At 38.6% G+C, this 71,936-nt stretch overlaps 5 protein-coding genes across 6 annotated transcripts in view; 3 read left to right on the forward strand and 2 right to left on the reverse strand.

Moving 5' to 3' along the window:
• Positions 1 to 12,078: 12,078 nt before the first annotated feature.
• Positions 12,079 to 16,823, reverse strand: LOC137742172 (formin-like protein 6). Its single transcript, XM_068481962.2, has 4 exons — positions 15,111 to 16,823; positions 14,828 to 15,027; positions 13,473 to 13,714; positions 12,079 to 13,377 (listed from the first exon to the last, which is right to left on the reverse strand). The coding sequence occupies exons 1-4, from the start codon at positions 16,547 to 16,549 to the stop codon at positions 12,586 to 12,588; spliced, it is 2,673 nt and encodes an 890-aa protein (XP_068338063.2). The 5' UTR covers positions 16,550 to 16,823; the 3' UTR covers positions 12,079 to 12,585.
• Positions 16,824 to 20,118: 3,295 nt separating this feature from the next.
• LOC148690695 (uncharacterized) lies at positions 20,119 to 32,695 on the forward strand. Its single transcript, XM_088684988.1, has 3 exons — positions 20,119 to 20,319; positions 20,540 to 21,157; positions 32,636 to 32,695. Exons 1-3 carry the CDS (start codon positions 20,119 to 20,121, stop codon positions 32,693 to 32,695), a joined length of 879 nt encoding a protein of 292 aa, XP_088541114.1.
• Positions 32,545 to 34,594, forward strand: LOC137707629 (glucan endo-1,3-beta-glucosidase 12). Its single transcript, XM_068446548.2, has 3 exons — positions 32,545 to 32,981; positions 33,099 to 34,235; positions 34,331 to 34,594. The coding sequence occupies exons 1-3, from the start codon at positions 32,921 to 32,923 to the stop codon at positions 34,360 to 34,362; spliced, it is 1,230 nt and encodes a 409-aa protein (XP_068302649.2). The 5' UTR covers positions 32,545 to 32,920; the 3' UTR covers positions 34,363 to 34,594.
• A 214-nt stretch (positions 34,595 to 34,808) lies between these two features.
• On the reverse strand, positions 34,809 to 38,116 carry LOC148690696 (uncharacterized). Its single transcript, XM_088686571.1, has 5 exons — positions 37,976 to 38,116; positions 35,980 to 36,132; positions 35,810 to 35,882; positions 35,662 to 35,727; positions 34,809 to 35,105 (listed from the first exon to the last, which is right to left on the reverse strand). The coding sequence occupies exons 2-5, from the start codon at positions 36,009 to 36,011 to the stop codon at positions 35,010 to 35,012; spliced, it is 267 nt and encodes an 88-aa protein (XP_088542697.1). The 5' UTR covers positions 36,012 to 36,132; positions 37,976 to 38,116; the 3' UTR covers positions 34,809 to 35,009.
• A 30,483-nt stretch (positions 38,117 to 68,599) lies between these two features.
• The window catches only part of LOC137713062 (phototropic-responsive NPH3 family protein NPY4), a 4,950-nt gene continuing 1,613 nt past the window's right edge, over positions 68,600 to 71,936 (forward strand). The window contains exons 1-4 of one of the 2 annotated variants that reach the window (XM_068452306.2): positions 68,600 to 69,053; positions 69,994 to 70,164; positions 71,072 to 71,141; positions 71,391 to 71,936. The exon at positions 71,391 to 71,936 is cut by the window's right edge and continues 615 nt beyond it. In XM_068452306.2, the coding sequence (XP_068308407.2) occupies positions 70,103 to 70,164; positions 71,072 to 71,141; positions 71,391 to 71,936 (678 nt within the window). In that variant the 5' untranslated portion in view covers positions 68,600 to 69,053; positions 69,994 to 70,102. The remainder of the gene's footprint in view (positions 69,054 to 69,993; positions 70,165 to 71,071; positions 71,142 to 71,390) is intronic. The other variant, XM_068452315.2, reaches the window with a different exon arrangement.

Below are 71,936 nucleotides of genomic sequence, written 5' to 3' on the forward strand. Positions count from 1 at the left end.
GAGGTTTGATGGGTTTGGGTGTGTGTTCGTACAATGGAAGGAAAAATGGGAAAGGAATGGGGCTCGGGACAGGTGCAGGGAAAGGGAGAAAACAGTGAGGGTGAGTGTGTGGTGCCAAACCAGCCACACCAAGCCAAAAAGAACAACTACACAACGAAAAATCACGCTAGAGGCAAAATCGTCTTTTCACGCTACGTTTTTAAAAAATTTCGGGACAGGCTGTCACAAGCTAGGCTACATTGAGTATGGCCAAAAGGCAAAAGATGAAATTGAGTTATTTTACAAGTGTAAGGTTTGCATAAATTATTTAAAGGAAAACAAAAAAAAAAGGGTAAGCTATATAGCTCCAATACAAAAATTACAAAAGGACGCAAGATCCAAAATCTGGGCCGTCAGTAAAATTGGTTAACCGCCATCTTATTATTCTGCAACTCAAACTATAATAAGAATATTACTCCAGTCTCTCACCAGACTCATATAGCGCTGGTGACGCTCGATCTTTTTCGATAAGTAGAGGAAGGATATTCTATCTTATTAATTAACTACAACTAGATTTTGTTCTTTTAATTACACGTATATAAATCATAAAATAATTGGTGTGGAAATATGATTATATTTTGCGATCGTACGAATAAATCTATCACAATAACCACCGTCCTGCTTGATGGTATCATCTTTAGACTGATGAATTCAGAAAATTTTCTTTTGATAACAGTCCATATGAAGTTGCTTGTTTGCTTTTACCTTTGAAATGTTTCAACAATTCTATCCACTTCACGACTTACTTGAGAGCAGTTCCACCGGAGGTGGACCTGCCCAGCACCAAGTCTAAAAAACAGGCCGGCACCCTGTCCAAAACCTCCAGCCCGCAAAACAGCCTGGCACCCAGCCCAAGCCAGGCAGCAGTCCAGCCCATTTCGGACAGACCCAAAAGCCGGTCCAAAAGGCTGGCGCGTGCACAACACTCGCGACTGGGCGCGAGTAGGCGACAGTGTTGCAGGCGGTGGGGCCCGCGTTCAGGCCAACTTGCCTTCGAACAGCTGAGGGCTACGTGGCCCTCCTCAGAGTCGTTGGATTTCCAACAACTAGTTTTTGTAGGCCGTTGGATTTCCAACGGTAAAAAAAATTTATTTGACTTTTAAATTGGACCGTCCGATCACAGATCAACGGTCCACTTTTTTTCACCAAAAATAAAATTAAAAAAAAAAAAGGCCCAACGGTCAGAAATTTGACCGTTGGCCACGTGGCAGCTGGTTGGCTGTTGGATTTGATTATTTTTCAAATCCAACGGTCCAGATTAATTACAACATTAAAATTTATTAAAAATTGTGAATTTTTTTTTTTAAAATACAGAAAAATTTTAAAAAATTATTATTTTTTTCTATAAATACCTAACCCTCTTCTTCCACCTTACACCACATTTCAATATTTTCTACACTTTCTACACTTTCTACATTTGAATATTTTGTACACTTTGAGAGAAAAAAATGACTTCGTGGAAGCTCATTGAAGATGTTACGTTGTGTGAATGTTGGGTTCGCACTACTCATGACCCGATTACGGGTAATGAGATGGATAAGCAAGAAATGTGAAGTAAAATTACGAAATCGTTTTGCGATGTACATGGAAAAGATGCCAGATCTAGTCAAGGTCTTCAAGGTCGTTGGAAAAAACTCAACGCATCCTTTACTTGTTGGAAAAACGCCATCTCTCATGCTTCTGGTAATCTGCGTAATGGGACAAGTTTAGCGGATGAGGTAACAATATTTTTATTTATTTATATGCATTCCACCCACATCAATATTTTAATTTATTTAATTTCTTATGTAATTTCTATGTAATATGCATTCCACGCCCATCAATATTTTAATTTATTTATTTGTATTACACCCACGTCAATATTTTAATTTATTTAATTTCTTATGTAATTTCTATGTAATTTCTTATGTAATTTATATGCATTCCACGTCCATCAATATTTTAATTTATTTATTTGTGTTACACCTGTATTTTAATACTATCTTATCCCACATTTTTATAGACACTACAAGCACAAGCATTCTACAATGCAAAGAACCATAACAAATCATTCAACAAATGGGAATGTTGGCAAATTGTCAAAGATTGTCGTAGATACAAAATTGTGGTAACTGGTCCAGAAGTTGTCATGCACGGTATGGGTCTACACAGTTCGCCAGAAGCAGACACAGCCGAACAAGAAGCCAACACATTTGAAGACACGGAAGGGACACCTGAAAAAGTGCCAGAGACCCAACCGACTCGTCAGTCCCTCAGGCCTCAAGGTAAAAAGGCATCAAAGAAAAAAGGTAGTTCTTCCAAAAATGACTACACTAAATATATGGAGGAACTTACTCGTCAAGGTGAATTGAACATGGCATGGGAAAAGGCTAGAGATGAGGAAAAAGCTACTGCTATATGGCAGCAATAATAGCAGCTACTGAGGCTCGTGATGCGGCGGCTGAGAAACAAAGAGAAATAGTTAATCGAGAGAACGAGATGATTAGAGAAGCACTTCATCGAGAGAATGAGATGCTTAGAGAAGAAAGGATGGCTCAAACAGATCGTGACACTATGAACAAGTCTCTAGTAGGACTGTCTACGAATTCAAAATATTTTTGGACATCAGAAAAAAGAGATGTCGTGCGAAGGAGGCGTGCAAGAGATGCCGAAACAAGTCAAGGGGGTTCCAGCTACAGAAATCCTAGCAACCAAGATCCTAGCACCACATATCCTAACTCCACAGACTTTATTTAATTTCTTATGTAATTTCTTATTTACTTTTAGAACTTTATTTAATTTCTTATGTAATTTCTTATTTATTTTTAGAACTTTATTTAATTTCTTATGTAATTTTTGTACTTTATTTAAATATTTGAATAAGATTACATAAACTCACCAAATAAACATTTAAAAAAAAAACACCAAATAAAATTACATAACCTCACCATTTAAACTTAAAAAAAAAAAACACACTAAATAAGATTACTTAAAAAACAATACACTTTATTCTTCAACCACAAGCCTTATTTTAATTATCTTCGCCTTCGTGCAATCTCCACTGATGGTCAATCAAGTCATTTTGGCGGGTTATGTGCCAGTATGGCTCTTGCAATGAAGTGTACCGTTGAACGGTCAATTCATTGTAACGTCCATCCCGTTCCAACGGCTCGTGTTGCACAGGATCTTCGATCCGGTCATGAGCATAGTAGATTTGTGTTCTTGAGTTGTTCATCAGATCCGGCTCGTATTCATCGACGGCATCATAATCATACTCATCTTCAACAATCATGTTGTGGAGAATAATACACGTCATCATGATGGATCGAAGAGCCTCGACATCAAACATTCTAGTTGCAGCCCTGACAATGGCCCAACGAGCTTGCAAGATACCAAAACAACGCTTGACATCCTTCCTACACCCTTCTTGACACTTTGCGAAGTGTTTCTCTTTTTCACTCTGCGGATGTGGCACTGTTTTGACAAATGTTGACCACCTTGGGTAAATACCATATGCAAGGTAGTATGGTCCCTTGTATTTATTACCATTAACCCAATATGTGCATCTCGGCCCATTTCCTTGTAGCAGTTCGTCAAACACTGGAGATTGGGCAAGGACATTTAGGTCATTCTGAGCTTTTGGAACACCAAAAAAAACATGCCAAATCCATGTATCAAAAGAAGCCACTGCTTCCAAAATGATGTTTTTGGCTCCTTTTTTGTCGCCATAAGCTCCTTGCCACGCGCTTGGACAGTTTTTCCATGTCCAGTGCATGCAGTCGATGCTTCCAATCATGCCAGGGAAGCCTCGCATCTCACCCTTCCTCAGAAGCCTTCGCATGTCCCTTGGCGTGGGTTGCCAAAGGTACTCATTGGTGTAGAGGGCTTCAATTGCAGAGCAAAACCGCATCAGGGACTCCAGAACTGTTGTTTTTCCCATCCTTGCGATCTCATCCACTTGATCTGCAGATGCTCCATATGCAAGCATTCGCAAGGCAGTCGTAATTTTTTGCTCAGGAAGAAGACCTAGAACATGAAAAACATCCTCTTTTTGCACAAAATATGGATCATGGTTGCAAACATCACTCATGATTTTATCGAACAAACTTCGTTGCATTCTAAAACGACGTCTAAAAACATGATCAGGGAAAACGTTGTTGGGAATAAAATAATCTTCCAAGAGATCTTTACCTCGTATTTCCCTTCTTCTATCGATGTTTGCCGCACGTCTGGGTTTGGCTATCTGACCCATAGCTTCCATGATACGGCAGGAATGTGAGGCCCTCCGCCTTCTATGGTGATCATCTTCATCCTACTCCATTGCGAAGGCCTCATCTCCACCTCCACCTTGGTCAAGATTGACCAATTCTTCCTGTTGTGCCAACAACCTTTTCTGCTGCTCTTGCAACTGTTTATATGCTCTACTTGAAGAATACATTGTAAGAATTCAAGATTTGAAAACGATAAAGAAGAATTCTGAGCTAAAAAAAAGGATTGAGTTTAGTGTGAGGATGGATGTAGGGATGTAGGGTTTATATGGACAAAAAAAGAGAAGATGAGGTTTTGGACAATGTCATGTGGCACTACGTGATTGGTTGAAAATCTTATCGAAATATTGGCTAAATTATTGTAAATAGGAAGTGACACGTGGCGTGTCAGGATTGGTTGAAAATCTTATCAGAAATCTATCTACAAAATAGTACGTTCGGATAATGACACGTGGCGTGACAAGATTGGTTAAAAATCTTATCAAAATCTTGCCTAAATTATTGTAAATAGGAAGTGACACGTGGGTTGTCGGGATTGGTTGAAAATCTTAGCGGAAATCTATTCAAAAAATAGTACGTTCGGATAATGACACGTGGCGTGACGAGATTGATTAAAAATCCTATCCGAAATTAAAACTATTTTATTTATTTATTATTTTATAAAAAAATTATTTAATATTTTAAATGGACTGGGTGCCAGCGTATTTTGTAGGGGTGGAGATCGTTTGTGCTAGTGCATTTTTAGACTGGGTGCCAGCACATTTTTTTTGGGGTGGAGATGCTTTGGCCTATTACTGTTCATTAGGGTCTATTACTATTCACTGAAGTGGATAAATGGGCTGGGTGCTGGCGCAAAGTCTTTAGGGGTGGAGTTGCTCTGATATTAATGTATTTTCATCATGCACATATATCATGTACAATACCAATAAAATATTTATACGATGAAAATAAGTTAATTACAAGTGGATGGACAAATATTCATGAAAACTCAACTTGTTGATGCCCCCACTAGCTTCTCAATTGTGATGACCTGTCCCTAATTTTCTATGTAATTTCTCCCCGAATATGTGAATTGACATTTATGCCTTGTTGTCAAGTGACGTGGACGTGTTTATTTGTTCTGAAATTATTTTTTCTCGCTATTGTAATTAAATAGTATTTGTTGATACAATCGCATGAGCGCAAGTTTGACCCGAATCGGGTTCGTAACGAAAAAAGTACATCTCGTTAAAGTGTGTAATCATCGGGTAGAATTGTACACACTAATGTACTATTTTATCAATGTTAGAAACACTGTTTTGGATAGATTTTCTAAGCACTTTTTGCTATTTAAGTCTGAAAACCCAATCCTTTTCTTCTTTAAAATAGAGACCGTGACTTGTTGTTCACCCTTCTGTTTTTCGCCCCTCCAGATCCTACATAGCTAACCTACTCTGTGGCGTTCGAGGATTACCTGGCGATTCTGACATATCCCCATTCTTAATGTAGGAACTTATCTCCAATTGTGTATTAAGTTCATCTCTAATTCGATTGCTTTACCCTTGTGTTTCTATGCTCTGAATATTTGTAGTTATGGGTTGTAGCCACTACTGCGCACTCACCTTATTAGTTAATTAGGTTCTAGTTTCAGTTTTAATTTATTCACATTTTTCTTACATCACTTGCACTTTTGGTTACGTTATCTTCACATGACAGCCAGCACGTCTTGATTCCGATTGGAACGTGTCATCAATTGATCCTCTACATTCTTGCACTAAATTCATTAATTATTCGAATACCATAACATGCACAAATAGTTTGACAAGAGAACACTTTTTTAGAACAAAAGAATCAATCGTTTATTTTGGCATTTTGGATGTTTTGGATATGTTTTATTTTATTTTTATAAATTTTGGATATTTTACAGTAAATTCATCAACAGTATGAAGAGTTAGGGAGTTTCGAATTTGAGTACAGAGGAGATATATTGTACATTACTCTAGCCAACTTTACTGAACTCAAATCTACTTGACATTTCAACTTTCATTTGCTATAGATTCAAAGGATTTTCTTGTTCAATTAAGTTCGATATTAAAAGTCAAAGATAATCCTTCAGTTAACAATTTATAATACTAAAACTCTGCTTAAAAATTAACAAATAGAACATAATCAAAATGATCACACCACTTAAAACTATGGTCAAGTGGCATTTCTTTTCATTTATAAGTGAAAGGTTTTACGTACAATTTTTGCCAAATGCGAATTTGAACTACATTTTATTATTAGCTAATTGTGACGCTTAGTCCACTCCCCCACTCCCTTAGTATAGATAATATTATTTGCTCAAAAGAAAAAAGAAAAGAATGATCACACTCTATTAATAGGTGCTAATTACTTATTAGTATTAAGTATAGTGGTAATTGTCTTCACTTAATTGATGGAGGTCTTAGCATCGCCTCATCCCATATACAAATTTGAGAATAATATATCTTTGTAGTCTTGCGTAATATTATTAATAGGCATGTTAGCTTGTTGTAAAAGTATCTTTAAAAACTTATTCTAAAGTTTCCAAAAAAATAAATAAACAATAATACTACGTACCTATATAACGACCGGGTTTTCACCTTTTAGTTTTCGCACCATGATACTATACAAAAAACTTGTGACTTCGAAATTAGTTCAAAACACATAGTCATATGGTCCTACCGGCCACTCTTGTAAAGAAATAAGTCGTAGATATTTGGAAGGGACCAAAGGTGGAAAGCTTTAGAATTGCTTTGGGTCACAGTTACAGTAGGAGGTAGGGAATTATGAAGAAAATAAAACAATAAAAAAGAATTGATGAAGATATGATAACACACGTGAATAAAAATTATAATTGCAGGGGGGGGAAGGGGGAGGGGAGGGGGAGGAGCGTCTTCACGTGTTAAAAAGGCTGGACCACTCCAGCCACTGGTAGCAGAAGCACGAAGAGGAGGAGGAAGAAGACGCTCCTCTCAGGGGGACCTCATTGGTCATTGCCACCCACTCATATCAATGGATATTATTGAATATTATTAACTAATTGATAAAAAAATAAATATATATATGTTATTTAATTAGTTAATATATTAGTAATTAGTAATATATTGTTTAGGATATAATATTGAAAGTTTGGAAGATGGGTGGCGGCAAAACTTGGGTCCTGCTGCCAAGACAGAAGTAGAGTAGGAACCTTTGACTCTGAAATGGCTGCGAAGCCCAAGATGGTCAGCAACTAGCTTTGACCGTTAACATGATGCTGCTGTATTGCTTGCAGGAGAGATGCAAGCAGACAGAGCCAAGGGTGGTTAAAATCATGGTTCCATTGCAAGACTAGGGTTTTTCCACCATCAAATTGCGAATTGTTTTGTTTCCTTATTATTTGTTCTTACCATCCTTTGAACTCTCATTTGTTTTTGCAACTTACCGTGACATCCTTCGTCACTCTTCTATTGATTTCATCATAAGCATTTCCCTTTATTTTTATTTTGCACAAGAAATTTTCACTAGATGATCAAAAAGACGAAATGTTAATGTAACAAACGAAAGATAAGAAATACAGGCGCTATATCAATCAAAAGTCCTAAAATTATTATGTGTTAAATCTCATTCTTATGTTTAGTAATCCAATATTTCAACATTGTGTTTAGAAACATGTCTATAGCTTGTCTGAATATATATATATCTTATGTTTAGTAATCCAATATTTATGAAGGGAGAACTCGAAATGCTTGTGCCGGATTGGTTATCCAATTCTCATGCTTCTCATTATTAAATTACCATAATTCTTGGTATTCGTTATTACGTCACATCACATGAGAATGAAGAGGGAATTTGAGGATGACGATCCTTTTCAAATATCTTTGTAAGGATTATGGAGATCTTCACATCTTATTTATTTTTTGTACATTGCACGGTCAAATTTTATCAGGTACTATTTGTGTTTAATTTTAATAAAAATTTAAATGATTTATCGTCGTACGATGTACGATGAATAGATAGAATAAAAGGATCTCTAAGATCCTTACAAAGAGGATCTGGATGGGATCTCTTGTACGCAATTCTCATGCATTGGGAATGAGTTTACGAGTCTCGATCTTTTAAGTTCATTCATTGATTTTTAATCTCTATTAATTAATGAAATTCTCTTTGTCAACCAACAGAAGATGAAAATACAACTTAGTCTTCTATCACTAAAAAAAATGATGGGCAATAATGTAATTTCACAGGTCTAAATTTTACTGTTTTTTATTGAAGTTTCACCTACCGGTGATGTTAAAATATCTCTAATATTTAAAATTAAAAATAAATTTTAAAAATAAAAAAAAAATAAAAAAACCAAAAACAAAAACCCCTCTCTCTCTCTCATTTTCTAAAAAAATATGTTCATACACACAAAGTGTATAGTCAAATGTTAGTTTAATATCTAAAGTTGAGATTGTATTTCTTTATTATTTATTTATTTATTATCAATTTTTTTTAATTTAAAAGTTAAGATTAAAATTTTAAAAGCACAATTTTTTGTTTTCCACCATTTAATATTAAATTCAATGAAGAGTGATCGTGCATTTTTCTGCCACTTGGTAACCAAGTAAACATTGTTGATACATTTACCATACCCACTAGGTGACCCTATTTAATATTCATTTTGTTCTCCTCCACTGATGTCAAATACTGACTCTTACAACTGCGCAAACCAAACATGAGAATGAAAAAAAAAAAAGTGTACTACCTAGTTATCATTTTGTAGCATTTCCACTTCCAAAGTGAATAATTTAGAAGCCATTTGATAATAAATTTATTTTTGTTTTTAGTTTTTAGGTTTCATATTTGAAAATGGAAAATTGAAAACCCATTTGGTAATTACTTTTCATTTTTAAAACAATTAAAAAACTAAAAATCAAAAGTTGAAAACGGAAAGGTAAATGTTAAAAACTCAAGAAAGTAGTTTTCAATTTTCGAGTTTTTTTTTTTATATTTCTAAAATTGAAAATCAAAAGTAACTACCGAACTAGTTTTCAGTTATAAAAAAATGAAAGGAAAAAAAAAAAAAAAAAAAAAAACTAAAAGGTTATCAAACTGCCTTAGTTTCTAATTGAAAAGGAAGATCATGCTTAACTCCAAACTATACACATTTAGCTAAATAAATCTCAAGTTTACTTTATAATGGTAAGTGAGATTTAAAAACCCACATGCATTCCTATCCTGGGTAAAGTCCCACAATCAAACATAGCTTAAATGGGTAAAAAATTCAAAATTTTCATAGTAATTCTTGCGTGAGATTTGTTGTTTCCTAAGGCTATTTCCAATGTTAAAAATATAGTCATATTTAACTTCAAAAGTGATCTCCAACACACATTTTAGTTTTTTAACTTTTAAATCTTGTGCATCTGAAATGATTGAACTTAAAGCTAAATTTTTGTTTTATTTCAAATCGTAAACCACGATAACATGTATATTTTGTTCCATGACATAAAAAATCATCATCGGGGTTCCCCTTGTTGATTCCACAGTAGAAGCATCCTGAGTAATACAAAGCCAAGCCTTATAAGTAGCAATATCTTCTTCATGAGAAAATGATAGACCCTTTGATTCTTTTGGTTTCCTGACTCGAGTACAAGTAGTTTCCATGTTATGAAGCTAATTGGATAGAATGTACTTTGGATGAAAAGAAAGGTATGCATTTATAGGATATTTTAGAAATAGTCGTTTCTAATTTTTTGCAAGATATATGTTATGGCCATTGAATACATGTTAGGAGGAACTCTTTAGAAAAAAATGGCAGTAAATATTTGAAATAAAATAGCTGTAAAGCAAGAATTTTATGGTATTGATGGCAGTAAATAAAATTATATTTTGTGTAATTCAATGAGGATCCCACTTTAACTCTAGAGTTAAATCTCAATCAAATATGACTCGACACTTGACTTCAAAGTTATGTACAAGTTTAATTTTTCGGTGCACTAGAGAGAGATTGTGTCAAATTTGGAGTCAAATCTTTAGACTCCAAGCTTTTCGGCTCATTGGAAATCTCCTAAGTGGGTCAAATAGTTTTTCGTGAACCAAATTTTAGAAATTCAATAGTTATTCGTAACAGCAAAAACGCAGTTATGAAGGGCACCAAAAACCCTGCTTTAAATTAGCTTGTTTTTTTTGGTCAATTGCTTTAAATTAGCTTTCTCCCACCGCACATTAACCAAACACCATAAAACGTCAAAACTTTCAGAAAAAGGAGAAGCAACTCCACAAGATCAACCCCAAACGGCCACTTAATCTTCTCTATGCAACTGCCATACGGGCCATGTTTATTTTATTTTATCTCTTCCATCTATTATTAAGCAAGAATTTCGTCACGACGATTAAAGAAGCCTTGCAAGTTTGCAACTCTTAGATTGGATAAGGAATTTGCAAGTACTAACGGATTTAAGGAAAATAAATTAGAAATGAACAACAAAACATGGGACTGAGAGATTTAAACTGCGCTCTACACGATCATTACAAGGACATAAACAAAGAATACAAATAACTCATTTCAAATACTTGTTTGGGCCAAGTAGGAGCAGAGTTAGGTCTACATATAAAATGGGTGCTCGGCCCACATTGGTTGGCTAAAACTCGTTCGTGTTTCCACTCATTTTCAGAGGCAAATGGAGCTCCTGTGCACATATACAAAGATGGTTGTGAACAATTCGCCATTTTGCTGCCTGCAGGTTGAGAGTCCCAGGCGGTTGCATCCTTTGCAAGGGAATGCGGCACCTGCAGGACTTAAACTCTCGCCTTTTTTCTAATTCCCATCACTGCAGGGTTCCCTTGTGCAGGGGGGACGCGAGAATCAAACTCTTGGTGTGGGTGTGGCAGTAGCAAGTGATCCAACCACGATACCTATAAGCCCCGATCTTTCCCCCCATAGTTTCATATTAACATTGCATGCTTGAGTTTAGACCATCTAACCAAAACCGACAATGGGCTATGCTCTCAACATGCCCCCTCATGTGTAGGACTTGTGCCGAACATGTAGACAACTAATATTGGGCCGACATTGACTGTCTATTTTATACCCTGTAGAATTAGGAGTGTCCAACCAAAACCAGTTGTCAATGGGATGGAGAGGCCCGCGACCATATATATTGCGAGACGTGTGACACAAGGCTCGAGAGTTCCCGATGTGAGATTCTATACTCAACAAGTTTAGTTAAAGGAGGCATGGAACACTGAGTTTTGTTTTGCTTTGTTTCGTTTCAAACCGCACGTTGTGACAAGAATTTAAATGGGACCATTCCTTTATGATACATTTACATTATGCTCGTATTTGATTGGACGAGTGTGCTTCAAAATTGAAACTTCTTAGGCCCTACTTACAAGGAATGAGACTAAGACCTAAGGAATGAATAAATATGTTAAGTCCCACATTGATCTTGGTGACATACCGAAAAATCAAGGTACGGGATAACCAAAGAGTTGTTTGTTTCATACCCATTCCTTCTCATCCCCGTTCATTCTCATACGGTCACACATGTAACAAGTAAACTTGTCATTAAGATACGTACAGAGCTCGATTCCCTTCAGTGTAACAACAAACAGTTTCATTATTTCTAGAATTATTTTTCTTTTTCATAAAGGTGATTTGATCTTTAGAAGGATGTAGTCTTTGTTTGCTTTCCTTAACGTGGTTAGTTTTAAGAAGTGGAGCTTGGTTTGTCCTTAAAGTTTGAACATAAATATGAAGACATTGACAATATGTCTCCTCCTCCCCCTCAATTATTTTCATCAAACAATAAAAACAAGACAATACTGAAGAATAAACATAGCTACTAATTATTATTGAACTATATTTTAATTTGTGAAATAAATGCAGACACCACCACCAAAACATTCTGCTTTTCCCTTCAAAATGTGTGGGACTCTGGATCAAGATGAAGAATCCTACCCTAATTATAAATGTTTGTAATTTCCAATTTTTCTTTCCCTTTTCTTTTTCTTTTAGCATGAGTGTAATGCTCTTCTAAGTATCGTTCAATGCTTAACTTTTCGGACAATGCATCCGATATTCTCATACAAAATCTCAAAAGACTTACCTGATAAACTGACTGGGGAATCTCTCCGTCTGAATTGGGATTTTCTTTATACTGGAAAGAGTATCAAGAGTGCCCTCCCTCCTGCGTTTCTTCTACTCCTTTTACATGCTTGTAACAAAACAAAACAAATATACTGGTGCTGCCGCTTCTTCAGTTTGGACGTGTTGATGACTGTGGTACTATCCTCTAACTTATGTGTCTTCGTGTGCTTCATATACATATTTTTATGGTGACAAGCTTTCATCATCCGAACTGTTATCTTGTCTCACGTTATACCTGCTGAGAACTGGTAGAGGAGCGGTTGATGTTATGCGGAATGATCTAGCAGAGCCCACCAGTGTTCTATCCTGCAGCATCCCCACTTCCTTGCAAACTTGGTCCAGTACATTTAGAAAATCTCTCACGATCATGAAGATTCTGAAAGGATGGGCTTCCTCCTTTGTTGTATCCCCATGAAAATATTCGGTAACCTCTTTCACCAGAATTAAAGCCTTTCTTTCATCAGCCTTGACCCTAAGAATTTCATCCTCGGCCTCTTTTAGAAATACCTTCATCGAGTTGAAGAATTTCCCTTGCATATCGGGCTTCTCATACTGCAAAACCAGTTTGACCTTCTGAAGCCCCATTTCAAGCTTCGACACGTAGCTACTTAGGACATCTGAGTCCATTCCTGCTGCTTTCTTGACGTTGCTGAGGTCTCTGCCCAGCCCTGCAACCATTTGCAATCCTTGCTTTCTGAAACCATCTTCCTTGGTATTGACAGGCATGTTTTTAGCATTCTCATTTGTAGAATCAACAACTTCACCTTCGGATTTTATGATCTCTTGGACCACAAAATGGAGCAATGTGGTCTTTCCATCTGTTGCCTTTACGTCAACTAGTTTTAAAAGTGTATCAAGTTTGAAAGATTTAGCATCACCACGATTAGTCCCAACATTCATTCGGTTCCCTGTCTTGAGGACAGCTTCAAGGAGTTTGAGGAATAATCGACTGCTCTTTAGTTCATCACTTGCTTCCTGAAGAATGACAAGATATTTTGTATCAGGTTTTATGTCAATATTCATGGATTTAAGAGATCAAAAACCAAAAATTTTAATTTCAGCCAAAATACCTCCAACGTTTGAAAGGACTTTCTCAGGTACTTCACTTCTGTATCAAAATTAGCTCTGTATAGCATTGCCTCAACTCTCTTAAAGGCAAATGGGATATCGAGCACAGCTTTCAGAAAGCGTTCAGCAGTCCCTAATTTTGAGACGTCACCCTTGTAGTCTCGAAGTTTAATTTCTTCTTCCTTAGTTGGAGCCATCTTCACCAGAGTTTCCAACAGCTCGGTGCCCAAGCCTTCGGGGTTACCTGTTATGTATAAGCAAATAATGCACATGATGTAGCAAATATAAATACCACCAAAAAGCGGAGGATCGAGAGAAGGTCAACTAGTGGCTGTGATACGTTGACATCAAGTGATCGAACTTTCTAGAGGTAAATATGCAACACCGATAAAAAAGAGAATTTGTTTTTGTTTGATGTAAGCTTTTCTGTGTGCTTGCATTTTGAGTTCTGAGGAATAAGAATGTTTCGACGATTGTTCCTGTTTATTGGAATGTGATTACATAATGGGTTAAACTGTTTGTGCAAATCAGATTTCACACATTAATCAGATTTCTACGTGGCTAAAATTGAAAGCAAACCAAGACACGCTTGCATGGTCGCACCAGAGACCTTTAAGAAAGCCATTGATAGGAGCACAACCAAGTATAAACATCAGTTGCAGCAATTATTGCGTTTGCAGTTTTAAGAGAGGATAAAACTTCAAAGTATTCCTCATAGTGTAAAATTCATATATCTATTGAAAGTTTTAATCAACAGGGCAGTGCATTCCTGTTGACAAAGGTTTCGCCTGAATCTATTGCTTCTAACAGAACACTTCAATTTTTACGATATGAAATTTTCACAAGGGAGGTTGTTGGGAATTGAAAAAACTTTGCAAAAATTGCTGGGTTAGCAGCTACAGTCACAGTGTTAGTAATTTGCTCTTATGGCTCTACGGTGCTTTCGTTCTCTCTTCTTCCTTACAAACCAAAACTGACATAATCATGTGTGTGGTAATTACTGTTAAACTGCTTTTACTCTTATTTTCCAAGTAACAATAATGACTTATTGCTTAAGCCTTTAACTGTCACTTCTGTATTGACATCCTCCATTATCTCCTTCTCTTGTTTCCTTTCCCAAACAGTGGCTCGATATACAATTTGTGCCTCCGAACAATTTGTGCTACTAGAAACTCATTTAATTTGTAATTCCAAAACGCATTAAGAAATTCATGATATCCATATTAGTTTAATGGAGCCCTAACATTGATATGCTTTCAGTAAATTACTCAAACAATTTGATGACAAGTTTCTATATCGCTACGCAGAATTAAGGAGCTAATTACTCATCGGAAATGGGAAAGAAGTAATCACTTACCGTCTAAAAGCGCTTCAGTAACCTCATCTCGTGCTACATTCAGTGCTCTCAACAGTATTGCTATGTTCTGTGACTTCTTTGGATCCAAAACCCTGTTTTCCAGCTCAACAGGAGGAAGAACTGATCGTCTAGTAGTCTCTTTCGGGACTGAATTCGCTGGGTTACACCCGAAAAGGGTCTCCATCATGTCCTCATTTAACCTGCAAACAGATTTAGACATCACCAAAAATCAGATTGCGCACACATTATGCAATTGGCTTGATTTCGGCTGAACTTTACTTACTGGAATGAGCTCGATTTCAGCTGATCCCACACGGTAGCGCGGTCGGAGGTTGCCCGGACCTTGTCCCAGTGCAGAGGCTTCAGCTTGGGCTTTGCCCCTCCTGAATCTTCATTCTCAAAACTCTCTGACGACGCCAAGCTCTCATCAACAAATCTCTCAGCAGGTTTTCTTGTCCCATTATCGAAAGGCCCTTTTGGGATTGCTGCAAAGGAGGATTGTGGCTGTGGCTTTGCCGGAGCTTGGGCTGGCCTTGCAGAAACAACCCTTTCTGAATCCCCAACTTGCCTTAATATCGTCGGTCGTGACGGCGGCGGTGGCGGAGGAGGCGGAACAGGGGCTCTAGATACACGCACCAAATTTGGTGGAGGTGGTGGAGGGGAGGAGAATTTCGGCCTCTTATTAGAAGACGATGGAGCTCCCTGTTGGGCGTCGTGGGTTTGAGTCTGAATTTGCATTGGCGGCGGGGGAGGTGGCGGGGGAGGCGACGGAGCGGCATGGTTCCTTGTGATGGAAGAAACCGAAAGCCGCGATTTCGGAGAAGTTCGTTTCGAGTGGGGAATTGAACTGGAGACGTGAATTGGAGCACAATTGGCGACTCCATTGTTGCTGCTCTGCTTTGGCGTGTAGTAGCTGTCGTCGTAGCTGATGGAGGAGCAGTTCGGCGAATGAAACGCCGTTTCGTTGCTCTCTTCATCGGAAGACGACATAGCTGACGGCGAGTTGAGGTTCTGAGGAGGTTTGGTCAGAGGAGGAAGCGGCTGCAACTCGGGACTCGGCCGGTACCGATCCGATCTTTTGACAGAGTTCAGTCTGTGATACGGAGACCGGTTCAATTCCACAGTTGTTGGTCCGCTAACCGCTTCGCTGCTCGTCGTCGACGTGTGGCTGGGTTCGACTGTGCCAATGTAGAGGAAGCTCGAGGGTGGGACTCCCGGGTCGTCGGCGAATCTCTGGGAACCGGGTCCTCCGCCATTGACGAGTTTCTGAGACTCGGACGGGTGTTTGACTCGGTGGCGGTAAAGGAAGAAGGCGAGTCCGGAGAGCATTCCGAGAGTCACAATTCCGACCGAAGCAGCAATGGCGACTTTCTTCGTCCCCTTGGTCGGTTGCGGCGCTTGTGGGTTCTGCACAGTGGTAGCGTTCGACGGCAGCGGTGCGGGTTGAGTCTGATCTGGGGTCGACCCAGATGGCAATTCATGGAAAAATGGCTGGTCGCTTGAAGTGTCCGGCTGAGGCGGCGGTGGAATCGGCGGCGACGGGGTGTCCGGCGGAGGGGAGGAGCTGTCTGGAAACAGGGGCTGGTGGAGAATTCTTCTGTGAATTGCAGTGGGCGTTTGAAATTGAAGAGCGTGGAGGGGAGTGAGGGAGAGAGAGAGAGAGAGGGAGAGGGAGAGAACAACGGAGAAAATGAGATGGTGAGGAGGAGCTTGCAATTTCATGGTGGAATTTTAATGGCGGAGTGATGGATTCTGGTTTTGTTTTTGTTTCGGAAAATAAACCCAATTCATCGTCGTCGCCTTCTTCCTTCGTTCTCACTGTGGTTTTGTTGTTGGGTTTTGGATTTTTTCTGTTTGTTTTGGTTGGATTGGAAAGACAGAAATTGGAAGAGCGAGGGGGGGAGAGAGAGAGAGAGAGGGTGAAGTGAGAGAGTGAGTCGAAGCTTCTTTTGGCTGCAAGATCTGGGAGATGCCAATAGTAGCCGCTGACCTCAGCAGGAAGCCACATTCTTTTTTATTTTCTTTTTCTTGTTGCTTTTCACTTAAATTTTATTGAGAGTTTTAACGAAATATTTCTGTTATTATTTATTTTTAATGTTAACGATATTTTTACTTTAAAAAATTATTTATAGTACTATTTACTCACAATATGTTTTTATGATTTTGGTTAAACTCAAAATTTTCAACCTATTTTCTTTATTTTAGTTGATCATGTGGATTTGTTAACGTCTTAGACTAATGAAATTATACATAAATACTTTATTAGCGGTTTTTTGTTTAAATAATCCCTAATAGAAAACTAATCTCTATCAAGAAAATTAGAATGTATTATGAACTATATTAAGATGATGTCATCCGGTTCAAATAAATTTGAGTTTGTAGGGTAATGATTGTGGTTGAGATGGAGATACCAAGATTGGAGTCAGACTGTATTCATATAATAATTTGAATTTTTTGAATTTTTTATTTTAGTGAAAGGGATGCAAAATTCTTATGTAGCTTAAATCTGACTCATTCCTCACTCAACATCCATCACAGCCGACCCAAAAACTAACGATATTAAATACAAAATCGTCGGTCTTTTTTTTTTTTTTTTAAACGATATTATCTATACTAAAGAAAAATAATATGAATTAAATCTCACAATGGATCAGTAATAATATAGTTCAAATTCGTCTTTAGCGAGAATTAAACTTAAGACCTCTCACTTACAAGTGAAGGGGAATATCACCAGATCGTATTAGTGGCAACAAATTGGTGTTTTAAATCAAGAGGAAATGATTAGTAACAATGATACTAGAGGTGTTTTAGAGTGTTGATATTAATAAATAGGGTAATGCTAAGGAGATTAAAATTGTAGATGAAATTTACAAACCAAATGCTGTGTCACCAAAAAAAATTAAGTGCATTTAGTATCCCTTAAGTAATAATCTAATAATCCACTTCTATGTCATTTAGTTTACAAAATTTTATCTACAAATTTAACCTCTCTAACATTACTCAAATTAATGATATGAAATAAATGAAGAAGTGAGGAGAATTTAGTTTGGTGGTCGATATCAAATAGATGAAGGGACTATGATGACGATGTAGTGTTGATATTAAAAAGTTGGAGTGTGATATCCATACACTTCTTATTATTTTCTGTCATTTGATATTCTTCAACTCGACTTCTAAAAATTAAAAAAATATGTAAGAATTAAAGTATGTAGGCAGCACATCCCTAAAAAGTTTTGTTGTCCATTCTTTATTTTTAACTCTTATTTTACCATTAATCGAGGTGGAGGCCGATGCCCAACAACGCAAAGGCACATAATCCCTTCACCCTCCCTACTTGCGCTTTAGTCAAATTCTTTGAGAGGTTTTAACGAAAAGTTCACGATATTGTTGATTTTAACGAAAAATTATATTTTTACATTAAAAAGTCAATATTGGTATTATTCACTTTACCCTTTATTTTATACTTATCATTAAAACTCAAAATTTTCAAATTATTTCCATTATTTTTTTTTTTTCAATTATGTAAATAAAAAGTTTTACGTTTAACTTTTATGGATAACGGACTTAATAAACAATTATAATCAGTTTATTGTATTCTTTTTTATTAAATCTCTTTTCCTCTAATATCGATCGTTAATTGTAAGTAAAAAAATCATGAAAACTACAGTGAGGAACTTAATACTCAATCAGTTAATAATAATTGTCCTTGCACTTGAACATCTATGCACAATTCTCCCCTCCTCGACTACCGCTTATAAAAAAATTCAAGGCTCGAGAGGCTAGTGTCACAAACGGAGAAGAACTAAGCTACATGTTTAGTGTGTTAACACGACATCATGTGTTTTATCATTTTAACATAATTTGTATATTTGGTTCAAGATGCTACAGTCCAACATAAGAGAGTTTAAGTGAGTGTCTCCCGTACGGACAAGGATTGTATGCCATCCCATTTTCGATGCTCTTCCGTATCCTCTTGTTTTGTGTGGTCACGGTTAAGTCACGTCAATATTTTATATTATTTTTTATAGAGATAATAATATAAAAATAAATAGTAATATAAATGTTAACGTAGCTTAACCATAACTACACAAATAAGAGGGCACAGAAGGATACCGAAAATAAGAGGACAAACAATCATTGTCCCTCCCCTACAAAAATGGCACTACATGACCCTAAATTGTGGTCCATCCAGTAACCCCCACGTGTTAGTCTGATAGAATAAGACCCTTTTATCGTTGTTATTGGTTTTGGGTTTAGATTTTGTGTTTTGTATGTTTGGTTATACTCATTCCTACATCTAAACTGTTGGCATTATACATGAAAAATATAGACCGTCAAATTGTACATCCTATCTAAGAAGAATTAACATAATCAATAATTCAATAATTCACTAATACGTAAATTTTACGCCCTATCTAAAAAAAGTAACATAACTAATGACTGAATAACACACGTATTTATAACATGACACTGTAAACGTATGTTATTTAGAGCAACTCCAGCCCAGCACCAATTGACTGGCACCAAGTGAAGAAAACAGCCCGGCATGCAGGGAATGAGCTCCAGCCCGCAAAATTGACTGGCACCTAACCCGTGCCAGTCAACAGCCCAGCCCAAAATGGACAGACCAAGAGGCCAGTCTGTTTCTTGGCGCGTTCACAACACGCGGTGGAGATGGCGAGTAGCCGACAGCGTCTGCAGGCAGTGGGGCCCGCGATGCAGGGCAAGTGGACTGAGTCTGTGAAAGGGCTACGTGGCCCTCCTCAGAGCCGTTGGATTTCCAACGGCTAGTTTTTGTAGGCCGTTGGATTTCCAACGGTAAAAAAATTTTAATTTCACTTTTAAATTGGACCGTCCGATCACAGATCAACGGTCCACGTTTTTTTCACCAAAAATTATAAAAAAAAAAAAAAAAAAAGGCCCAATGGTCAGAAATTTGACCGTTGGCCACGTGGCGGCGTGTTGGCTGTTGGATTTGATTATTTTTCAAATCCAACGGTCCAGATTAATTACAACATTAAAATTTATTAAAAATTAATTAAAAAATGTCAAAAATTTTTTAAAAAATACATAAAAATTAAAAAAAAATTAATTTTTTTTTCTATAAATACCTAACCATCATCTTCCACCTTACACCACATTTCAATATTTTCTACACTTTCTACACTTTCTACATTTGAATATTTTGTACACTTTGAGAGAAAAAAATGAGTTCGTGGAAGCTCAGTGAAGATGTTACGTTGTGTGAATGTTGGGTTCACACTACTCATGACCCGATTACGGGTAATGAGATGGATAAGCGAGAAATGTGGAGTAAAATTACGAAATCGTTCAATGATGTACATGGAAAAGATGTACATGGAAAAGATGCCAGATCTAGTCAAGGTCTTCAAGGTCGTTGGAAAAAACTCAACGCATCCTTTACTTGTTGGAAAAACGCCCTCTCTCATGCTTCTGGTAATCTGCGTAGTGGGACAAGTTTAGCGGATGAGGTAACAATATTTTTATTTATTTATATGCATTCCACCCACATCAATATTTTAATTTATGTAATTTTTATGTAATATGCATTCCACGCCCATCAATATTTTATGTAATTTCTATGTAATTTCTTATGTAATTTATATGCATTCCACGTCCATCAATATTTTAATTTATTTATTTGTGTTACACCCGTATTTTTTAATACTATCTTATCCCACATTTTTATAGACACTACAAGCACAAGCATTCTACAATGCAAAGAACCATAACAAATCATTCAACAAATGGGAATGTTGGCAAATTGTCAAAGATTGCCCTAAATACAAAATTGTGGCAACCGGTCCAGAAGTTGTCATGCACGGTATGGGTCTACACAGTTCGCCAGAAGCAGACACAGCCGAACAAGAAGCCAACACATTTGAAGACACGGAAGGGACGCCTGAACAAGTGCCAGAGACCCAACCGACTCGTCAGTCCCTCAGGCCTCGAGGTAAAAAGGCATCAAAGAAAAAAGGTAGTTCTTCCAAAAATGACTACACTAAATATATGGAGGAACTTACTCGTCAAGGTGAACTGAACATGGCATGGGAAAAGGCTAGAGATGAGGAAAAAGCTAGAGATATGGCAGCAATTATTGCAGCTACTGAGGCTCGTGATGCGGCGGCTGAGAGACAAAGAGAAATAGTTAATCGAGAGAACGAGATGATTAGAGAAGCACTTCATCGAGAGAATGAGATGCTTAGAGAAGAAAGGATGGCTCAAACAGATCGTGACACTATGAACAAGTCTCTAGTAGGACTGTCTCCGAATTCAAAATATTTTTGGACTTCAGAAAAAAGAGATGTCGTGCGAAGGAGACGTGCAAGAGATGCCGAAACAAGTCAAGGGGGTTCCAGCTACAGAAATCCTTGCAACCAAGATCCTAGCACCACATATCCTAACTCCACAGACTTTATTTAATTTCTTATATAATTTCTTATTTATTTTTAGAACTTTATATAATTTCTTATGTAATTTCTTATTTACTTTTAGAACTTTATTTAATTTCTTATGTAATTTCTTATTTATTTTTAGAACTTTATATAATTTCTTATGTAATTTCTTATTTACTTTTAGAACTTTATTTAATTTCTTAAGTAATTTCTTATTTATTTTTAGAACTTTATTTAATTTCTTATGTAAACTTAAAACACTTGCCCTAAAATTACATAAAACACCATTTAAACTTAAAACACCATTTAAACTTAAAATTACATAACCTCACCATTTAAACTTAAAACACCAAATAAAATTACATAACCTCACCATTTAAACTTATAAAAAAAAAGCAAACACACTAAATAAGATTACTTAAAAAACAATACACTTTATTCTTCAACCACAAGCCTTATTTTAATTATCTTCGCCTTCGTGCAATCTCCACTGATGGTCAATCAAGTCATTCTGGCGGGCTATGTGCCAGTATGGCTCTTGCAATGAAGTGTATCGTTGAACGATCAATTCATTGTAACGTCCATCCCGTTCCAACGGCTCGTGTTGCACGGGATCTTCGATCCGGTCATGAGCATAGTAGATTTGTGTTCTTGAGTTGTTCATCGGATCCGGCTCGTATTCATCGACGGCATCATAATCATACTCGTCTTCAACAATCATGTTGTGGAGAATAATACACGTCATCATGATGGATTGAAGAGCCTTGACATAAAAAATTCTAGCTGCAGCCCTGACAATGGCCCAACGAGCTTGCAGGATACCAAAACAACGCTCGACATCCTTCTTACACCCTTCTTGACACTTTGCGAAGTGTTTCTCTTTTTCACTCTGCGGGTGTGGCACTGTTTTGACAAATGTTGACCACCTTGGGTAAATACCATCTGCAAGGTAGTATGGTCCCTCGTATTTATTACCATTAACCCAATATGTGCATCTCGGCCCACGCCCTTGTAGCAGTTCGTCAAACACTGGAGATTGGGTAAGGACGTTTAGGTCATTCTGAGCTCCTGTAACACCAAAAAAAGCATGCCAAATCCATGTATCAAAAGAAGCCACCGCTTCCAGAATGATGCTTTTGGCTCCTTTTCTGTCGTCATAAGCTCCTTGCCATGCACTTGGACAGTTTTTCCATGTCCAGTGCATGCAGTCGATGTTTCCAATCATGCCAGGGAAGCCTCGCATCTCACCCTTCCTCAGAAGCCTTCGCATGTCCCTTGTCGTGGGTTGCCGAAGGTACTCATTGGTGTAGAGGGCTTCAATTGCAGAGTAAAACCGCATCAGGGACTCCAGAAATGTTGTTTTTCCCATCCTTGCGATCTCATCCACTTGATCTGCAGATGCTCCATATGCAAGCATTCGCAAGGCAGCCGTAATTTTTTGCTCAGGAAGAATACCTAGAACATGAAAAGCATCCTCTTTTTGCACAAAATATGGATCATGGTTGCAAACATCACTCATGATTTTAGCGAACAAACTTCGTTGCATTCTAAACCGACGTCTAAAAACATGATCAGGGTAAACGCTGTTGGGAATAAAATAATCTTCCAAGAGATCTTTACCTCGTCTTTCCCTTCTTCTATCGATGTTTGCCGCACGTCCGAGTTTGGCTATCTGACCCATAGCTTCCATGATACGGCGGGAATGTGAGGCCCTCCGCCTTCTATGGTGATCATCCTCATCCTTCTCCATTGCGAAGGTCTCATCTCCACCTCCACCTTGGTCAAGATTGACCAATTCTTCCTGTTGTGCCGACAACCTTTTCTGCTGCTCTTGCAACTGTTTATACGCTCTCCTTGAAGAATACATTGTAAAAACTCAAGATTTGAAAACGATAAAGAAGAATTCTGAGCTAAAAAAAAGGATTGAGTTTAGTGTGAGGATGGATGTAGGGATGTAGGGTTTATATGGACAAAAAAAGAAGAAGATGAGGTTCTGGACAATGCCACGTGGCACTACGTGATTGGTTGAAAATCTTAGCGGAAATCTATTAAAAAAATAGTACGTTTGGATAATGACACGTGTCGTGACGAGATTGGTTAAAAATCTTATCGAAATCTTGCCTAAATTATTGTAAACAGGAAGTGACACGTGGGTTGTCGGAATTGGTTGAAAATCTTAGCGGAAATCTATTAAAAAAATAGTACGTTCGGATAATGACACGTGGCGTGACGAGATTGGTTAAAAATCCTATCCGAAATTAAAACTATTTTTTTTTATTATTTTATAAAAAATTTATTTAATATTTTAAATGGACTGGGTGCCAGCGCATTTTGTAGGGGTGGAGATCGTTTGTGCCAGCGCATTTTTAGACTAGGTGCCAGCACATTTTTTTTGGGGTGGAGATGCTTAGGCCTATTACTGTTCAATTAAGTGGATAAATGGGCTGAATGCTGGCGTAAAGTGGATAGGGGTGGAGTTGCTCTTAGGACTACATGCACGTGATTTTGAAAGAATTAAATACAATATTTAAACTATTTATATTATAATATATAAACTGATAATATCTCGTATAGTTGTAACCGCGAAATCTAAATTTTTGTCGGTGATTTTAGTACAAAGTTAAATGGGCTAAGTTTCAGTGTTTTGTTTGTTAGTGCTTTTCTTAGTTTCTTTTGCTGATTAGATTTGATCCACCGACCCTGTGTACACCTCCTTTTCTTATGGTGGGGACGGCTGGGGGGACATGCACACGCCCAAGGGCATATGCTTTCTCACATGGTATTTTTTTCGGACAATCAACAGTGTTATCCTTCAAAAACCTAGGTTCTACTAAGGTTTTTTTCGTCAATGCATTTTATGTCCCAATCTCCAAATGTCCTAGGGCTGTCCAGATTGTGTTTTTCAATCCCAAACTCTCCATTCAATCGGTTGTGAGAGATGCTAACGGGATTCTCACGAGTGAAATTTTTTATAGATTCTTTGTTATTTTATAGTTTAACATTAATTTTTGTATCAACATTATAAAATATTATGCAAAAAATATAAAGAGACAGAGTTTATGAAGATTTCCACTTTTGCGAAATGTTTTTAGTATTTCTTATCTTTTTATATAATAAATGCTAAAGAGACTTTCAAAAGTGATATTCTTTATAAACTCTTTGACACCTCATATTTTTTGCACAACTGCCAATATTATAAAATATTATGCAAAAAGCATGAGGTTGCAATACTTTTGAAAGAGTCTTTTTTATACACTAATGTTGGGAAAAAAAAATGAGAATCTTTTTTATACACTAAGGGGTGAAAGAATAAAATGGTAGTAAACTCGTTATGTATGAAATTCTGACATCTTACTTACAAATAAAGATAAATACTACTTAACCGTAATTATAAGTAAAAGAAAATTGAGATTTAAGATTTAACTGTTGAGATTAATGTAGGAATCTAAAACCATCCATTTTCCTGTCCTTATTGTTTGAGATTTAAGATTGAGGGCTATAATTTGCATGTCCTTGTAGTATGTATAAAGATTGAAAAGCTATGCAGACTTCTTATGGTGCAAGCATCTCAATCCATCCAATTATGTTCATATGGATTCAACAGTTGAGATTATTGTAGTCTCCACAAAACAATATATTGGCTACAATACTTATATGTATTTAATACAATCATCATTTAACGGTCAAATATAATTCTTATGAATATATGTATTTTATACAATTTATCTGACCGTTAAAACGATAATTGTGTTAAATATATGTAAATATTGTGACTAAAATCCGAAGTGAAAATTGATCCTATTCTTAAACCCTATTCAGAATGAGAGGGTTGAAAAATTGTAATTGGAATTAAACAAGATGGGTTCTAACGTATTTTTATCCTCTGTCTAGAGTCTAGTGCACTAGTACCATGCCATAAATACTAATAAGAAGAAAAGCAAAAATTGACTCCTTACATGCAATGTAAAAATTCTAAAATGCACCAGTGAATGAGTTGTATGTGAGTAAATGCTAAATTTACATGATTAAATTTGAATGACTAAATTTTGACAATCACTAATTTAACGGTTCAAGCACTCGTGCGTCTCATACTGATCTTAGTGAAAACCAACAAGACGTCACCATCTTAGACCATATATATGTTTGGATGGTGGAGTATGCTTCTGCCAGTGTGTAAATAAATACGTACTAGGAATAAGATCAAAGGAACACTCCTTAAAATCACGTATATTATGCTAAAACAGGGGGAAATCGACGATTAATTGGCTTTTAGCTGCCATGAGATCCTATTGACCAACACTTTTATTTGGTTTTTGAGTTTATTTATCTTTAAAAAATGTTACTAGCTATGTTTTATTGTTACAATTTAATCGTGGAAGCTCCAATTATGCCTTTTAAATCATTGAAAAGGTTAACTGTAGAATAAGTTTATTGTCGTTGTGACAACATCATCAAACAAAATAAAGAAATAATATTCAAGAGAGCAAATATTAATCATGGAATGTGGTGGAGGCAAGCAAAGCAGTGTGTGATTTCTTTGCACTTGGGGGCCTACTGTCTTGGAAGTAATATTAAACTCATGGTTGTGGCCTCAATTTATTATTTAATGGCCGAGGCATAAACAATTAAGCAAGAGATTTTCCAATAAGGCATTGGAATATCCATTAAACAAGTAAGCAATATTACTAATTAATTAAGGATTAAGGCTAAGCAAATGATGTTTTATCGCAATAACGGAAGTAATTATGAATATGCACCAGGGTGCGGAATCAATTTTCATCGAATGACGACTAATAATTTAAATTTTAACCCAAATGACGATGTTTTAGAATATAAGTGGAAAGAATTAATAATTCAAGGCTAAAAGCAGTAGTCAGTACACTACATCTTTAATATACGTGAAGGAGCACTAAAAAATGTATCTACTCTTTAATTATGTTATGACACCTGATATACTAGCTCGTGCTGAGTACACGAAAAATCTCTCATTCACTAGCTGTATGTGACGGTTTTGTCTGCATCCCTCCTTACCCTAAAATTCCCAAACTCAAACAAAATATAGAGTAGATTATATATGTATCTCTTATCACGTTAGGAAATTTCTTATACATACAAAAGGAGACTAATTCTCGTAATGTGGAGTGTAGAGGTTCTAGTCTCCTATGCCACGTCAAGGATCTAGGTTTGCTTCATTGTCATGCAATCAGAAATAAAAGTGAATTGGCATTTGGCAGAGAGGTGGCAGTAAATTCCCATCTTAACCATAGTGCAAGCACCAAGGTACAATCATTAAGGAAAGTCTAAACACACACGTCAAGTTTGTCCCATTACATCATCCTTCCTTTACTTTTATTCTCAGGTGCATACATTATTAGAAAAGAAAGATTAATTCACAAGATTTTGTAATTTGCTACCGTAATGCTTAAATGATATCAACTAGTATATACTGCATAGTTGGTGTAATTGTAATTTGCCACCGTAATGCTTAAATGATATCAACTAGTATATACTGTATAGTTGGTGCAGCTTACACCACATATTTCACGGTCTTACCAAGAAAGGGAAGTGAGGATGGACATTGTCTGAATTGGATCAATTTCAACCCAAAATCATAATCAAACTAACTAAAATGTAAGAGTAAACTGTCGATTTCCTCCCTAAACTTTCACCTTCTCCTCTGAACTTTTTAATTGGAAAATCAAGGACTTAAGCTAATTTTTGGCCGATTTTGTAACGACCCGTCCCGAATTCTACAGAACGTCGAGGGTATTTCGGTAATTTCACTTTTCTTGGGACATATTTTGAAATGTTGCTTTTGATCTTAATGCCTTTTTGGTTTTGTCCCCAGCCCAAATCCCTCTTCTTTTCTCTCTCTCTCTCTCTCTCTCCCGTAGACTCACTCTAAAACTCTCTCCTAGCTATCTTTCTTCTTCTTTGCGAGCAAGGACCGTAGCACCACCCTCGCCAGAACGGCGAGCACCACCACTGTAAGCTTAGGGTAGTCACAAACCATTGCCATGATCTCCTCTCCCGCACTCTTTACCTCCTTCTCTCCTTTTTCTTTCTCGGCAAGCACCGAGATGGTGCAATGGCGAACTCCGACGAGTTCTACCTTTTCCAACTAGGCAAGGCTTGAAATATTATCGATTCTTCTTCCTTTTCAACGTCCTGGGTTGTTTTAAAGGCTAAAGACATGTTTTGTGGACGTTTTGTGACAGAAAACTACTCGGGGACACTTCCCCAGTTTTCCAGCGAGAACCCGAGCCTTCCAGGCCATTTTCCAACCACGACCCAACTCCAAACTGGTACAAACCTTTTCCTCTATCTCTAAGCTTCATTTGCATAGCTTGTACGTTGAAATGGTGAAGAAATGGGCTCGAATGGAGCTCGGGAAGGGTTGCCCAGTTTCTGTGCAACCCACAACTTGAAACCGGGTCGACCCGACCCGATACCCTTTAAACCAAATCCAAAACCCAAATGTTCAGCCGACTCAGCCCATACCTTTAGGCCATACTACCAAGCCCAAACCTAGGCCTTTGGCCCACTAAACCCAATCCAAAAACCTCAGGCATAAACCCAGAAACAAGCCAGACCCAATCGAATCCTAGTTTCCAACCAGCTTGTGGGTCGCCCGTGGCCCTGCACATGGGCGCGCGTGGCCACCTATCTTGGCTGGTGTGTGGAGCACACGCGCCTTTGCCGAAGGTACTGTGACGGCGTCGACGACTTTTTCGGCCAACTTTTCGACAACTCAACTTTGCGCGTGGCGGCTAGTGGGGGTGCCCGAGGTCCCTCCTTATGTTTTTCGACGTCCTGAATCCGTTTATGACGTTCGTTTTCCCAAATTTAATCGTTATAGTAAGTTTTAATAATTGGTCCCATTATGTGCTTAGGTGCATTTGTTAGTGGCGTTTATGTCTTCTCTTGTTTGCACGGTTCTTCGACAACGAAGTAGGGTGAGTGGACCCTTTCCAAAGTGCATGATTTTATTACTAGAAATGCATACATGAAAAGCATGATTTCATGACTTTGCTTTATGAAACGTTTATGAGTAAATTGGATTTACGCTTTATGAAATATCATGCTTTATCAGATTTACATTATTTGAAAGATTTATGATTATATACTATGAATATGACTTATAATATGATGTTTGAGCTATTAAGCTTCGATGAGATACATGTTGGAAATATTATATTTATGATTTTCTATGCTTATATATGCCTATGGGCGAATGATATCATTAAATGGCTTCGATCGGGTGATGAAGGGCTTACGAGCGAATGATACTTATATATGGCTTCGGTCGGGTGATGTAGGGCCTACGGGGGAATGATACTTATATATGGCTTCGGTTAGATGATGAAGGGCCTTCGAGCGAATGAAGATTTATATATGCCTACGGGCGAAAGATGAAGAGCTTTCGGGCGAAGGAAGATATATATAAATGCCTTGTGATACTACTAAGCACACTATACGATATATGTTTTATGAAGGTTTTATGGCATGCTAAGGTTTTCGGAAAACCTATTACTAATTATACTATATGAGTTTTCTAAACTGGGAGTTAGTACGTTGAAGAATAATTGTTTTAGTACTACTTATATATATAAACTTGGTCCACTCATATTTTGTTTTGCGCCCCCTCAGGACTTAGAATCGAGGCGTACAACCTCGGCATCAAGGCATTCTCGCAACGTATCTTCCAGTCTTCTCGATATAGGACCCATTTCTTTGTTCATACATTTTTATAATATTCCTTCTTCAATGTTCTGATTTTGTTGTATGCTCTGAAGGCGTTCCACAATTGCATATTCATTATAATTAAATTTACGAGTTTTATTTATGTTCGTTCTTTCTTCATAGTTCTCATGCATGTAAGTATGGCTTCGTCACCTTCGGGTGTCGGCCAGCATGTGCCTACCTTGATGTTTGGAGGATATCGGGGTCGGGCATGTCAGATTTTCCCCCTACCGTTAGTTTTCTATAAATTTCATTTAAATTAACATTAACTCTTATCACGTGCACACCACGTGACTCTCATTTGAAGACAAAAAATGTCACTCGCTAGACCTTCAAACACAAAAATGATAGAATCAAACATATTTGCATAGGTCGACATTTTAGAAATTTAGAGTTTTCAATTATTTTAAAGAACGAAGCGACCGAGCTACCTTCACATGTTGTGTACATGTTTCCATTTAATAGAAATTTGGATGGAATGCATGAAAAACGAATAACATAGGGAAAATTAGCCAAAAAAAATTAGTTTAAATCCTTAATTTTCAAATTAAAACGTTTAGGAGGAAAATCAAAAGTTAAAAAGTGAAAATTCAAGGAAAAGAATCAGCAGTTTATTCTTAAAATGTAACAATTTAAGTTTGACTAAAATTACTAAACAAACCAAACTAATGTTGAACGATTTGATTGGAGCCTAAGCTCAAATTGTTTCTTCCTTTTCATTTTTTAAACTTTATAGCACTACAAAAATAAAAAAAATTTAGCAATTTTCTACATGGAAAATTTCTATGGTGCATCAAAAGCATCCTAAAAAATTCAACATACCATCCCATCAAACTTGAAAGTGTAGTAACTAAGACAGTTACAAGTCAAAGACTTTAATGCTCTGTCAACCTTCAAATTCAACATCCTTGTCTGGTTATTACTTATTAGCTAATAAAAAGACCAACACGTGTAAAATAAAATCATTTAAAAACCAATATGTAAGTGTGATCAATCCGGTTCAATTTAGGTCGGTTTACAAAAGTTAAAAACCTTAACCATATCAATCGGGCCCCCATGATTAGGATCGGCCGGTTTAGGACATAAAAAGGGAAAGAGGCCCAACAACCCAGTTCATTTGAAAACCAAGCTTAAGCTAAAATTGGAATTCAAAACCAAGTTAACTATCACGCGAGCTGTTCTAACATTAAAACAGTTTAGCAATAAGTTATGTCGTGACTGAGTCGCTAGTCGCTACACGAAGCTTGAGGGTTTCAAGTCCATTTTCAACCGACAAAATTGAACCGTAACGAACCTTAAGGGCCAATATAAAATTTGGATGATTGGATCAAATCGAGTGGTTGCAGGCCATTTTCATTTTTACAAGTCTAATATGGCCCAACCCTTCGAATCTCCCTCTCTCTCTCTCTCTCTCTCTCTCTCTCTCTCTTTTTAACAAAAATAAAAATAAAAACATAAATTCTCTCCTCTGTCTCTGTTGTCTGATATTTGCTTGGCCTCCAAGTTGCCAGATCATTTTCCAGCCAAGACCACATCGCTGCCGATGCCATATCCTCGAAGGAAGCCAAACTCCAAATCGAGAAAGTAGACACCAATAATTTAAATTCATCTGAGGACCTTGGTGAATAAACCGTTGAATCAACCAACGGTTAAATTCAAACTTTTTTTTAATTTTAATTTATAAATTCATTAAATTCAACGGTTGAGATCGAAATGATCAAATCTAACGGTAAAAAAAAAAAAATTTGATGTTCCAAAATTAAATTTAATGGCTAAAACAATTAAAAAAAATTATTTAAATTGAAATTCACCCAAAACCACCATAAATAACTATGTATTTGTTCAAACATCCACACAAAATGCATTTTCCTCATACAATTCTTCCTTTTTTTCTTTCTACCCACTTCCAAAACTATTTCTTCCCATTTCCAAAATTTTCAAGATGGCAAGAAATCATATTGGAGGACCTAATTGGTCGAATGATGAAAATGTTGTTTTGTGCTTGGCATAAGTTTCTACTAGGGAAGATGGTGTCATTGGTGCAAATCAAAATAAAAAGGTCTTGTAGGCTAAAATTGCCGAGAAGTTCAATTCCAACTGCAACACCTACCAAAGGGAAACCATTGGTAGAAAATCATCAACAAAATGTGCACTTTTTGGAATGGAAGCTTGGAGAGAGCCATGGTTGACATGTATAGTGGAAGGAGTGCCCAAGAAGTGGTGAGTGTCTCCCTTCATACTTTGTGGAATGTAAAATTCGATTGGTGTCAAGCTTTGTTCCGAAGTTGAAAATTTGATTGAGGGTTGAGGGGAGACCAAGGAAGAAATTGTTTGAATGCGCTTACTCTTTAATAAACAATAGAAAAAGGAAAATGCAAGAGATTGCTTATAGTAGGAAAATTTTGATTTTGATGTAATGAGGGATGACCTCTACAAATACACTCCAAATAGAAAGAAGTTCTTCCGTGATAAGCAAAACGAAATCTTATGAAGGAATGCCTCAAGGAATATCTTTGAGGATGATGATACATCTCATGTCTACAAGTCCACCACGAAAGCCAACACCAAGTCAAGAACCAAATCAACCAAATGATGATAAATATTATTATGATTAGTAATTGTTGTAATTTTTATGTAGTGTTTTAATTATCGTTTATTAATCTTTATTTAGTGTTTTAATTATCTCTTACTAGCATTTTTCTACACACTTTGTGTGTATGAACACATTTTTTTAGAAAATGAGAAGGAGAGAGGGGGAGAGAGAGAGAGAGAACGTTGGGGGGGAGTGGGAGGTTTTTGTTTTTTGTTTTTTTTAATATTTGAGGTATTTTAACATCATCTGTAGGTGAGGTTTCAATAAAAAAACAGTAAAATTTGGACCTATGAAATTACATTATTACCCATCATTTTTTTTACGTGATAAAAGACTAAGTAGTATTTTCACCCTCTTTTGGGGTTTCATTAATTAATACAAATATTAGTAATTGTTGTAATATTGAAGCATATTTAATGATTTTGTATTCTTTATTAGAATTTAAACATGTTTAGGTTAAAATGTTCCTAAAAATAAATTAGGATAATCTACATAATTTAAAAATAAAAAAAAAGTTTCCGAAATAAAAAATTAAGCTAAATCCAATTCTTCATTGGTTTCGGGCTAAATTTTTAAGCTAAAATCATTGAAGAAGAAAAATTATTTTTGGGTTAAAACTTAAATTTTTATTTTTTTGGACAAAAAATTTAGGTTTTAGCCTCGACCATTGAAGTTGGTCTTAGAAGAGATAAGGACAAGGGTAAGGACTATTAAATGTTAAGCCAACACTCAAGCAAATAAAGTCTTCCCTAATCGACCAATTTGCCCTTTCACTTATTGTTTTGGCAAAATAAGGATTTGGAAAGTGCAAACAAATATATAAAATTATAGTAAAAATGAATATTGAGTTGTGATGAAGAAATGAAAAAATGGTGGATATTTATAGAATAACAATATATATAAAAATTCCTAATTAAATTTTTTTATTTATTGTTGGATTAATCATGATCATGGATTTTCAAATTGATGTGGATTGGACGCACCAACAAATGTAGCCATATCTCCCATGGTGCTCTAGAGTATCTATATTCCGAGATAAAACATGTAAAATTGCAGAGGGTAGATCTGCCCAGAGCAGACAAGGACAACTCTGTTGGTTGGGTCTTGGACTCTTGAGTCTTGACCATGCCAATACGTCCCTCCTTCCAACTTCCCTAGGCAAATGTATTGGATGCTCTGCTTCGATGGCTTCTTGCCAAATTTTCGTTGCTTTTTGTACTCTTTACCGGGCATCTTCGTCTTTTCACTAGAAAAGCACCTTTTTTGCTTTGTTTTTCGTACTATTACCTCCACTCCAAGACGTAAAACCAGAGAGAGGGTTGATCCTCTGCAACTGCAACAATGTTGAAAAAGATGGTGTTCTTCTTTCATCTTCTTTTTCTCCCTTCGTTTTTTGTTTCTGGTAAGCGGAAGCTTCAAAAACTTCAAAAAATCTCTCATTGTGTTATTTAATTCTTGGTTTTTGTTTTTTATTTTTTATTTTTCTGAAAAAAACTCTGGGTTTTTGTTTTCTGTGCAGGTGAAAGGCAATACTCCGTTGTTTCTGTAAAATCTGGAGATCTCAGCGAGGTCGCAAGCAGCATTTTGAAGGCAGAAACTTGGCTTAAAACCCACGTCCTCGCTCACTACCCTTCCATCCCCATCACCGCCATTGTCGTCGGGGCCGGCCGCGGCCCTCTTATCTGCCGGAAGCAGCAAGAAAACACTCTCGCTCTGGTCCTCCCAGCCCTCAAGAACTTGCACCACTCCCTCACACGGTGGGGCCTCCAGGAGCACATCAAACTCTCGGCCACCTTCGCTCCTTCTTGTTTCGACAGAAGCTCCGATATCTTTGGGAAATTTGTGAGGCCTGTCCTAGATTTTATCAAGGGAGCATCTCCAACTGTCTCTCCAACGTTGGTGTCTTCTCACTCCGAAAGCCTTGAAGATTTTATCGGCGTTAGCTTTAACTCCGACGATGTTCCTGTCGTTCTCGACAACCCGGGACAGAGAAAACCCAGCGGCAGAAAGCTCTATGCCGACCCCTTTCCGGCGAGACCGACTCCGTTGCCTGAAATCTCGGAAACCCCACTTCACTCTTCTGTTGGTTTATCAGTTCCCGCCAATGTGGCTAAAAACCCTCATCCTCCACAGCCCCAAACTGCCTCTCCGCCACTCCAAGTGCCTTCCCCACAACCCCGAACCGCCTTTACTTCGCCGCCACTAATGCTCTCCCCGGAGGCACAAACAGCCTCTCCACCACCACCGCAAATAGCCTCGCCACCAGATATGTCTTTCTCCTCAGCGCCAGAAAACCCTCCTTTTGTTGATGAATCCCCCCCTCCTCCGCCTTCCCCTGCCACATTTCCACCCTGCCGCAATCCGATTCCTACACATGTGCCGCCTCCTGCCCCTGCCCCTCAGATGGCGGTGCACAAGCTGTGGTGTGTGGCCAAGCCTACCGTTCCTTCAGACACTCTGCAGGTGGCGATGGATTATGCCTGCGGAGACGGCGATGCTGACTGCAAGGAGATCATGCCGGATGGCAACTGCTACAACCCTGATTCTGTTGTGGCACATGCTTCCTATGCCTTCAACAGCTACTGGCAAAAGAACAAGAGGACCGGAGGGACTTGCAACTTCGATGGCACTGCAATGCTGATCAACAATGATCCAAGTAAAAAAAGTCGTTTGGTTTTCGAATTTTGATTAGTTTGCCAATGTTCCTCTTCTGCAAGATTGTTGATATGGAGTTTTCTTTTCCGATTGCAGGTTATCTTCAATGTCGTTTCGTTCTCACTTGAATGCGTTCGGAGCGGAAACTGAGACTGGTGGCTGTTGTTCTATGATGAGGATTTGAATTTTTGGGAAATCATGTTCTGAGGTGTTACTGGTTTAGTTTAGCGTTACTTAATTCTAAGTAGTTATATCTGGTTTCTTTTGATATGCACTCCTCCTCTTGCAAGTGCGAGGAAACTAATGTGTAATTGCCAAATTCCGAAAGACAAGTGCTAATTACGAAAGAAATCTTGCGTATTTCGAACGTGTTGTTGCCAAGCTCCTCTTGCTTGATTTCTGTTGTTCGAATTTGTTTGGAGTGAATTATTTCTCACGAAAATTTTACAACGCAATAGTGTATGGGATGTGCATCTGTATGTTGGACGGTTGGATTTTGAAATTTCTTCAAATCTGGATGTTCAAACACCGGTGCACCCGATACACCCCGGTGCGATGTAGAAAACCCCTAAAATACGGTAAAAACTGATTTTTTACCGGGAAGTGTTGCATTGCATTTGCATAACAGTGCGCATCACTTCTTTCATCTTGTATAAGCCAAGTGCAAATCTTTACATGATCAAACATTGATCGAAGCTTGGCTTAAGTAGTAAAAGGGGTGCAACATTCAAAACTATATGTACAGTCATTCGCCAATGAGAAACAGAACTTGAAGTCATCGGCATTCCTCATCGTTAGTTGTGTTGGCTACGGCCAACGCTGTGGAACTTCCAATTTCACCATCATCTGAAACTTTACCACCATCTCCATTCTGCAAAAGCGCACACAAATCAGACAAACCAAAAGTAGAAAAGAACTACATAATTAAAGTAACAGCCAGGATTGAAAAAAAGTGTCCACTCACTTGAGGAAAGGTAATCAATGGAAAAGATTAACGCGAACCTTACATGCTGACTGAAACAAACTACTGGTCTAAATGCCTAAAAACAAAACTACGGGTTCTTTTCTCACCAACCATGTATAGTCATGGACTGATTTTACCAAAGTTTAATTATACGCATCAAAAGTTGCTGCTAGTCAGATACATCAGACTTTTTCTTTCCTATATCAGTTATTTCTCACTCCAAAGTGTGATCGCTCTCCAGACAGCAATGTGTAACCAGAGGCTATCGCCATGGTTAATTCACGGAATAGGCACATGATAGCCCTTCCTTTTTTCACCCCATTTATTGGCTCCTTGGTTATGAAAATATAAAATATAATTATACAAACAATTCAGAAAACCTAAAATGGTTGGTCCAGATTCCAGAACTATGCAACCCATGTAAGCAGAAGCATACGACGAGAGAACTAAGAAAGAATTGTACCTTTTTCACTTTACCATGAGCTGACATAATCTCATAAAACTTACGCATCAGCATTTCCTCTTCTACCTGCAGATTGAACAGCACACTAAATTAGAACCATCTAGAATCTGCAGATTGTACATCATAATTTCCTATAAGAACAAACAACCTTCAGTTGATGCAATTCCTCAGACATTGATATTTTGGCTTCCATGAGGAGCTCATTTTGCTTCTCCAAATGCCTATACACAAAAAATAAACCAAAATGAACTTACAAAAAACAAAAGATAACGTATCAAAATTAAATTTCATACGAAGAAAATTGGTTGAAATTCTTACTTCAATATCTCTCCTGTGTATCTAGGGTCCATGTTAATAATCTGAAATCCTAGTTGATGATGTGAGCTTAGGACAAAGATTACGACTTTAGGATCCTTTGGGTACGTTTGTCTAGTGTTATGTTGGACTGGGTAAAGGCATTTCCGCTCTGTCCTGCAAATATCAATTAAGCAAAGAAAAGAGAATCAGAGACAGATTCAAACTGAATTCAAGCATAAAATCCAGCAGTAACACAAAATAAAAAACTATAACACCATGTCACAAGCTGACAGTGGCTTAAAGAATTATAATGAATTTACAACCCAAATCTACACAATAAGCCAAATGTCTACCACAAAAGAGCTGACACTAGGGTTCACGGTCAAATCATCACTGAGAAATAAAGAGTTTCTATTAGTCAACAAAAAACAAAGATTTTCTGTTACTGTCGAATCAATTAATCGGAGAAACCAAGTAGGAGCGGAGCCAGCCTGCGGTACAGAAAGATGCAAAACAAAATAATGAAAGAAAAGAAACCAAACAATACTGTTCACCAATATGAAAGTCTGTTCAATACCTATAGTGATTTAAGATTCAAATTCTGAAGCTGTGAGAAACAGAAGAAGATATAATGCCAGAGTGCATTCAAAATCTGTACAAAAATTTTCTAGCCATCTGATTCGTGTATCAGCATGTGTATTTTGATTTCAACTGAAAATTTAACACGACCATACAACTTACATGCTCCAACTATTTTAGTAACAAAACTAGGAAATTCCTAATTCTTACTGCTAAGGTATGCTTCCATACATTTATGGTTCCCTATTCTGACTTACCATGAAGAATTATGAGCCGCTAAGGTCACCTTGATGGTAGAAGATGTAGAAATTCATGACCTACCGGAATATAAGCAGAAGGGGTTTGTTTAACAAGATAAAAATCAATCTTTTTTTCTTTTCTTTTTTTGTCAAATACGAGAAAGTCTGAGCTGATTGATTGACACGGGAGCGAACAGAAAGTCGAGATCCAAAAACATGAACAAACCTACCAATCCGCCATTAAAAGCTATGAAAATGAGGAAAAACTTACAGTGGAGAAAACCTAATTCGAGAATGAGATTGCATGAGGGGAAGAGATTGAATTACAGCGGTCTGGAAACTTTCAGAACAAGCAGAGATGAGAAAGAAGAGCAACATTGAAAAGTTTTTAGGGTTTTCAATTTTTATTTATTAGAAGTTTACGAATAAAACAAATTGTTAAATGGATAGCCACGAGTAACACCTATAATCAGTAATCACCCATTTATATTTTACGGGAAACAGTTTTACTCATAATCATGTATTTGTTTAAATAATTATCTATAACTGTAACCATCAAGTTTGAATGGGCAAATAACCACGGGTACCACTGCCTGCGAGTACTTCCCACCCTAGGCTAGAGGAAATATAGCCTCTACTTGAAGATGAGGAGTTCGACTTGGAAAACTTTAGATCCATATTTAGCAGGAGACTATGGCTCATAACATAGTTAAGCTCAAGGGATTGTAACAAAAAGACCCTTATTACAATTTTACACCTTTTTTAATATTCTGTTTAAATCCGAATTTAAACTCGATTCTCAGAACCAATTCATCAAATCAAACATTACACTTTCAAGCGCAACCACAAGTTTACAGTTCATATCAAATTTCCTTCTGCAAGATTTCAGTTCGTATCCAAAGTTTCATAATTCAAACACGAAAATAATTAAGGTATCTGCCATATGAGCTTTCGTCCTAAAACAACCTGGGATTATCAAAGTTATCAAATTGCATACGTTGATAGAGAAAACAATGAAACTTAGCACAATTTTCAAGGTTTTATCTAAACCCTAAACCGTCAAGAAACAGGCACGATATCAAAATTTGCACCGAAAATTTAAAACAAAACTAAAAAGAAAATCAGAATTTACGCAACGAAAAAAATGATAAAAATTAATCACAGAAGAATGGAAAATTTTCATGAATCCTGAAACTCACCATCGGATGGCGACAATGCAACTCGACGGCGGCTCAAGAGTGTTGACGAAACCGCGGGAAGGCCTTCAACTGCGTTTATCAGGGGAACGCTTGAGGGTGGAGATTGGGCTTACAATATACTGAAATAGGGCCTTGTCTTTCTGAGTTGATTGCGAAAGAGGGCCTTTTTGTTGAGGTGAACAACTCGGCCCAAACCTAGCAGGAATATCATGTGGCATATGCAAAGAGTCACCGTGCATCTTTTCTTTTTATTTATTTATTTTTTTTTTTTTGTCAAAAATAGGTTTGTTAGATTAGGGAGCACCGTGGTGCAAGAGCAACAATACTCTTCACCACTATGGTAGAGGGCCACTTACCTGTGTATCTTTTTTATTAAGTACAAATAAAACCAACACACTTTTTGCTCTCGTTCATTCTAATGTTGGGGACATTTTCCTATACCTACTGCTTCTGGATTCTATGGTTTGTGACGTTCACGGACGATTGCACATGAATGACATGGTTATATGTGTTGAAAACCAAGAATAAGGTCTTTTTTTTTCTTTTTTCTTTTTTTATAATAAAAAGGGGATCAACTAGTGGCTTTGCCACGACAGTCCACCCTTCAGGGGCCGGGAAGATCATAGAAGTATTTCAACCTCCCCCTGATCACCATCGTGTGATTCACCAGCGCCATGAATAAAGATATTTAAGGCATGGCATAATTTTCTTAAGATGATTCAGACTCAATTTTCTACTACAACAAAAGTCTTGCATTCTGATAATGATGGAGAGTATGTAAATCATGATTTTTGACACAACTATGAAATCCATGACATTCTACATGAGACGCCTTGTCCTCAGACACCCCACCAAAATGGTGTGGTTGAGCACAAAATTCGACATATTATTATTATTATTTTTGAGAAAATAAATTTGACATATTCTTGAAATTGCTCGTTCTTCACTTGTTGTGCTTCTTGTAGTTATTGGAATGATAATATCGTTAATGTTGTTTATTTGTTGAATCCCTCTAAGGTCTTGAATATTCCAGACTCATTCTTTCTACTTATGACCCCTTGCCATATGATTTATTGCTTCATCCATGAATTGTTAGATGTGTTGCTTATGTTCATTTCCATAAAAATCAACAAACCAAACTTTACCCTTTTGCAACATAAAGAGATTGTTTTTCAAGGGCATGTACGATATTCCTCTTCATTTGTAACTTGTAAGTGATAGGTGTTAATTCGAATCTTGTGAATAGAGAGAGCTTGATACCAATTTATTCCCCACACCCATTAGTGTAATATATCGTTGTGTAAAAAGCAGTCACATCATTTTAGTTTGAATTAAATAGTTACAATCTTAATTAAGAATAGTCACAACTCAAAAAAAAAAAAAAAAAAAAAAAAAAAAGAAAATTTATTCGAATAAATAATTTAATTCCTAAATGAATTAATAGGTTAAGTTATGAAAAAATAGAGTGCCAAGAGGCATAATGGTGTTATAAAAGTTGTGGGAATGAACGTCCACATGTTTTAGCCAAAGATGAAAAGTGAGGAAGACTTAAGAATAGTGGCATTGTTGTTGTTGTATGATGTTTTTCAAGATGCGCTCATTTCATTATTATGATTCTTCACGGATATGGCTCTATTCAAGGAGCATTCTGTGTATGATCACAGCACACAGAAAAGAAAAGAAGTGAAAGCAATAAGATCAATATCCTTTCTTTCCCTTCTTTACCTGCAATTCTTTTGTGTCATAGTTACGAAAATAAACAGTGTGAACATTGCACTCGCTTCGCTCTTGTCTCTAGCAAAAGTTATCTCTCTCACTTTTGCCTATTTATAACACGTTATCAGCACGACTCTCTAACAATAACTAGTTCTCATTTCCCTTCGCCGAAAATGCTTCCTCCAAGATCGGGCAAAGGCAATGATCTTTATCCGTCACCACCTTGATGAAGGATTGAAGAGCAAGTACCTAACAGTTGAAGATCCATTAGCCCTCTAGAATGCATTGAGAAATAGGTACAATCACCAGAAAACGGTGATTCTCCCAAGAGCTCGTTATGAGTGGACACACTTGAGAATCCAAGATTTCAAGATGGTTGCTAACTATAACTCTGCAATGTTTAGAATTAGCTCCCAAATGAAACTTTATAGGGAGAATATCACTAAGGAAAATATGATGGAAAAGACTTTCAGTACCTTTCATGCCTTTAATGTGCTTTTACAGCAGCAGTATAGAGACCGAGACTTTACTGAGTACAACTACTGGATCGACGCCATTCCCAAAAATGAATGCTGCTTCCCTCAAAGTGAACATCACATCATCTCGTGGCAATAATTACAAACGAGGACATGACCACAAGGGAGGCTGGTGGAATGGGAAAGACAATAATCATGGTGTCTAGTTTTACAACCAGGGTCCAAGGCATAATTCAGGCCTAAGCTTCAAAAATGTAAATCACAACAAGGGTAAAGCTTATATGAATAACACTCCTAGAAATCCTAAAGGAGTCTGCCATAGGTATGATGGCAACAGGCATTAGGCAGGTACCTACCATACCTTAAAACATTTGGTGGACCTGTATCAAGCATCCCTCAAGGAGAAGATTGTCGAAACCAATTTCATCGACTAGGCTAAACCAATGGATATACTTGATCCAGTGTTCGATTTATCAGGGCAATTGAACACAACCCACCTGAATGTTTCAGACTTAATTGTGGAAAGAGGGAATGAAGTATATCGGTTTGATTAAATCATTTTTATGATTAATGTACTCTTATTATCTGAACTTGTAGATTAAAGCTCGTATTTCAATTCAATAAAAAAATGGCATTTAAATTTCCTTTTGTTATGAACAAATTGTTTTTAACTATGATTCCCTTAGTCAGAGAGCATGGATAAAAACTATGGTTATTTTCAAAACAAAAGCAATGGTAGAGTTATTTGTCTTGCAAACAGTGCAACCATATATACAATACTTCGAGATCGAAAATATTTCTTAAGCTTGATGCTTACAAAAATAAAGTTAACAATAATATCAGGCTAATTAGATGTAATTGAAGGCTTAGGAAAGACTCAGATCATGTTACCAAATGCAACAATATTGTCCATACAAAATATGTTGTACGTTACTCGATCTACTTGAAATTGGTTGAGTTTGATAATGCTGATGGATTTAGGTCTCAAACCTTTGATGATTACTGCATGACACTAGGCATTGATGTTAAAGACCCTGTTCCTCATGTCCATACTCAAAATGGTTTGGCAAAAGCATTTATCAAGCGACTTCAATTAGTAGCTGCCGGTTTGCTCAGGAAAACAAAATTGCCAGTTTGTGCATGGGGATATACCATCTTACATGCTGCATCATTGGTTCGATTGAGACTTATAGCCAACCATCAATACTCCTTAATACAACTCGTATTTGGGCATCAGCCAAACATTTCACATTTACGAGTTTTTTGTTATGCTGTTTATGTGCCTATTGCACCACCACAATGCACTAAAATAGGACCTCAGCGCAGACTGGGAATTTATGTGGGTTTTGATTCACACCATCTATCATTAGATATTTGGAACCTTTGACACGTGATATTTTTACAGCTTGTTTTACAAATTGTGACTTTTATGAGATAATTTTCCCGCCGTTAGGAGGAGAAAAGATCGTTCCAGAAGAACGGCAAGAACTGACATGGGTTGTACCCTCCTTATCTCATTTTGATCCACGAAGCACTCAATGTGAAAATGAAGTGAAAAGGATCATACATCTTCAAAGTATACGAAAGTGACAAAATCACATATACTAGTTGCAAATGCGCCTACAAAAACTGATGTCCCTATTGGACAAAATAAAATGGCAGCGAATGATTCATCTGTTGCATGCCTGAAGCGTAGTAGGCCCCTAGGTTCAAAAGATTCAGCTTCTCGAAAGAGAAAGATGAGGGCACAGCTGAATCAAATAAAATCATTTAGGAAAAGAAAATCAATGACGAATCACAATTCATGATTCTGTACTTCCAGAAAAAAAGAAAAAGAAAAAGTTCTTGATGAGACACATGTCCCTGAAGAGACAGAAGTACATGAAAGCAAAGAGATCTTCATAAATTATGCATGTAATAATGAATTGTGGGATTGAAATGAAATAATCATCGACGACATGTTCGCAGTAGCCACTGAAATTATATTAAGTGATGATATTGAGCCCTACTTTGTTGAGGAATGCAAACAAAGACAAGATTGGCCTAAGTGGAAAGATGCAATCTAGGCAGAATTAAATTTCTTAGAAAAACGAAGTGTTTTTCAACCAGTAGTCCAGACCCCGTGTGACATCCCACATCGCCCAGGGGAGTGATCCTTAAATGTATATTCCCATCCCTACCTAGCACGAGGCCTTTTGGGAGCTCACTGGCTTCGGGTTCCGTAGGAACTCCGAAGTTAAGCGAGAAGGGGGCTAGAGCAATCCCATGATGGGTGACCCACTGGGAAGTTGCTCGTGAGTTCCCAAAAATAAAACCGTGAGGGAATGGTAATCCCAAAGCGGACAATATCGTGCTATGGTGGTGGAGTGGGCCTGGGAAGTGATTCGCCCCAGGCCGGGATGTAACAAATTGGTATCAGAGCCTAACCCTGGTCACGTGTGTGCCGACGAGGACGTCGGGCCCCTAAGGGGGGTGGATTGTGACATCCCACATCGCCCAGGGGAGTGATCCTTAAATGTATATTCTCATCCCTACCTAGCACGAGGCCTTTTGGGAGCTCACTGGCTTCGGGTTCCGTAGGAACTCCGAAGTTAAGCGAGAAGGGGGCTAGAGCAATCCCATGATGGGTGACCCACTGGGAAGTTGCTCGTGAGTTCCCAAAAATAAAACCGTGAGGGAATGGTAATCCCAAAGCGGACAATATCGTGCTATGGTGGTGGAGCGGGCCCGGGAAGTGATTCGCCCCAGGCCGGGATGTAACACCCCGCCTAGAGTAAACCCTGTGGGCTATAAATGGGTATTCTCAAGAAAATGTAACGAGAAAAAAGAGACTGCAAGATATAAAGCGCGACTCGTGGCATGAGGTTTTTCACAAAGACTTGGAATTGATTATGAGGAGACATACTCTCATGTAATGGACGCAATTACGTCCAGTTACTTAATAAATTTGGTGGTTTTAGAAAAACTTGACATGCAACTTATTGATGTCATCACCGTGTATCTACATGGATAATTAGATACTGATATATATATGAAGGTCCCAGAAGGACTCAAGTTGCCTGAAAGAACTAACAAACCAAGAGGTATGCTCTCAATCAAATTAAGGCGATCATTATATGGGTTGAACAATCTGGACGAATGTGGTATAATCGTCTTAGTGAGGATTTGATCAAAGAAGGATATACCAACAATATCATTTGCCCTTGTGTGTTCATTAAGAAATCAAATTCTGGATTTTCTTCAGTGGCAGGATATATAGATGATATGAACTTAGTTGGGATTCCTGAAGAGCCCAATAAAATTGCTGAATATATAAAAAGCGAGTTTGAAATGAAAGACCTTGGGAAAACAAAATAGTGTCTCGACCTACAGATCAAGCATTGTGCTAATGAAATTTTAATCCATCAATTAGCTTACATTGAAAAAATTCTAAAGCGATTTTGCATGGACAAGACTTATCCACTTAGCAAGCCAATGGTCATTCATTCTCTAGACATTAAGAAAGATCCATTTCGTCCAAAAGAAGATGATGAAATGGTTTTTGGTCCAGAAGTACCATATCTGAGTGCAATAGATGCTTTATTGTATTTAACACAATGTACTAGATCATATATAGCTTTTTTAGTTAACTTGTAAGCAAGGTATAGCTCTACTCCAACAATTTGTCATTGGAAGGGAGTTAAAGATGTTTTACGATACCTACGTGAGACAACAAACATGGGTCTCTTCTACTTTAAGAAATCCACAAATGACCAAAGCCTTGTTAGATATACAAATGCTTGTTTTCTCTCTGATCTGCATAAAGCCCGCTCACAAACTGGATATGTGTTCAATTATGGAAATACAACAATTTCATGGCACTCAACAAAGCAAACATTAGTTGTTACATCTTCCAATTACTTAGAAATACTTGCTCTACATAAAGTCAGTCGTGAATGTTCTTGGTTAAGATCAATGATCCACCACATCTGGAATTCATGTGATCTATCTTCTAACATATACACTCCAACTGTCATTCATGAAGATAATGAAGTGTGTGTTGCCCAAATGATGGAATGATTCATCAAGGGTGATAAGACTAAACATATATCTCCAAAGTTTTTCAGTGCACATGAGCTTCAGAAGTCTAAAATTAATGAAGTCAGACAAATCTTGTAATACCCTAAAAATTTAAATATATGAAATAGAATATTCATAATTGTGAATATGTGTAGAAAATCGAAAATAAATCGATTTATGGTTATGAAAATTTAATTGAGGAATTTTAATATTTTGTTACCGGAAATTATTATGATGTACGTATTTGTATTATTGTTATTTTCCGAGAAACTTATATTAATTTATTTGAATTTAGTTTTAAATTAAACTAGTTACGAAGTTTGAAGTTTGGAAATTAATTATCTAAAATACATAGACCTTTTGAGGTCACAATTTATATTTTTGAATAGAGCTCGATTTCACGAACGCGTAGGCGCAAACCGTTCGTGAAACGGAGTTATAACGAAGAAGTTATTAACGTTTAAAGTCAGTGATATTTTTGTGATTTTAACTCTCATCTAGAAGGCTTCAGATTTTCTAGAGCAATGGATGTGCCACGTGTGTGGCTGTGATGGAAATGAAAGGAGAGAAAATGAGGGGGGGGTGGACGAATTAGGGGGAGAGAGGAAAGAGAAGTGACCAATGGGGGAGAGAAAAAAGAAGGGGAAGGGAGAGAGGCGAGAGGCATAGAATCACCCCAACCCGTTACACCCGCCGACCCGACCCGGTTTCTTGTAAAATTAAATCTTATGTTTTGGTAATTAAATTTTGGTTATAGAGTTTGTGAGTGATCAGTAAATTTAAATAATGAATTGTGATTAATGGTAGTTAAATAAACAAGAGTCTAAATTGGCCTATCACGAAAATTATATTCCGAAACAAGAGTTTCGGGGACGGTCGTTACAAATCTGTTCCAATGAAAACCTGGCAGACCTATTAATCAAATCTTTACCAAAGTGCACGTTTCAGAAGCTAGTGCATGGTATCGAATTAAGTCGGTTCGCCATTCAGTTAAATATGAAGAATGTGGAATCAGAGGGAGCTGCATATCAGGGGAAACATCCATGATACATGCCTGTTGTACTCTTTTTCCTTTGACTAGGATTTTTCCCACTGGGTTTTTCCTATCAAGGTTTTAATGAGGCAATATAGGCATACTTAACACTATATCAATAATCCAAGCAAAGTTATACTCTTTTTCATTCGCTACGGTTTTTCCTAGCAAGGTTTTAACAAGGCAACTGATGTTGATATGTGAGCATCCAAGGGGAATGTTGTAAAAGTTGTAGGAATGAATGTCCACATGTTTTAGCCGGATATAAAAAATGAGGAAGACTTAAAAATAGTAGCATTATTGTTGTTGTATGATGTTTTTCAAGAAGCACTCATCTTCACGGATATGGCTCTATATAAGGAGAATTCCGTGTATGATCACAACACACATAAAAGAAAAGAAGTAAAAGCAACAAGATCAATATCCCTTTCTTCTCTTCTTTACCTGCAATCATTTTGTGTCATAGTTACGAAAATAAATAGTATGATATATTGCACCCGCTTTACTCATATCTCTAGCAAAAATTATCTCTCTCATTTTTGCCTATTTATAACAAATGAAACAATGTTGCAAACTTCTGAGATGTTTTTTTTTTTCTCCTTATGGGCTAAAGTTTAAGTTTGGCCTCTAAGAAACGCGGGCCAATTACCATACTATCTAACAGAAAGCATAAAAATTGAAACTACATACTGTGGTTTTGTGTACTTTAATTATATAACAAAACCGTGGTCAGGAAGTCATGATTTTGGTTCGTAATTTGGCAGTTGGCACTCGACAAAAAAATATAAAGCTAAAAAATGAAAGCCTAACTTTCAGGGTTTGTACCACGCAGGCAACAAAGTATCGTTAACTCTTAATTAAGGTTAAGGTAAAGAAACCAAGTGATTAACAATACAAAATTCATGTTGTATGACATGCTTGTTTTAGTTTTGAGCTCATGGGATCAATAGGAACTGCTCATAGAGCGTTTGTATGGCATATTATTCTTTGAAAACTTATATATTGATATATGTATATTATACAATATCGGCTCATATTCTAAATAGTTTAGGTTTTTGAGACTAATGATTATCTAACTGACGATTGATATGCACTTTTAGTTTGAATTCTTCTCTTCGTCCCTCTTGTTTTTCACCCACAAGAATTTCCATTTTGTGAAATGTTATGCTGTGATTCATTTGAAAGTCCATACAACCATGTCATTTAAACCAAAAACTTGAAGTTTGCAACCAAAAGAGAAAATAATTGACGTTTGGAACATTGACATGCACACTATGTATTATTAAGTCAAACCTTATTATTCCAACATAATTATTGCTAAACAACTGATAACTTCAAATTTTAAGTTGTTAGGGAATAAGTCAATAATGTATTACAAGTTTAGACCATCCCTTATGTACACTCTCCTCATGCATATGGAGAGTGGACAAACCGAAGGATAAACATATGGATATGGATGCAGTCTCACTATGCATCGTGCAAACCAACAATTAAGTAGTTGGTAATAGGATGCAGTCTCAAAAAACTTAAGCAAATGTAGCTGCTATGGCCAACCAGCCATAGGATGCAGCCAACAATTAAGTAGTTGGTAATAGGATGCAGTCTCAACAATTAAGTAGTTGGTAATAGCATCTATGGCCAACCAGCCTTAGAAATTAATATTATTGTGCCCAAACTCACCTTAGAAACGATGGAAATAATCATTTCATGCTTTTGGGTTTGCTAAGGAAATAGAAGTAGTACTTCCTAAAGGTTTTGCTCAACAAAGCGGACTCCTCTTAACCAAACATTAAGAAAGGCATGAAATGCAACTAGGAAAGATTCTAAAATTGATCTTTTTAGGGTTACCAACACCAGACTAGTTGACTGTGAATTTAACTTTTCAATTTCCAAATGCAATTTGTATGTTGTCTAATCTTGGAAGATATGATTTAGTTTATCAACATCTAGCTAACTAAGTTGCTAGCTAGGGATCAAAAGGAAATAATTAGGACGGCTACATGGAACAGATTTAAAATATTTATTGAAGATATATGAACTTTGGAAAAGATTTCAGCATCAAAATATAAGGATTACAGATAACAGATCACTGACTATAATGATAATAATTTTGTAAAGAATGTCAGAAAGGTTTTCTAATTAAGCTATATATATATTGTCATGAAACCATTAGCTACCATAATGAATGCATATGGTCCTCACAGTATTACAAGAACATATATATAATTAAGTTTTCTGATGCCATTAACATTAATTATAAAACGATCTGTGGCCATGTGCCTTTCCATAATTACCTGAATTTAGATAAAGCGCTCTTCCTCCTTCTTTATAATGCTGTCTGCAAATAATTTAAGCCCTCTCTGATGAGTTGTAATGTGACATCCCACATCGCCCAAGGAAGTGATCCTTAAATATATATTTCCATCCCTACCTAGCACGAGGCCTTTTGGGAGCTCACTGGCTTTGGGTTCCATGGGAACTCCGAAGTTAAGCGAGAAGGGGGCTAGAGCAATCCCATGATGGGTGACCCACTGGGAAGTTGCTTGTGAGTTCCCAAAAACAAAACCGTGAGGGAATGGTAAGCCCAAAGCGGACAATATCGTGCTACGGTGGTGGAGCGGGCCCGGGAAGTGATCCGCCCCGGGCCGGGATGTGACAATTTGGTATCAGAGCCAATCCCTGGCCGGAAATGTGCCGACGAGGACGTCAGACCCCTAAGGGGGGTGGATTGTGACATCCCACATCGCCCAAGGAAGTGATCCTTAAATGTATATTTCCATCCCTACCTAGCACGAGGCCTTTTGGGAGCTCACTGGCTTTGGGTTCCATGGGAACTCCGAAGTTAAGCGAGAAGGGGGCTAGAGCAATCCCATGATGGGTGATCCACTGGGAAGTTGCTCGTGAGTTCCCAAAAACAAAACCGTGAAGGAATGGTAAGCCCAAAACGGACAATATCGTGCTACGGTGGTGGAGCGGGCCCGGGAAGTGATCTGCCCCGGGCCGGGATGTGACATGTAAAATACAGTTCATCATCTCTGCTTTAACCAGTTTTTCATTTGGTTGCTTTTTTGGACTACAAATCACGTAAATGAAGTAGCTACTTTGGATCGTATGAAATTTCCACTCAAACCCTGGTGCTAAATTACCTAGTTGTTTTAGAATATGGAAAGTCACCATCATCTGCATGAAGACAAATTGAACTATCTCAGTCACACAAACACACAGCAAGATACATAAGGAGGGTTAATTACTGCTACTCAAGTGGTCCCTTACCTTGAACTAGGGAACTTTCCATTATGCTGGAAGGACATAATTTTATCAGGAATAAAAATATATATTTTTTTCTCACCGCCTAAACTAAGTAATGGTGATGATGCTCACCACTCCTATTGAATGTCGTTAGATGAGTTTAATTTAATATATGTACTATATAAATGTCAAAAATTCAAACTCATATTATGGCAATTAATAAGATAGTGACCATTACCATCAATTAAAGGTGATGTGCTGAGCAAAAACATTTCCAAATACACACACACACACTTTTATATAATAATAATAATAATAATAATAATAATAATGTTGGCCAACCTGACTCGACTCCCACCATGTTTTTCGACCTGCGCGACCCGACCTGACTCGACTCCCACCATGTTTTTCGATGCCTTTTCAAGTGATTTGCCTACCCATCACCTGGAAGCAACTCAGCATCAACTCATCTTTCATTTCTAAACTAAATTCAATACCCCGATTTCATATGCGACATCTGATTGACGAAATCCCATCATTTGAACATATTTTCGTTAGAGGCTCCCACTTGATCATTATAACAATCGACGATCTGATCGTTAGATCGTTACCAAACTTTAATATGTTATTATATGTAATATTTGAGGACCTTATGAACTTACGGATTAGGAATCTGACGTACGGATCTTGATGAATTGAATTTTTAAGTTTGTAAAACTAATTGTTGATGGCCACCTAATTCTAGCAATTGGCCGAGATCCGACTGTTGGATCATTCCCAAATTTTACGATATTGTTTTAGAAAATAAATGAGACTCTTGGGAAATTATGGATCTGGAATCCGTGGGCAGATATTACGGATCGAATCATGTAGGGTTGTGGACCCCACAGTTGACAGAGAGTTCACTTTTGGTCAACATGTCTCGAATTGTTTTAAATACTAAAATTAGTACTACTAGAGACTAAGTGAAGTCTAGTGGACCTACATTGGTTAGTGAGTGACTTTAATAAATGTGATATGGTCATTACCCTGGTTTCGTATTTATTATCCTTTGTGGATATGACTTGGTTTTATAAATGTGATTTCTATTAAAATGTATTTTTGTATTTGGCTATCGATCTATTGTTATGAAATGTGATTCGATTTGTGGATTGGAAATATTTGTGAAATGTGAATTGAAATACATGTTGAATTGTTTGTGAAATGCGAGGGTTACGAGTGGACTGTTAACCCATTGTCAAGGGGATTTGTTTGCTTCAATATTATTTCATTTCTTGCTTCATTGACTCGTTCTAAATTTAGTACTTGTGCTTTGTTTCATTTCGTTAAGCCTTTGTAAATTGAGCACTTAATTCATGTTTTGTTTCTTCAAGCTGTTGTTATGTTTCTTAGATTTCCACTTGGTTCTGTTGAGTGATCCGGAGCTGGGTTTTGCTGGGGTTCTGTTGAGTGGTCCGATTCCCTACTTCGTCTGGATTCTGTTGAGTGGTCTAAAATCCCTCGTGCTCCACGATTCTATTAAGTGGTCCGGAATCGTATCTTGCCTTGGATTTCATTGAGTGGTCCAACATCCATTGTACTTCGTGATTTCGTTGAGTGGTCCGGAATCTTATCCACTCACATTTCGTTGAGAGGTCCGGAATCCCTTCTACTCTGCAATTCCGTTGAGTGGTCTGAAATCACATTCTTCATAGATGTAGGTTTCAACCGAACTGTGTCACTCTAGCCCTGCATTTTGGTGTATTGTATGTGTTATTGATTGATCTGATTGTGGAATGGTGTTGGAAAGCACATGTGTGTATGAATGGCATGATGACAACTCTTGTTTGGCTTATGGTTGATGTGTAGTGTGGTACTCTATGTTTTTTGCTAGAAAGTGTTTTACGAAAAGTTTAGAGTTTAACAAATGGTGAACTACGAATGGCTTAATCCCTATTTAGGGTATGTAGGCAGTCTAATGAGGAGGTTTGAAGTAATAAAGTATACAAAAAATTACTATGTTATCCGAATCTTAAGTTGTGCTTTGTCCATATCACGGAGGCGAGTATGTTAGATATATAGGTACTTGGTGACGTCACGTGTCAATCCTGGACATATGTCGAGATTGGGGCATGACATATATAGATCAATCAAAGTACAATTGACATCTGCATGTTTCCTCTATCTCATTCTTGTGGTCACATTCACAAGTCCAACTTTATATAGCTAGCTAAGTTTAGATTGTAGGACCTAAAAACTTTCAATGACTTGTACAACATAATGTGCAAATTTTCAATGCAGGATGATGTAATGTAACCCTTTTGACTAAACCCTAATAATGCTTGTCTCAACCTAAACCCTAATAATGCTTGTCTCAACTAGACCATTGCTTGTGGAGAAGAACTTACCAAAATTTATGACTCAAATTTTGTTTCAGAATTTGTTGAGAGTCCAGACATTTAAATACAGGTTCGTGTTGCATGGCTGGGGTGAAATTTCATTGACATAGTTTTGACCCCTGATGAGGAATCCACATGCCGATTCAAGTTAAAAAAGAAATAGGACTTTTGTTCAATAGGGATTGGTCTGTCTCACACATGAATAAGATGTCCCAATTGTTCACTTCATTCAAGGTGTGTTTTCCTCAATGGATTTCGAGAACTAAGGGAGATGGTAATATTTAACATTCTCGACCACCAGGAGAGGAAAAGAAGAGTTATTTATGCACTGAACGAGCCAAAGGCATGGAATATAGATAGATATGTCTCAAAGATCAGGTATTTTTGGAAATGATGTTGTCACGCTCTCCTGACTATCGAAGACTCGAGCCGACGAAACCATTCGACCAGGTAAGAGGGGGCTAAAAAAGAGAAAAAAAGAGATTTGTAAGTAATTGAGCTTTTTTCCTTCTTTTTAACGATAAATTGACTCCCTTTAGAGAGCAGTTTTTGCTTTAAAATGGCTTTGTCTGGGGATCCTATCCCGTCATTTTTTTTTTCTTCATTAAAGGCTTTTTTAGGTTGGTGGTGGAGTGAATTGAGGGCCCGAATAATCGTTGTGATAGCCGTGGTGAGTCGAATAGTAATATTTGTTCATAATGTCATAGATAGATTCAACTTGAAAGATCAGTTTTCTTTTGTTGTTTAGTGAATCGATCCAGGTTATTGTACTGAAAGTGGGAAGCAAATGAATTGAGTAGTGAACTATAGCAGTAGAAAGGATGTACTAGAGGGAAATTCAAATCCATGTTCCTAAGGACAGATGAAGTGAATGGATAGCTCGTGGGATTGACCTGTGTATAAGGTAGCGACAGAATACAAAGGTTGTCCTACATTACTTGGTCGGAGCGCTCTCTTGGGTGAAATAGTGAAAGCAAAAAGTTATATATATATATATATATATATATATATAAATATAATCTGCAAGTGTGCTAAATATAAAGATATTAAAAAAAAAATTACGTGCAGGTGTTTGGACCTAAAATTATTGAGTTAGGCTGAGAATGGAATTGCTCTTGGCCTAGAAGCTCTGTTTGAGGATTGCTACAAACTAGCCGGTTCATGGGCCGCCTAGTTAAAAGTCAGCCAAGCCCTGTTTGGAAAAGAATACTCCAGATGAAGGAAGTAGGTGGGCTCTATTGCGAAGCAGATGAATGAAGTGGTTAAGTCCTAATGCAATTTGGATTCTCGACCAACAATGAATATGGCCTCAAAAGGGGGTGAGTTCAAAGTCCTAATAAAAGTGGGATTGGCCGAGATAAGATGGATTGGGGTAAGGAGTCCTAGTTCGAGTATGGTTAGGATTGGGTTTTGTTGCTATAAATTCAAGGATCTTCAATTCAACACACAATTGCCCTGCGCAAAACCTCTCAAACATCTTGAGATTTTTTTATGTTCTTTTTCCCGCCGACACACCTTTAGTTTGGATAAACAGCACTGTGAAGGCAACCGGCGAACACCTTCAGTTTGGATAAACAGCACTGTTGCAGTAGAATCAGCCGACCGAGGAACACCTTCAGTTTGGATAAACAGCACTGTTGCTGTAGAATCAGCCGACCGAGGAACACTTTCAGTTTGGATAAACAGTACTGTATCGAGGCCGACTGATTACCTATCCAAGTCTCGGTCGAGAAGGGTTTTCGAATCCTTATTGGTAGAGGTCATCTTATTAGCCTTCTCAGCGAAGTAAGGTGTTACGAGTTACGACATTCGGCGCATTGAACGTCGAGTGATTTTATGATTGGATACTTACAAGTGAGTTTCAGAGTTCAGCATTCTGACGGCCGAACCACATTCACCATCAAGACATACATCACCTTTGAATATTTGTGTCTGTACAGTCTGGTGTCGATTCGATGTGCTTATACTCTCACGAGTATAATCATTGTGACCGAATCCGACGCTGACGATTTGTGAACTTCGCAGAACTAGCAGCCTTGTCTTCAGGCTCGAGAATCCAAAGGCCGAGATTCGTTCATTCTTCGGCCGCAATTGCAAGATAAGGAATTCAGCAACGCGCTCAACGCAACATCAACAAATTTTACTCCTCAGCCGAGCTTAGCCGACAAGTTGGCACACCCCGCATTCAACCAAATGACGTATTTAGCTTATTAGTTACTCGCCCTGCACACCACGTAGGTTTTGTAATTTTTAGAGTCAACTTTTGGCACGCCCAATGGGACCTTGTGCTAGACCTTCGAAGTTCATGACCATTGAGACACGGTCCGTAAAGAAGAAAACAATCATGGGAAAGTTAACAACGGACTTACCGGTGCAAGGCCCTGGACAAGATTTGTCTCAGGCACAAAATCCCCTAATTGTTGTGCCACCCAAGGCTACAAGTGCGACACGCCGAGAAAAGAAAATTTGTCTCGGCAGACAGCCTTGCAACCCAGAAATTCCCAACCAAACGACATGCATTTTCGTCGAAGGAATAATGGAAGATTGCGACGAAGATGATGGGGAAGGTTCTGATCCGCCAACTAGGTCGTTTCTTCGAAGACGACTTGATGAACAATCTCTGCAGGTCGAGCAGTCGATTGGCCAGAAAATGAATAATTTACTTGATGCAATACGAAGCAATAGTGATACACAGACCAGGATGCTTGAACTATTGGTCAGTAAAGCCTTCGAAGATGGCCACGTCGGCCAACCTCGACAGCCTCCCTTTAAGAATGTTACATTACAAGCCGAGAAATGATCCGCTTGGTTATAACCAATTGACTTGGAAAAAAGAGGTGAATCAAGCAGTAGATCTGATGAACCTGACCAGAGAGTAGAAACAGCATCTGTCAATATGATCGAGGTCCAAAGAATGATCGACTCAGCCTTAAAAAAAGGGTCGAAGTTCCCAAAATTCATCCATCCGTATCCCCTTATGTGGAAAAGTTCGAATATCTTAAAGGCTTCAAGATCCCCGACTTCAGTCTTTTCGCCAGAGAATCGTCCTTATCTTCGTTAGAACATGTAGCTCGGTTCACGGTGCAATGTGGGGACGTCAATAGTGACTTCCATAAACTACGGTTATTCAACTTTTCACTGACAGATTCAGCTTTTGCTTAGTACATTAATCTCCCACCAAACTCCATCCAGAGTTGTGAGGAATTGGTCGAGAAATTCCATGAACAATTCTATCGACCAGGGATGGAAATGTCCGTTTCATCGTTGGCTAGGATGGCTCAAGCTTCAGGTGAATCGCCAATGGAATACTTAACAAAGTTCAAGTCAGCCAGGAATAGGTGCCGAGTACCCCTTCCTGAAGTTGAATTCGTCAGAATTGCCCTAAACGGCCTGGATGTGGAATACAAAAAGAAATTCCTGGGGGTAAATATTAGAGATATGTACGAACTTGCTCAGCACGTTGAGCAGTATGATTATTTGCTCCGAGAGGAAAAAATATCAAAGTCCTCATCCCAGGGAATAATATACAAGAATCCCACAGTCAGCTACGCATTGGCCGAAAGCAAGGACCCCCTATACGCTAGTGTGGACGCGGCTGAAATAGTGATAGATAAACCATACGTTTGCAAGGCATTAGCTCAAATTAGTCCTAAAGATGCGAAGACCTGCTCGGTTTTCGAGGAGATGATTAAAACATCAAAAGTTTACACTTTTGATATTACCAAAGCCGATGCAATTTTCGACTAGTTGTTGGTCGCAAAGATCATCAAACTTCGGCCAGGACACAACATCCCTATGGCTGATGAATTGAAGGGCAAAACATATTGCAAGTACCATAATTCAAACAATCATGCTACCAATAATTATGTCATTTTCCGTGATGCGATTCAAAGTTGGATTGAGAATGGTAAGTTAAAATTCCTGGAGAAACAGATGGTGGTTGACGTCAATCCTTTCCCCTCGACGACAATTGGTATGGTAGATGCTCATCTCCCTAAAAACAAAGGAAAAGGGAAGGCTGAATTCGTCCCGATACAACATGTTTGTAAGTAGGGTGGTCAGTCGAGACTGAAGATTGATTTATTTTCAAATGCACCACCCACAGAGTCTTTAGGGCCGACCATCGTTGAACCCATATCAGGTTTTAGTTCTGAAGAAACTGATGAATCAATGGTTTTATGAGACCACTGTAAAACACGAATTGAACCTAAAAAGAGAGCATCTCCGGTGCCAACTTCATGTCCACCATCAATCGTAGCAAAATCGCCCAAAAAACTTGGTGCCGGCCCACGACGGTAAGTGTTTGAGAGACTCGGGCCACAGGTACAAGCAAAAGACCCAGCCCAGTCAAACGACGTCTTAACTTTGACGCATCATTTTATAATGAGGATTATTACTCCCGCAACTCTGGCAGCTCGAGTTCATCAGTAGGTCGAAAAACCTTCAAGCCACCTAAGCCACGTGACCAACGTTGGTACAGGTACAATTCTCCAACTGGCCTGTAAACGGCGTTATCTAAGTCGCAAAAACATCGTCGCCAGCGGATAGATTGCATGGCTCGACGACAATAAGCACAAGTTAATTTGACTACCCGGTGGTAGCCAAAAGAGGTAGTAGGAAGCGACGATGATCGGCCTGCCCAGACCATCATGGCCGAATTACTTCAAGAGAAAAAGGCAGTTGGTCGCGACTTGGAAACCACCATCGAAGAGCCCGAGAAACGCATCAAGCTCCTTCTTCAGCTCGGAGAGATGAGAACTCGTCTTGAGCATTTCAGACAAGAAGCTGATAGTAAACTTCCCTCGTTACCATCGCAGGAACCGTTAGTAAAATTACGGCGCAATCTGCACCCTCAATTCCTCGGTGAATCCTTGGAGTACATGCACGAATTTCATAAGAAATATTCCTCCAATGACTTATATGGACTCCCCAAGGTGTATCAGGAAGCCCTCGACCTAGCACTAACTTACCCTGATGCTGAGCAAATTATCTAGAAAACTACCGATCCAGCAATGAAAGCTAGGTTCCAGCATATACGTGAGGCTCGAGTCCTCGACTTTGAGGTCAACCAATACACAGATATAGACACCGCCGAGTTACCTTTTTCACTCGAAAACCTTTAGCATATGCGATATCATTTCGAAGTTTTCTCAACCGTGTTTCTTTTCGACCTTACGGTCGATGAGGAAAATCGTGTGGCGCGTTTAGATGCATATCTGGACATAAGGAACGCCCGAATTGCCTACGAAGAACGAGCCTGTAAGGCACTACAAGCACAGAATCAATCTTCGACAATAAACATGCTCGAGGAAGATGACCAGAATAGAATAGATTCAGTCCACACGCCTTAGGAGCAGGTACATACCGAGGTGCTAAATAATCCATTTGAAGACACTCCAACGACTGATACTACATCTACTAATCTGGAATTCGACGACCAAGACCCGATGGGTTATTCGGTCCTCGAGCATATAGAGATCAGTATGGTCCATGTCCTACTGGCTGAATTTCATCCGAGAACCTATCAGTCAATTTTTTTGGATGGGGACGTGGTTGCCAAAGAAGCAACACAAAAGGATTTCATTTTTACTGAAGAAGGTGGGGAAATCAGTAAAGGCGACAAACTTAAGACAGCCCTGGCCGAATTATTTCCCCACTCTCATTCTGTTAATCTCCAACATATAAAGTTGTTATACGTCACGGCTCATATTGAAGGATATCCCATTTCCAAGGTGTTTGTCGACTGTGGAGCCACAGTTAACATCATGCCGATCTCCATCATGAAGGCATTACGTCGCTTCAATGACGAGCTCATACCGTTATTGATTACGATGAGCAGCTTCATCGGCGACAAGTCTCAAACCAAATGAGTACTCCCGTTAAAAGTCAGCGTCCCAAGTCACAACCACATGACTGCATTCTTTATAATTGACTCAAAGATCGATTATAATGCATTGCTAGGCCGCTATTGGATCCATCAAACAAGTTGCATTCTTTCATCGTTGTACCAGGTTCTCATCTTTTGGGATGGTAAATTGGTCGTAGTCCATATAACCGATAATCAGCCGTTTGAAACCAACATGATTCAGGCTTGCTATTATGACGATCATGTCGGCTACATTACCCTATAGGGTTTTAATAAGGACGGACGACCGACTCGAATTTCAGTTCAAAAAGCCATTGAGGTAGGTGTCGAGACTGTACAGTAGGATTCGGTGAGACTCAGCTTGGTAAATCTAATTACCAATGTCGATTACTAACGCTGCCAAACAAGAACGGCATCGGGCTACGGTTTCATCCACCTTGGAACGTCTGCTGGCTTATTGGTATGTTATTGCCAAGCAATCACACTCGGGCATAAACTTGATCAAATTTTTGGCCGAAGCGGATAACGGCCCCGTTTTATCATTTGACAAAGTTCAGGCCGCACCGACCGAACTCAAAGACAATCGGCCCCAGGTCAAGGACCCATTAGAAGAAATAAATGTTGGCACAGCCGATGAGCCTCGACCGTTGTTTATTAGTGCGTTATTGCCACCCCTCATGAAGGTCGAGCTTTGTAAACTGCTCCATGAATTTAAAGATTATTTCGCGTGGAATTATCATGAGATGCCTGGCCTTGACCGAAACCTCGTCGAACATGAGTTACGCATCAAAGAGGGGTGTAAGCCTTTTCAACAACCCCTACACCGGTTCTCGACAGTAGTACAGCTTAGCATAAAAGACAAATTAGTTCAACTTTTGAAAGTCGGGTTTATTCGGACCGCTCGGTACGTCGAATGGTTCGCCAATATCGTCCCGGTGTTAAAGAAAAATGGAGCCATACGCATCTGCATCGATTTCCATAATTTAAATCTGGCGACTCCAAAAGATGAATACACAATGCCAATCTCGGATTTACTAATTGATGCAGCAGCCAATCATGAAATGTTATCCTTCATGGATAGTCATGCCGGTTACAACTAGATCTTTATCGTTGAAGCTGACGTTCACAAGACCACCTTCCGTTGCCCGGGGGCACTCGGCACCTACGAATGGGTCATCATGCCATTCGACCTCAAGAACGCCAGCGCCACATACCAGCAAGCTATGAATACGATATTCCATGATTTGATCGGTACCGTCGTAGAAGTTTATATCGACGATGTGGTTGTGAAATCAAAAAGCCGCCGAACGCACCTGGATGATCTTCTACAAGTATTCCTTTGTATGCATCAACATAATCTCAAAATGAACCCGGCTAAATGCGCATTCAGTGTATCGACCGGTAATTTTTTGGGCTTTCTGGTGCACGTACTATCGTGGCATCAAGGTCGAAAAAAATAAAGCTCGCGCAATCATTAGCGCTCCACCCCCGACAACCAAGAAGCAACTCCAATCGTTGCTCAGGAAGATAAATTTTCTCTGTCGTTTCATAGCTAATTCGGCAAGCAAAATGAAATCATTCTCTACATTCCTAAAACTTAAGGATTCTGACAATTTTAAGTGGCGCGAAGAACATCAAATGACTTTCACGCAAATCAAGGTCTCCCTTACCACGCTACCAGTACTAGTACCGCCTCGTCGCAGTAAGCCTCTCAAATTGTACATTTTGGCAGTCGACAAGTCCATCGGTTACCTCATCGCGCAAGATAACAATACTGGGCGTGAACAAGCTATCTTTTATCTCAGCCGAAATCTGAATTCGCCGGAGATCACTCGTCGAGAAACTTTGCTTAGTTTTGTTTTTTGTCGCATCAAAACTTCGGCATTACATGCTCCCATCAGTTACACATGTCATTGACCAAACAGATGTTATTCGTTACATGCTTACTCAGCTTATCGTTAAAGGCCGAATTGGGAAATGGACAATGGCTTTGTCAGAGTTCAGTTTGCAGTACGTACCCCAAAAGGCCGTCAAAGGAGAAGCCCTTGCCGATTTTTTGGCCCAACACCCCTCTCCTTATGGTTTTAGAGGCAGCGAAATCGATATCGGTTTAGTCGAAACATGCGATAACTACTGGACGATGCACTTTGATGGATCTAGCATCGCTACCTCGGCTGGTGTTGGTATCGTCATTCAATCCCTCGACCACTACCGATGGTGTTTCTCTCTCAAGTTAGATTTCAGTTGTACGAATAATCAGGCTGAGTATGAAGCTTTCATCATCGGCCTTCATGTCCTCCACGACTTAAGAGTAGCCCGTGTCCTCGTCCTCGGTGATTTTGAACTTGTGATTAACCAATTAAATGACATTTTTCGTTACATGAGTTGTACTTTGGCACCCTATCACATGGTTGCCATCTATTTGGCTAAGTCATTTAAGCGGATTACATTTGATCACATTTTGCGTGTTCGAAACATTGATGCAGATGAACTCACCCAACTAGCCTCCGGAGCATAACTTACGGGGACCAAGTTAGGACAGGTGACACCCACAGAACTACGATCTTACCTAGCCTTGGTCAACCAGCAAGTCCTTCAGCGCAATCACATCATACGCATGAAAATGATGTCTTTACCATCGTTACTAGAGTCAAGAGACCCCGTAGAAGTATGTGCGGTCGAGACATTACCAGACGATTGGAGAAAGGTGATTTTATGATATCTCGACAACCCCAACGATAAACACGACTGGAGGACGAGCTTCCACGCCACGAATTACGTGTCGTACTGGAATGAATTATATCGAAAGGGTGAGGATGGTTTGTTATTATTATGCCTCGGCCCACAAGATGCTGCCCAAGCAATGGCCGATGTGCATGAAAGGATTTGTGGAGATCACCAATTCGGACGTAATATGCATTGGTTGCTTTGTCGACACGACTATTTCTGGCTGAGTATATTGAAGGACTACATCGAATACGCCCGAGGATGTATACAATGTCAGATTCATGGACCTGCACAGAAAGTCCCAGCCGAATTGCTTCATTCGGTTACCAAACCATGGCCGTTAAGAAGATGGGCAATCGATGTAATTGGCAAAATCACGCCGTCTTCTGGAGCAGCAAAACACACATGGATATTAGTGGTAACCAATTACTTCACAAAGTGGGTTGAAGCAAGATCATATGCCAAATTAACGTCTAAAGACGTTTGCAATTTCGTAGAAGAAAATATTGTGACTCAATTCGGCGTACCAGAAACGATCATAACTGACAACGGCACAATCTTTACGGCTGACAGGTTTAAAGAGTATACGGTGAACCTAAAAATTTGACTTGAGCGGTTTACGTCGTATTATCCGCAGACAAATAGGCAGGCCAAGGCAAGTAATAAAGTTTTGATTGGTATTCTTGAAAAAATGGTAAGATAGAGGTCGGGGATGTGGCATTTGAAGCTAAATGAAGCATTATGGGCCTACCGAACTTCACCCCGATCCGCCACCGGAACAACTCCTTACGCGTTAACTTACGGACACGACGCTATGTTACCAGTCGAGCTAAGTATAAACTCATTACGAGTAATCGAGCAAAGTACTTTGTTCAGTGCCAAATACAGTCAAGCCATGAGACAAGAGTTAGAAGACTTGGAAGAAATTCGACTCGACGCGTGTAATTTATTAGTAGCACAAAAGAAAATTGCCGAGCAATCTTATAATCAACGCGTCAGACAAAAAACGTTTGACGAGGGAGAATTGGTTGGGCAAACTGTGTTGCCCTTAGGGATTGAAGACCCCAGGTTCGACAAATGGTCGCCAAATTGGAAAGGACCGTTCGTCGTCCACAAAGTTCTTGGCAAGGGGGCATACCACCTTAAAGACCGAACTGGTTTAGTTCATAAACTACCAATCAATGGAAAATTCTTAAAGAAGTACTATCCAGTCACATGGGAAATGCGAGAATGAATATCATTGTATTGAATTCATAAAATGACGTATATATACATTTAAAAAGCTCCTAAAAATTCTAAGAGGTCGAGGGGAGGAAAGTCTCGATAACAACCTTCAACTCCAGCCACCTTACTTTGCTCAAAATAATCTCAGCCTGGCTCGTCTTATTCTTAAGTTGCAGTTGCTGGATGTACTTTACGCCGGCAGCGAAAGTCGTCAGCTGAGCCTTATTCGCCTCGAAGTCCATCTTAAGCTCTGAAGCAGCAACTGACCTTTGTTGTTGAAGCTCAGCGATTTGACGCTGAAGCTTAGAAATCTGGCAATCAAACTCGGTTAGCTGCGCCTTCTTCGCTTTTATGGCCTCCATCTCTGACCGACTGGTTTCATGCGCAATCTTTGCCGTCTTCAGGTCATCCTCAGCCCGTAGAGCTTGTTCAAAAATGGTCAAGTGATGCTGAGTCCGCTCCAGAAGATCGGACAAATAGGCGATATTCTTTGTGCTCAAGAAACAGTCGTTTGTAAGTTCGTTCAGGCACTCCCCTACGGAATTTAGACCCTTGCATTGGAGGACCTGAGAGACAAAGAAGGACAGAAGCTCATGCAGCCTGACAAAAGCTTAGAACTCAGCCACGGTCTCTGCTAGTTCGGCGGAAGCAACAGAAGAACCAGCCGCACCAGTGGTGCTTTGAAGAAAAGCGTCGAGCTCGACCTCCCACGAAGGCTGCACAGAAAGAGAAAATTTGTAAGCAAAAGGAAAATTATATGAAATGCATAAAAAAGGGAATTTACTTCTAAACCTGCCAAGAGGAGACTTCGGCCATGTCTTCTGGTTCATTGCTCGAACCTAGAGAGCTTAATGGCCGAGCCCAATGTCCAAGACTGCTTCTCAATTCAAGCGGCCGATGAAGTTTATCTACGTTTGATGGCCACTGAGGTGGCCAAGAAATGTAGATAACACCCTTCGGCGCATATAATTATCGGTGAAATGAACGATCGGGCACCTGACATTTAATATTTTCCTGGATTCAGACGCGTCATAATAAAATTAATGAAGAAAAGGGGAGCGAGCCTTACAAAAGCCGAGGTAACTTCTTGTGGAGGAATGTCGAGGTTTTCATTTTGTGGATGGAGCGGCGTTTCTACCGTCGCCTCATGTTCGACCAAGGGTTTTTTCCTGCGGTCGGCCGCGGAAGGATGCTATTGAACAACTGCCTCAACCACAGGGGAAAGATTGGCGGAAGAAAGGTTGGCTGGTCGAGGGCGACGCTCCAGCGGAATTTTGTCACCCTCGTCGCTCTCATCGTCCTGAAATAAAAAGCTGTTATGACTTGAAAATCTGATAAAACGAAGAAGATCATTAGCAATAGAATCATACCCCTTCCAGAATAGTTGTTGGTCGTTTGATGAGGGATGCCTCAACGGGTGTGGCCGTTTCCTCCAAAACAGGTGCAACGGCCGGCTCTGAAGCTGCAGATGGAGTGGCAGCTGATCCAGCCACGACCCTAGGGATCGGTGCGGCCGGGTGATGGGATGGCATTGGCAGTTGTTTCGTCAAGGCCTGGATAACTGGAACGGAAGGAGAGACACTAGGATCGGTCGTTCCCGTGGTCTGGCTGAAGATGACATGAATCTCTCGTTCCCTCTTTTTCGCCAATTTCTTGACGCGTTTTGGAGGTCGATGGGTGTCATCTCCAGTCTCGATGTCTTGATGGGGTCGTTTAGTCGGCGGGGTTTGCGCGGCGGTTTTAATTTTCTTCGAGGAGGGGGCCAATTTTTTCTTGGCCGCAACCGCGGTGACCACATTCGTTCGTTTCAATACGCGACCACCTGAAAGAGCGAAATCAAGTTAGTAAAATTGAGCAAGTAGTTGAGATATAAAGGGAGAAATGATAATATACCTTGGGTCGTTTCTTTGGGTCAGTCGTCGAAGATTTTATTGACCACGTCTTCAGCCGAGGCACCAAAGATGTCGCGGGTATATTATTCCCACCAATCCCCAAAGGTGTCAGTACCAAGAGATTCAGGAACAGTTGGTTAGAGTCGAAATTTTTTACACTTTTCCTGAAACTCTTTTTTCGTATCTTTACACTCTCTCTCGAATGAGCCAGAAAGGCGTCCTCGACTTAAGAGAAAGCGAGAAGCAAGTAGGGGTACTGGGTAACCTTGGAGGTAGCCGAGCTGCCGGGCAACAAAGTGGGGATTATAAACCTCCCAACTGGTTCGGCGAGCATCGCAGCCGAGGGGAAGGTCGTGTGTCAACACGAATAACCCCAGTGTTGACGAAGATCAGCATCTTCAGTCTCATCCCATGCTGATTTCGGAAGCCTGATCGAGGCGAGGTAATCTTGACGCCGACATATTAAGAATTCGTCATTAGAAATGACGTTTAGGCCGAAGAAATGTTTAAAGACTTCATCGGCTCGGTGAAGAGGCGTCAGTCGAGAGGACAATTAAGGGCCAAACGCTGCGGTAGATTGCAAGACGGGAACTTTTGGCCAAAGTGTGGAAAAATAAACCTGCAACCAGATTTGGAATACCCAGAGGGGTCCGTTCTGGTATGGGTCGATTTTGTTTATGGTTGTTTCGGCCAGACAATGAAGGAGATTTGCGAGGATAACAGAACTAAGCGCCAAGGAGTGACCACTAGCCAGAGCTTGAGCCACCGGCATATTTTCGACCAAGCACTTATTCGACTTGGTACAACAGATAAACTTGTTGTACCAATAGAATAGGAAGGCTTTGTGCTCGCCTTTCCACAAACTCGCCTCCCTACGACCAGCGAAGTGGAGGATAAGGGTGTTGTAATTGAAAAAGTTCTTGCACAACTTTTGAACTTCTTATTTTGAAGGTTCCTGACCTCCTTAGCTAAGCATCTCGACGGCCCGGTCGTCGAATAGTACTTTGAGGTCGAGATTTGACGGGCACCTAGAAAGAGCAGCATCTATTGGAAGGCCAGATGGGGATGTCCCAAGGATAACTGAGATATCAATGATGGTGGGGCTGAGAGGGCCGAAAGGAAGGATCATGGTGTTGGTGGCCAAACACCACAAACTTAGAGCCGCCATAAGTAGTTCTTTATCCATAGCAATCTCTATAGTTGAGAGTTTGATGGCGTTGTAAATGCCAAAAGCCTCCCATTCTTTGCCAAAGAATTTTTCCGTTCGTTCGACCCAGGTTGCAGTGGTCGAGGGCTAATCTCCTTGGGGCCTTGCCAAGCATCACTTCGACCAATCAAACCCTTGCAGCAAGGGTGTCAGGCACTGTTCTTTGAGGAGGGTGGTGATAGATGGGGACTACGTCATTGAAGAGTGGCCCCAGGATTTGATGGGTAGTGCTCAGGTCACTCTCAAAGCGCAGAGTTTTGATGACGCTCCAATCGATGAAGCTTTTGTATTTGCTGCATTCGTCGTTAAGCTTGGAAATAAAGGTGTTGGAAGTCATTTAGGAAACCTGGAAGAGTTTGGAAGAATGCTTGGGAGGATTTCTGGGATAAGATTTTGTTTTTTCTGGGATTTCGAAAGCAAAATGGCAGAGAGATTTTTCGAAGGTTTCTGGAAGCGTGAAATGTACGAATGGGAGGATTTCAGGTATTTATAGGCGTATTAAGAGGAAGGTCAAACGTTTGAGGATTGGAGGCATTTTGATTTTCAAAATTTGATGGAAAAATCGACCGGGAAATGGCCAATCATTTCGGTTATCTCAGGAATCTCCAAGGATAGGATCAAGGTTCTCGAGGTTTTAGGATGCACGATTGCGTGCATCGGCGGATTTAATGCATTAATGAGGAAAAGAAACTTCGGCAGGCGCACGTTTTCAAGGGCCATGATTAAGGGCTGTTAGGGTTATCGGAGAATCGACACGTGGCTGTAATCATATTTCATAAATGCGCATGGTGATGGTTATCGAGACAGTTAAGTCTGAAGGCGAATGACGCTTTCGCTTCTTCAAGGTCGAGATTCGATCGAAGATTGGCGGTCGACGGTCTCAGAAGCGAGGGGGCAATGTTTGGACCTAAAATTATTGGGTTGGGCTGAGTATGGAATTGTTCTCGGCCCAAAAGCTCTGTTTGAGGATTATTACAAACCAACTGGTTCATGGGCCGCCTAGCTAAAAGTCGGCCAAGCCCTGTTTGGAAAAAAATATTCCAGATGAAAGAAGTAGGTGGGCCCTATTGCTAAGCAGATGAATGAAGTGGTTAAGTCCTAGTACAATTTGGATTCTCGACCAACAATGAATATGGCCTTGAAAGGGGGTGAGTTCAAAGTCCTAATAGAAGTGGGATTGGCCGAGATAAGATGGATTGGGGTAAGGAGTCCTAGTTCGAGTATGGTTAGGATTGGGTTTTGCTGCTATAAATAGAGAAATGAGGGTGCAATTCAGGGATCTCCAATTCAACACACAATTGCCCTGCACAAAACCTCTCAAACATCTTGAGATTTTTTTATTTTCTTTTTCCTGCCGACACACCTTCAGTTTGGATAAACAACATTGTGAAAGCAACCGGCGAACACCTTTAGTTTGGATAAACAACATTGTTACCATAGAATCAGCCGACCGAGGAGCACCTTCAGTTTGGATAAACAGCACTGCGTCGAGGCTGATTGATTACCTATCCAAGTCTCGGTTGAGAAGGGTTTCCGAATCCTTATTGGTAGAGGTCATCTTATTAGCCTTCTCAGCGAAGTAAGGTGTTACGAGTTGCGACATTCGGCACATTGAACGCCGAGTGATTTTATGATTGGATACTCACAAGTGAGTTTTAGAGTTCGGCATTCTGACGGCCGAACTACATTCACCATCAAGACATACATCACCTTTGAATATTTGTGTCTGTACAGTCTGGTGTCGATTCGACGTGCTTATACTCTCACGAATATAATCACTGTGACCGAATCCGGCGCCGACGATTTGTGAACTTCGCAGAACTAGTAGCCTTGTCTTCAGGCTCAAGAATCCAAAGGCCGAGATTCGTTCCTTCCTCGGCCGCAGTCACAAGATAAAGAAGTCAGCAACGCGCTCAACGCAACATCAACAAATTTTACTCCTCGGCCGAGCTCCGCCGACGAGTTGGCATGCCCTGCATTCAACCGAATGACGTAGTTAGCTTGTTAGTTACTCGGCCTACGCGCCACGTAGGTTTTGTAATTTTTAGAGTCAATGGTAGGTTATTAGATTCTCAATGCTAAATAATATATGTATGTATATATATATAGTAAAATTAAACTATGAAAGCATTATTATGGGGATGTGTATTTGGAGGAAAATATATATTGATATACGATAAAAATAAGGGAGTTTTCCTTAAAAATAACCCTAGTGACTGAATAAAAATTTGGTTAATTTTGTAATGACATTGGAGAAGTGGATTGGAGCATTGCATGTGAGAGAATTATAAAAGAGTGGAAAAGATAAAATGAGAAATAGGTCCAGCATTTTGATTGGACCAGAGAATATGAAACAATTGAGGTAATATCCAATCAGATATTTCCAGAAAGAGTAATGTTAGAGAGACTCAATTTGTAAACCAAATTTTGTTATTACTTAATCATTGATAGACGTGATCATTTTTTATTGGTAACACCTCATTTGGTTTGCTAATTTAGTCTATAAATTTAGTATTTCTAGCATTACTCAAAAAACAAGACTGACTGAAGTTATATCCCGCCCTTGGTTCATTGAATCAGTAGAATATATAGCAACGGAATGCATCAACGGATCTCGTGGTTTTCATGTGCAGTTGGTTTTCAGACCATATTTACCACGTTAAAAATGTAAAATTCCAAAATAAAAAATGTATTCGGTTTTAAAGATGAAAGACATATTCGTTTAGTACCTTGAATGACAGAGTTCGAAAGTACTTAAGAAGATTTAAAATGATACTAAAAGGATGTAACTTTCACCTATGGCAAATTTGGCAATTTTTTTATAAGAAAATAACAAAAGAGAAGCAAGACAGAAGGGCATGCATCATGCAAAAACCCCTAAAGGAAGAACGAAACAACTCAGAGAGAGAAACAAAGCACCAACTAAAACAAAAGGGCCAACCCTCCTCGTACTTAAATCTATAAATATAACAAAAAAGTCGAGTAAAGTAGTGAAGAAAAGCATCCCTTGCCCCGCGTTATGGCGGTGGAGAATTTCATTGATCAGAACATATACAATGAACGTATACAATAAGGTGTTAGGTGGGTACATTTTTTCAGTGATCAAATATTTTAATATTCAGTGATCAAATATTTTAATATGAAGATAAATCCGCATGCACATATTCTTGCAAATAAGAAAAACCCTACACAATTACCACAACACAAAAAGAACGATAAGCTGCCCTTATAGATCTACCACGCGTTGTGCTTGAACATATATATAGCATACATTTTTTTAGTTACAAATATAATACTACATTTTTTTTATATTTTTTATATTCGTGATGCTTAGTGTATAGATATCAAGCATATTTAGTATATAAGTTGCCAATAAGAAAGGGAGAGAAGAAGAAGAAAATTAATGCAAACGTTAATAAAAAATTCTAACTATACACATAGGGGAGTTTCGAACTCGAGACAAATGGGTGGAAACCCAACATCATATCCATTAGGATATTGGATAACATGCAAATTAACCCATAAATCTATCAAGAATGGGATAACTATACACATAAACAAAAATGTAGGTCAGACCTAAGGATGTTCTGAAGGAGATGAATTCGACTCTTAAATTGATTTTTGCGGGTGTGAGTTCAAATTCACATCTTTTACAAAGCAATGAGTTTATAACTCAAGTGGTTACAAACATTTATCTTTGTTTTAAGTTCAAATTTATCCTTATCCATTATCATTGTGTTGTTGCACAAAATCATATGGTACAAACAACTTTGATAAAAATAATAATTGAAGAATGACATTTTAGATGTCAATTGATATAAGATTCTGCGCAAATGAAATAAGTTAAACGGAAGAAGACGAGGTTTGCCTACGAGAGAATGAGGGAGGAGTAAGAAGACATGGTGTCAGTGACAAAGCAGTGAGGCATATAGAAAGTTCTTTTGATGTGTTCCATAGTGTTTTCAGAGAGTAATTGGGCTTGCAAATTGAGTGAATGAAGAAGGCAATGAAAGCTGGACCTATTTGAGGTGACGGATCCTTTGTAAATATTCGAATCTGTTTTAGAGTCGTACCGATTTAAATACACTTAGAATCTTGCTCTTTGTAGTTTAAATAAATTTAGTGTAAATTAATTTAGCTATCTTTTATCAAAAGAAAAGAACACAAGAGTGGAGATAGGTATGGGTTCCTATTTTCTTACCCACCTCATAGTTTGAGAGCTGAAAAATATTAGCATATTACAACTAGCATTACAGTTTAATACTATTCCTTTAGCTTGTGACTTTGCAAGTGAAATATTTCAAGTTTTTTTGAAGCTTAGCTTTAATCCCCTCTCAATAACGTTATATATGTATGTATGTATGTATAAATAACAAACATATATGTTATAGAAATCAATAAGCCTAATATTAGCAAAAGTATAAATTTAGCCTAACTGCACCTAACTTTCGTTTCATGCTGTAAGGAAAAAAAAAAAAAAAAAAAAAAAAAAAACAGTTAGCCCATTACTATATCAATCTTTGATATTTTAATCGTATTGCAATGGGTATAGTATAGGCGATTAGACCATGGTGTGCACCACTAAACTATACCTAACAAGTAATGTTTGATGATTTATAAGTTCATTTTCACAGTTAAGTTGCATGTTTTCAGGAAAAGAAGAAAAAGAAGTTGCATGTTTTCATATTTAACCGTTTGATTTAGACGTGTCGGGAACGGAAAATGATGTGCATGTGTGGTGGGGGCGGCGGTGTTGATTCCACAGAGAGAGAGAGAGAGAGAGAGAAAGACTGAGGTGGGAACAGACTGAGGTTGGCTTTGAGTGTTTTGTTGCTCTGGTGGCTGTCAAAGATAAGCAACAGCTCATCTTTTTATGGCGGGTCTCTTTCTCTCGCTTCTGCTTGCCTGGTTTCTTTCTACTTTCTGGGCTAATTTCAGCTTTGCTAGCTGCTGCTGCTGCTCTCTCTCTTTCACTTCTGATAAAGGATATATTCATATATCGTGCAGTCTCATGCCTTGCCTGTCTCTCTAAACATTGTGTTTGTTTGTTTCTGCCACTGAATATTTGATTCCTTGTACTTTACGAACCACAACCCACTACTTCCCAGTCCCACACTTCAGTTTTTAACCTCACTTCTTCTCCTTCTTCTTCCTCTTCACACTCTCTAATTCTTCTCTGCCAAATACCATCATTCAGTTTCTAAAAGTTGAAACTTTTTGCTTGATTTGGTCCGGTTGATCTTAATTTGAGGTGGGTTTTCGGTGCCTTCTTGTTTAAATTTATGCAAATTCCAAAATTAATCTTGGGTTGTGCTTAGATTTCTTGCATTTATTGTGAAATTACTAAAATATGAATCTCCCACCCCCCACCCCTCTCCCCTAGGATGTATCTTGGTCTCGATAACCACGTGGTCCCATACTACAAAATCTGCAGCATGAGTTGCTTTGGGTGGAATTTCAATGCTTTTTTTGGTAAACTGCATGGGATATTCTGAATACCAATTCTGATAATCCTCTATAAAAAATTTCCACTTGTTGGTATTTGATGCTGATGCTTAAACACCCCTAAAGATTGATTCTTTCTGTCTACTTTCTTGTTGGTTAATTTAATTCAACTAATACCAAAAAATTGTATTTTCCATTTGACATTGCAGCAGGTGTTGTGATTTCAAAAAGGAACATTTTTTTTTTGTGAAGGAATGTGGATTCTAGTGGGTTTTGGGTTCTTAAAAAAAGTACCAAGAAGCCAAATATCTAGAGTGCGAGAAGCATAAACAAATAAGGGCAAAGGGTGGTGGTGTCAGTTTTAAGCAAGTGGTTTTTTTGTTTTATTTAAAATATTTTTTTCTGGATTTTTGAGAATTATATATGTTTTGGGAAGGTCGGTAATGGCAAATGTCTCTTGAGATGGCCCTGTTTCTCCGGACTCATTGGGACGTGTAACCATTTCAGGAAGCAACCCCTTCCCTTTTGGTCTCCTTTCATTTAAGAGAAGAACATTTTGTTGAAAAAAATCACTTCCATCACATCTGCTCTAACTACTTTCTTTTGCCGTGGTTTGTGGGAAAGATTCGGTCATACTAGGAACAACACCGCCAAAGTTTTCCTAAGATCTGTTCTTTTTTTACCTTTAAATCCAAGGTTTTCAGTTGTTCAATCCCCACTTTCGGGGTGTTTCCTTTTGTTTTCAGGGGGATTTTGGTATTTAATTCGCAGCAGTGGTCGGACATTTGCAGGATTAGTAGGATTCAAGAATTGTAAGGGGACAAAACTAAGAAGTAGATCTCTTCCTTGCCAAAAATGAAGTTCATGAAACTTGGATCGAAACCGGATTTCTTTCAGAACGACGGAGACAATATAAGGTTAGTATCAGATCTTATTGCCTGAGTAACATGGTTTATTTTGCTTTAGTTTTTGCTGGAAAATGAACCGAACGTGTGCTATTTACCCGGTGGTTGGTATTTTTAGCCCTCTGCCAATGTTTGTGAGATATGTACCAAATTACCAATGTACTTTACTGAAAATTTAGATGTAAAACATTTAGTGGAGGCATAATATTATTGGTAGAACTGTGAATAATACAGTAGTTGACCTTAGGCTTATTTTAGCTACGCCCCTGGAATTTGATTTTGATCCCATATTTGATCCCACTTTACCTCCTGAAATTCCGAATTCACCACTTTACTCCCTAAAACTCAAAGTTTTGAGTTTTGGGGAGGAAGTGGTGACTTTTGAGTTTTATGGGGTAAAGTAGGATCAAAATCGAATTTCAGGAGCATAGGTAAAAATAGCCTTCACTCAAATTGAATTAGGTAAAACTTTCAAAATTTCTGAATAATCCTTTTTTATCTCTTAGTCTCATTATGTTTTCGTGTGTAGATTTGTTCTCTGTTTAGCTGCATGAGGAACTAAGATTTAGTGTTATCTCATGATTCAACGGCATTACTGTATTGAAAGTTTTGAGGTTGAAAATGTTCGAACATGATTTCAGTTTTGTTAAATGCGTAGAACTATTCAGTGAATGAGTTTTAAAAATCAATTAGATGTGCATCCGCACTAATAAGGTAAAACCCATGAAAGTTGATTATTCACTGTTAATGTTCAACAATGCTTTCTACTATAAATTCTTAAAATCGTGGTCTTAAAAAGGTTATGGCAGGTGCAGTCTGTTAAAATTAAAAGAAAATTTACATGATATTGGGTGAACTTTCTGCATACCATAACTAATGTAATTTCTGCTTCATGTCATGTGAAAATCTGTGGATCCAGGTACGTCACAACTGAGTTGGCAACTGATGTAGCTGTTAATGTCAGAGATGTGAAGTTCTATTTGCATAAGGTATGAAGCTTGTTTGGTCTTAAACCTGTTTGTTCAGTAACTTTGTTATTTTCTAACATTATGGCTTGATGGGTACACAGTAATGGCATCTGTTTGATTGCCAAACCTACTTAACAATTGCCAAACTTCAGTGGATTTAGACACATTGATGGGGTTTCGGGATACCAAAAATTTCTTAGTTGAATTGTTTAGCTCTTTAAAACATTACTTATGATGCATTCTAATATATCTGTGATGCTTCTTCTGTAGTTTCCTCTTTTGTCCAAGAGTGCACGCCTGCAGAAACTGGTTGCAACCACAAATGAAGGCAGCGATGAAATCCACATCCATGATATTCCTGGTGGACCTGCTGCTTTTGAAATATGTGCCAAGTTCTGTTACGGCATGACTGTCACTCTCAATGCATACAATGTGGTTGCAACTCGATGCGCAGCAGAGTATCTGGAGATGTACGAAACTATTGAGAAAGGAAACCTATTCTACAAGGTTGAAGTGTTCCTAAACTCTAGCATTTTCCAGAGCTGGAAAGACTCGATTATTGTTCTTCAGACTACGAGGTCTCTTCTTCCATGGTCCGAGGAAGTTAAGGTGGTGAGCCACTGCCTTGATTCCATAGCTTCCAAGGCTACCATTGATACTTCCAAGGTTGAATGGTCGTATATGTATAACCATAAGAAACTACCATCTAATGGGGATGATTCACACTGGAATGGAGTGGCAAAACAACAGATGGTTCCGAAAGACTGGTGGGTGGAAGACCTCTGTGGGCTTCAACTTGATTTATACAAGCGGGTG

Source organism: Pyrus communis, chromosome 15, assembly GCF_041283825.1.
Source record: "Pyrus communis isolate YQ-2024b chromosome 15, ASM4128382v1, whole genome shotgun sequence".
Classification (NCBI taxonomy): Eukaryota; Viridiplantae; Streptophyta; class Magnoliopsida; order Rosales; family Rosaceae; genus Pyrus; species Pyrus communis.

Excerpts from the sequence above, each read along its gene's own strand:
- LOC137742172 (XM_068481962.2), bottom strand. The coding sequence starts at position 16,549 with ATGAAATTGCAAGCTCCTCCTCACCATCTCATTTTCTCCGTTGTTCTC. Across the intron at positions 15,028-15,110 it reads CTGAAATCGAGCTCATTCCA|GTTAAATGAGGACATGATGG; the intron begins GTAAGTAAAGTT and ends ATCTGTTTGCAG. Across the intron at positions 13,378-13,472 it reads AGTCCTTTCAAACGTTGGAG|GAAGCAAGTGATGAACTAAA; the intron begins GTATTTTGGCTG and ends GTCATTCTTCAG.
- LOC148690695 (XM_088684988.1), top strand. The coding sequence starts at position 20,119 with ATGGATAAGCGAGAAATGTGGAGTAAAATTACGAAATCGTTCAATGAT. Across the intron at positions 20,320-20,539 it reads GGACAAGTTTAGCGGATGAG|ACACTACAAGCACAAGCATT; the intron begins GTAACAATATTT and ends ACATTTTTATAG. Across the intron at positions 21,158-32,635 it reads CTTCAGAAAAAAGAGATGTC|AGGGTAGATCTGCCCAGAGC; the intron begins GTGCGAAGGAGA and ends GTAAAATTGCAG.
- LOC137707629 (XM_068446548.2), top strand. The coding sequence starts at position 32,921 with ATGTTGAAAAAGATGGTGTTCTTCTTTCATCTTCTTTTTCTCCCTTCG. Across the intron at positions 32,982-33,098 it reads CCCTTCGTTTTTTGTTTCTG|GTGAAAGGCAATACTCCGTT; the intron begins GTAAGCGGAAGC and ends TTTTCTGTGCAG. Across the intron at positions 34,236-34,330 it reads GCTGATCAACAATGATCCAA|GTTATCTTCAATGTCGTTTC; the intron begins GTAAAAAAAGTC and ends TTCCGATTGCAG.
- LOC148690696 (XM_088686571.1), bottom strand. The coding sequence starts at position 36,011 with ATGGACCCTAGATACACAGGAGAGATATTGAA. Across the intron at positions 35,883-35,979 it reads TACACAGGAGAGATATTGAA|GCATTTGGAGAAGCAAAATG; the intron begins GTAAGAATTTCA and ends TTTTGTGTATAG. Across the intron at positions 35,728-35,809 it reads AGGAATTGCATCAACTGAAG|GTAGAAGAGGAAATGCTGAT; the intron begins GTTGTTTGTTCT and ends TTCAATCTGCAG.